At 36.1% G+C, this 62,284-nt stretch overlaps 2 protein-coding genes across 2 annotated transcripts; both read right to left on the bottom strand.

Moving 5' to 3' along the window:
• Window positions 1-20,280: 20,280 nt before the first annotated feature.
• Window positions 20,281-34,644, bottom strand: LOC143614140 (myosin-9-like). Its single transcript, XM_077087661.1, has 36 exons — window positions 34,095-34,644; window positions 33,852-33,995; window positions 33,575-33,720; window positions 32,823-32,979; window positions 32,688-32,746; window positions 32,439-32,598; window positions 32,115-32,264; window positions 31,900-32,036; window positions 31,516-31,662; window positions 31,060-31,161; window positions 30,912-30,969; window positions 30,704-30,805; window positions 30,546-30,583; window positions 30,346-30,472; window positions 30,067-30,246; window positions 29,846-29,977; window positions 29,651-29,760; window positions 29,516-29,576; window positions 29,224-29,401; window positions 28,166-28,371; window positions 27,397-27,516; window positions 27,146-27,244; window positions 25,811-26,611; window positions 25,607-25,746; window positions 25,384-25,486; window positions 24,606-24,860; window positions 24,377-24,517; window positions 24,065-24,271; window positions 22,879-23,022; window positions 22,727-22,797; window positions 22,485-22,584; window positions 22,269-22,325; window positions 22,127-22,183; window positions 21,960-22,040; window positions 20,969-21,054; window positions 20,281-20,876 (listed from the first exon to the last, which is right to left on the bottom strand). Exons 1-36 carry the CDS (start codon window positions 34,215-34,217, stop codon window positions 20,750-20,752), a joined length of 5,106 nt encoding a protein of 1,701 aa, XP_076943776.1. The 5' UTR covers window positions 34,218-34,644; the 3' UTR covers window positions 20,281-20,749.
• Window positions 34,645-37,996: 3,352 nt separating this feature from the next.
• On the bottom strand, window positions 37,997-39,947 carry LOC143614142 (GRF-interacting factor 1-like). The gene is made up of 4 exons (XM_077087662.1): window positions 39,742-39,947; window positions 39,551-39,627; window positions 38,725-38,809; window positions 37,997-38,603 (listed from the first exon to the last, which is right to left on the bottom strand). The coding sequence occupies exons 1-4, from the start codon at window positions 39,859-39,861 to the stop codon at window positions 38,259-38,261; spliced, it is 627 nt and encodes a 208-aa protein (XP_076943777.1). The 5' UTR covers window positions 39,862-39,947; the 3' UTR covers window positions 37,997-38,258.
• Window positions 39,948-62,284: the final 22,337 nt, after the last annotated feature.

The raw sequence follows: 62,284 nt of genomic DNA, 5'->3' as shown, positions 1-62,284 counted from the left end.
CCAAAACTTCATTTATGCATAATCAGTTACTGATTTGCCCTTGCAGAACCTGCTTGAATATTCACTTTGCATCTGCTGCAACAAACCGTAATGATATTGCCTCTAGTACATGTTCATTTTCGGCTTGTACATTCTCCATACCCGTTTGTACCAGTGGCAATGTTTATCTACCAAATCATGTACAGTTCGAGCAGCACAAATAACATAAACAACAACGAGCACACATAAACCCTAATTTTTCAGATCTGGAAACATGTATCATAATCTGAAATTAATCGTTGTAGCAATATCCACGCTATCTCGAAATCATAGAAACCTATCTTCATATCATAATCAACCTTTTCAGATCTGGAAATCGTCAAATGAATAGTGTTGCTCCAAAACAAGCCAAATAACACAGTTACATCAGATCTGGACCATTCTGACCAAATAAACATGAAATTGATGTTGGATCTCCGAACGAGTCATCAACCCAAACATCAATCCATAAAATTTTCTCCGAATCATCAAATAATTTCAAAACCCCCAAAAATAATTTCAACGAACTTCATCGTTTAACGTCCATGGTGGATTCAAGAGAGAAAAGAATCTGTTCAGCGGTTAGTCTGAACGATTCGGTAACCCCGCTCTGATACCAATTGATAGAACCGAACCCCGGTGCGGAAGTGTGAATAGTCGTTATTAATCAACGGTGTGGAGCTCGGGTCTAGGGTTAGGATCGAATCTAACTCAGATTCACTCTTGAAAGATGTTTGGACGGATGAGGTGTATTGGGAGAGAGCCTGATTTGATTAACAATCAACAATAAAGTAGGATGAACAATTATAATCAAAACACAAAAGATAGAAATGGTAGTAAGATATGTTAGCCGAATGATTCTCATTAAGATAAAACACTCATACATACAATCGATTAAGAAATATCAGCCGCCACCAGGAGAGCTCATCCTGGAGGCGGAGACTCTCTAAAAGGGATAAAACCCTAAATCTCACACATACACAATACAGTCACTCATAATAGACAAATGAATAAAAAGTATATATATTTATACTAGTCTAGCATGACTTGGTCTTCAAGCCATCCACCCTTGGTTGAGACCAAATATTATATTTTTCACCCACATGTAAATTCGATGCGTCGGTCTAAAACATAAGTTCCAAAGTATGGGTCGAACCACTGAATCGGATCATAAATTCGGTCTTGGTGACTTCCATACAATATTTTACGACTCTACGAAAGAATCGGATCACTAATTATGCCCTGACGTCACCAATCGGCCCATTGGAAATTTTGCCAGTATTTCCAAAGGGATATGTTTACCAAGCCGGAGGAAAAACTGAGTATGGGTCGAACCACTGAATCGGATTAGAAATTAGGTCTTGGTGACTTCCATACAATGTTTTAAGACCCTACGAAAGAATCGGATCAATAATTATGCCCTGATGCCGCCACTCGGCCCGTTCGAAATTTTGCCAGTATTGCCAAAGGGGTATGTTCACCGAGCAGAAGGAAAAACTGTGTATGGGTCGAACCACTGAATCAGATCAGAAATTCAGTCTTGGTGACTTCTATACAATGTTTTAAGACCCTATGAAAGAATAAGATCAATAATTACGCCTGAGCCGCCACTCGGCCCGTTCGAATTTTTGCCGGTATTGCCAAAGGGGTATGTTCACTGAGTCGGAGGAAAAACTGAGTTTGGGTTGAACCACCGAATCGGATCAGAAATTCGGTCTTGGTGACTTCCATACAATATTTTATGACCCTTAGAAAGAATCGGATCAATAATTATGCCCTGACGCCAACTCGCGGTCCCTTCGAAATTTTGCCAGTATTGCCAATGGGGTATACTTACCGAGCCGCGGGGGGGGGGATTGAATATGGGTCGAAACACCGAATCGGATCAGAAATTCGGTCTTGGAGATTTCTATACATTAGTTTATGACCCTACGAAAGAATCGGATCAATAATTATGCTCTAACACCACCCCGCGGCCCGTTCTAACTTTTGACAGCATTGCCAAATGGGTATGTTCATCGAGCCGGAAGAAAAACTGAGTATGGGTCGAACCACCGAATCGGATCAGAAATTAGGTCTTGGTGACTTTTATTCAATATTTTATAACCCTACTAAAAAAGCGGATCAATTATTATGTCCTGACGCCACCACGCGGCTCGTTCGAAATTTTGCCAGTATTGCTAAAGGGGTATGTTCACCGAGCCAGAGAAAAAACTGAGTATGGGTAGAACCACTGAATCGGATCTGAAATTCGGTCTTGGTTACTTCCATACAATATTTTACCACTCTACGAAAGAATCGGATCAGTAATTATGCCCTGACGCCACCACTCGGCTCATTCGAAATTTTGCTAGTATTTCCACAGGGGTATATTCACCGAGCCGGAGAAAAACTGAGTATGGGTCGAACCACTGAATCGGATAAGAAATTCGGGCTTGTTGACTTCCATACAATGTTTTAAGACCCTACGAAAGAATCGGATCAATAGTTATGCCCTGAGCCACCACTCAGCTCGTTCGAATTTTTGCCGGTATTGCCAAAGGGGTATGTTCACCGAGCCGGTGGAAAAACTGAGTAAGGGTCGAACCACCGAATCGGATCAGAAATTCGGTCTTGGTGATTTCTATACAATAGTTTATGACCCTGCGAAAGAATCGGATCAATAATTTTTCCCTGACGCCGCCACTCGGCCCGTTCGAAATTTTGCCAGTATTGCCAAAGGGGTATGATCACCGAGCCGGAGGAAAAACTGTGTATGCGTCGAACCACTGAATCGAATCAGAAATTCAGTCTTGGTGACTTCCATACAATGTTTTAAGACCCTACGAAAGAATCGAAAAAATAATTATGCCCTGAGCCGCAACTCGGCTCGTTCGAATTTTTACCCGTATTGCCAAAAGGGTATGTTCACCGAGCCGGAGGAAAAACTGAGTATGCGTCGAACCACCGAATCGGATCAGAAATTCGGTCTTAGTAACTTCCATACAATGTTTTAAGACCCTACGAAAGATTTGGATCAATAATTATGCCCTGACGCCACCACTCGGCCCGTTCGAAATTTTGCCAGTATTGCCAATGGGGTATGTTCACCGAGCCGGAGGAAAAACTGTGTATGGGTCGAACCACTGAATCGGATCAGAAATTCAGTCTTGGTGACTTCCAAACAATGTTTTAAGACCTTACGAAAGAATCAGATCAATAATTATGACCTGAGCCGCCACTCGGCCTGTTCGAATTTTTTCCGATATTGCCAAAGGGGTATGTTCACCGAGTTGGAGGAAAAACTTAGTGTGGGTAGAACCACGAATATGATCAGAAATTCGGTCTTTGAGACTTTCATACAAAATTTTATGACCCTACGAAAGAATAGAATCAATAATTATGCCCAGACGCCACCTCGCGACCCGTTCGAAATTTTGCCAGGATTACCAAAGGGGTAAGTTCACCGAGCCGGAGGAAAAAGTGAGTATGGGTCGAAGCACCGAATCGGATCAGAAATTCGGTCTTGGTGACTTCCATTCAATATTTTATGACCCTACGAAAGAATGGGATAAAAATTATGCCCTGACGCCACCCCGCGACCCGTTCGAAATTTTGCCTGTATTGCAAGAGGGGTATGTTCACCGAGCCGGAAGAAAAACTGAGTATGGGTCGAACCACCGAATCGGATCAGAAATTCGGTCTTGGTGACTTCCATTCAATATTTTATGACCCTACGAAAGTAGCGGATCAATTATTATGCCCTGACGCCACCCCGTGGCTCATTTGAAATTTTGCCAGTATTGCCAAAGGGGTATGTTCAACGAGCCAGGGGGAAATGAGTATGGGTCGAACCACCGAATCGGATCGGTAATTCGGTCTTGTAGACTTTCATACTATATTTAACGACCCTACAAAAGAATCGGATCAATAATTATGCCCTGACGCCACCCCGCGGCCCGTTCGGAATTTTGCTAGTATTGCAAGAGGGGTATGTTCACCGAGCCGGAAGAAAAAACTGAGTATGGGTCGAACCACCGAATCGGACCAGAAATTCGGTCTTGGTGACTTCCATTCAATATTTTATGACCCTACGAAAGAAGCGGATAAATTATTATGCCCTGACGCCACCCCGCGGCTTGTTTGAAATTTTGTCAGTATTGCTAAAGGGGTATGTTCACCGAGTCGGAGAAAAAACTGAGTATGGGTCGAACCGCTGAATCGGATCAGAAATTCGGTCTTGGTGAATTCCATAAAATATTTTACGACTCTACGAAAGAATCGGATTAGTAATTTTGCCCTGACGCCACCACTCGGCCCATTCGAAATTTAGCCAGTATTACCAAAAGGGTATGTTCAACGAGCCAGGGGGGAAATGAGTATGGGTCGAAACACCGAATCGGATCAGAAATCCGGTCTTGGAGACTTCTATACAATAGTTTATAACCCTACTAAAGAATCGGATCAATAATTATGCCCTGAAGTCACCCCGCGGCACGTTTGAAATTTTGCCAGTATTGCTAGAGGGGAATGTTCATCGAACCGGAAGAAAAACTGAGTACGGGTCGAACCACCGAATAGGATCAAAAAATAGGTCTTGGTGACTTCCATTCAATATTTTATGACCCTACCAAAGAATCGGATCAATAATTATGCCCTGAGCCGTCCCTCGGCCCGTTCTAATTTTTGCCGGTATTGCCAAAGAGGTATGCTCACCGAGCCGGAGGAAAAACTGAGTATGGGTCGAACCACCGAATCGGATCAGAAATTCGGTCTTTGTGACTTCCATTTAATATTTTATGACCCTACGAAAGAAGCGGATCAATTATTATGCCCTGACGCCACCCCGCGGCCCGTCCGAAATTTTACCAGTATTGCCAATAGGGTATATTCAGCGAGCCGGAGGAAAAACTGTGTATGGGTCGAACCACTGGATCGGATCAGAAATTCGGTCTTGGTGACTTACATACAATATTTTACGACTCCACGAAAGAATCGGATCAATAATTACGCCCTGACTCCACAACTCGGCCCGTTCGAAATTTTGCCAGTATTTACAAAGGGGTATGTTCACCGAGCCGGAGTAAAAACTGAGTAAGGGTCGAACATCCGAATAAGATCAGAAATTCGGTCTCGTGGACTTTCATACAATATTTTATAACCCTATAAAAGAATAGGATCAATTATTATGCTCTTATGCCACCCCGCGGCCCCTTCGAAATTTTGACAGTATTGCCAAAGGGGTATGTTCACGGAGTCGGAGGAAAAACTGAGTATGGGTCGAACCACCGAATCGGATCAGAAATTCGGTCTTGGTGATTTCCATACAATATTTTATTACCCTTCGAAAGAATCAGATCAATAATTATACCCTTACGCCACCCCGTGGCCCGTTCGAAATTTTGACGGTATTGACACAGGGGTATGTTCACCGAGCAGGAGGAAAAACTGAGTGTGGGTAGAACCACGAATCGGAACCAAAAATTCGGTCTTGGTGACTTCCATACAAAATTTTACGACTCCACGAAAGAATCGGATCAATAATTATGCCCTGACTCCACCCCTCGGTCCGTTCGAAATTTTGCTAGTATTTCAAAAGGGGTATGTACACCGAGCCGGAGTAAAAACTGAGTATGGGTCGAACATCCGAATCGGATCTCTCGTGGACTTTCATACAATATTTTATGACCCTACAAAATAATCGGATCAATTATTATGCTCTTATGCCACCCCGCGGCCCCTTCGAAATTTTGACAGTATGGCCCAAGGGGTATGTTCACGGAGCCGGAGGAAAAACTGAGTATGGGTCGAACCACCGAATCGGATCAGAAATTCGGTCTTGGTGATTTCTATACAATATTTTATTACCCTTCGAAAGAATCAGATCAATAATTATACACTTACGCCACCCCGTGACCCGTTCGAAATTTTGCCGGTATTGCCAAAGGGGTATGTTCACCGAGCAGGAGGAAAAACTGAGTATGGGTCGAACCACCGAATCGGATCAGAAATTCGGTCTTGGAGACGTCCATACAAAATTTTATGACCCTACGAAAGAACCGGATCAATAATTATGCCGTGACGCCACCCCCCGACCCGTTCGAAATTTTGCCAAATTGCCAAAGGGGTATGTTCACGGAGCCGAAGGAAAAACTGAGTATGGGTAGCACCACGAATTGAATCAGAAATTCAGTCTTGGATACTTCCATACCATATTTTATGACCCTACGAAAGAAGCGGATAAATTATTATACCCTGACGCCACCCCGCGGATCGATTGAAATTTTGCCAGTATTGCCAAAGGGGTATGTTCAACGATCCAGGGGGGAAACGAGTATGGGTCGAACCACCAAATCTGATCGGAAATTCAGTCTTGTAGACTTGCATACTATATTTTACGACCCTACGAAAGAATCAGATCAATAATTATACCCTGACGCCACCCCGTGAACCGTTCGAAATTTTGCAGGTATTGCCAAAGAGCTATGTTCATCGAGCAGGAGGAAAAACTGAGTTTGGGTAGAACCACGAATCGGATCAGAAATTCGGTCTTGGAGACTTCCATACCACATTTTATGACCCTACGAAAGAAGCGGATAAATTATTATGCCCTGGCGACACCCCGCGGCTCGTTTGAAATTTTGCAGTATTGCCAAAGGGGTATGTTCAACGAGCCAGGGGGAAATGAGTATGGGTCGAACCACCGAATCGGATCGGAAATTCGGTCTTGTAGACTTCCATACTATATTTTACGACCCTACGAAAGAATCGGATCAATAATTATGCCCTGACGCCACCTCGCGGCACGTTCGGAATTTTGCCTGTATTGCAAGAGGGGTATGTTCACCGAGCCGGAAGAAAAACTGAGTATGGGTCGAACCACCGAATCAGACCAGAAATTCGGTCTTGGTGACTTCCATTCAATATTTTATGACCCTAGGAAAGAAGCGGATAAATTATTATGCCTTGACGCCACCCCGCGGCTCGTTTGAAATTTTGCCACAAAGGGTTATGTTCACCGAGACGGAGAAAAAACTGAGTATGGGTCGAACCGCTGAATCGGATCAGAAATTCGGTCTTGGTGACTTCCATACAATATTTTAAGACTCTACGAAAGAATCGGATCAGTAATTATGCCCTGACGCCACCACTCGGCCCATTCGAAATTTTTCCAGTATTACCAAAAGGGTATGTTCAACGAGCCAGGGGGGGGGGAAATGAGTATGGGTTGAAACACCGAATCAGATCAGAAATCCGGTCTTGGAGACTTCTATACAATAGTTTATAACCCTACTAAAGAATCGGATCAATAATTATGCCCTGAAGCCACCCCGCGGCACGTATGAAATTTTGCCAGTATTGCTAGAGGGGAATATTCATCGAGCCGGAAAAAAACTGAGTACGGGTCGAACCACCGAATAGGATCAGAAAATCGGTCTTGGTGACTTCCATTCAATATTTTATGACCCTACCAAAGAATCGGATCAATATTTATGCCCTGAGCCGCCACTCGGCCCGTTCTAATTTTTGCCGGTATTGCCAAAGGGGTATGCTCACCGAGCCGGAGGAAAAACTGAGTATGGGTCGAACCACCGAATAGGATCAGAAATTCGGTCTTGGTGACTTCCATTTAATATTTTATGACCCTACGAAAGAAGCGGATCAATTATTATGCCCTGACGCTACCCCGCGGCCTTTTCGAAATTTTGCCAGTATTGCTAATAGGGTATATTCAGAGAGCTGGAGGAAAAACTGAGTATGAGTCGAACCACTGGATCGGATCAGAAATTCGGTCTTGGTGACTTACATACAATATTTTACGACTCCACGAAAGAATCGGATCAATAACTATGCCCTGACTCCACAACTCGGCCCGTTCGAAATTTGTCAGTATTTACAAAGCGGTATGTTCACCGAGACGGAGTAAAAACTGAGTATGGGTCAAACATCCGAATCGGATCAAAAATTCGGTCTCGTGGACTTTCATACAATATTTTATGACCCTATAAAATAATAGGATCAATTATTATGCTCTTATGCCACCCCGCGGCCCCTTCGAAATTTTGACAGTATTGCCAAAGGGATATGTTCACGGAGCCGGAGGAAAAATTGAGTATGGGTCGAACCACCAAATCGGATCAGAAATTCGGTCTTGGTGATTTCCATACAATATTTTATTACCCTTCGAAAGAATCAGATCAATAATTATACCCTTACGCCACCCCGTGACCCGTTTGAAATTTTGCCGGTATTGCCACATGGGTATGTTCACCGAGCAGGAGGAAAAACTGAGTGTTGGTTGAACCACGAATCGGATAAAAAATTCGGTCTTGGAGACTTCCATACCATATTTTATGACCCTTCGAAATAATCTGATCAATAATTATGCCCAGACGCCACCCCGCGACCCGTTCGAAATTTTGCCACTATTGCCAAAGGGGTTTGTTCACCGAGCCGGAGGAAAAACTGAGTATGGATCGAACCACCGATTCAGATCAGAAATTCGGTCTTAGTGACTTCCATACAATATTTTATGACCCTACGACAGAATCAGATTAATAGATATGCCCTGACGCCACCCCGCGACCCGTTCGAAATTTTACCAGTATTGCCAATGGGGTATGTTGACCGAGCCGGAGGAAAAACTAAGTATGGGTTGAACCACCGAATCGGATCAGAAATTCGGTCTTGGAGACTTCCATACAATATTCTATGACCCTACGAAAGAATCGGATCAATAGTTATGCCTTGACGCCACCACGCGGCCCGTTCGAATTTTTGCCAGTATTGTCAAAGGGATATGTTCACCGAGCTGGAGAAAAAATTAAGTATGGGTCGAACCACCGAATCAGATCAGAAATTCGGTCTTGGAGACTTCCATACGATATTTTACGACCCAACGAAAGAATCGGATCAATTATTATGCCCTAACGCCACCCCGCGGCCAGTTCGAAGTTTTGCTAGATGTTCCCCGAGCCGGAAGGAAAACTGAGTATGGGTTGAACCACCGAATCGGATCAGAAATTCGTCCTTGGAGAATTCCATACAATATTTTATGACCCTAATAAAATATCGGATCAATAATTATGCCCTGACGCACCCCGCGGTCCGTTTGAAATTTTGCCAGTATTACCAAAGAGGTATGTTAACCGAGCCGGAGGAAAAGTTGAGTATGGGTCGAACCACTGAATCCTATCAGAAATTTGGTCTAGGTGACTTCATACAATATTTTATGACACTACGAAAAATCAGATCAATAATTATGCCCTGACGCCACCCAGCGGCCCGTTCGAAATTTTGCGAGTATTGCCAAAGGAGTATGTTCACCGAGCCGGAGGAAAAAACTGAGTATGGGTCGAACCACCGAATCGGATAAGAAATTCGGTGTAGGAAACTTCCATACAAAATTTTATCAACCTAAGAAAGATTCGGATCAATAATTATGCCTTACGCCACCCCGCGGCCCATTCGAAATTTTGCCAGTTTTGCCAAAGAGGTATGTTCACCGAGCCGGAGTAAAAATTGAGTTTGGGTCGAACCACCGAATCGTAACAGAAATCTGGTTTAAGAGACTTCCATAAAATAATTTATGGCCCCACGAAAAAATCGGATCAATAATTATACCCTAACGCCACCCCGTGGCCCGTTCGAAATTTTGCCTGTATTGCGAAAGGGGTATGTTGACCGAGCCGAAGGAAAAACTAAGTATGAGTCGAAACACCGAATCGGATCAGAAATTCGGTCTAGGAGACTTCCACACAATATTTTATGACCCTAAGAAAGAATCGGATAAATAATTATGACCAGACGCCAACCCACGGCCCGTTCGAAATGTTGCCAGCATTGCCTAAGGGTATGTTCACCGAACCGGATGAATAAATGAGTAAGGGTCGAACCACCTAATCGGATCAGAAATTCGGTCTTAGAGACTTCCATACAATATTTAATGACCCTACGAAGGAATCGGATCAGTAATTATGCCCTGATGTCACCCCGCGGCCCGTTCGAAATTTTACCAGATGTTCACCGAGCCGGAAGAAAAACTAAGTATGGGTCGAACCAACGAATTGGATCCGAAATTCGGTTTTGGAGACTTCTATACAATATTTTATTACCCTACGAAATAATCGGATCAATAATTATGCCCTAAAGCCACCCCCCGGCCCGTTTAAAATTTTGCAAGTATTGCCAATTGGGTATGTTCATGGAGCCGGAGGAAAAACTGAGTATAGGTTGAACCACCGAATCGGATCAGAACTTCGGATTTGGAGACTTCCATACAATATTTTATACCTCTACGATAAAATTGAATCAATAATTATGCCCTAACGCCACTCTGCGACACGTTTGAAAGTTTGCCTGTATTGCCAAAGGGATATATTCACCGTGCCGGAGGAAAAAACTGAGTATGGGTCAAACCACCGAATCGGATCAGAAATTCGGTCTTTGAGACGTCCATAAAGTATTTTATGACCCTACGAATGATTCAGATCAATAAATATTCCCTAACGCCACCCCGCGGCCCGTTTGGAATTTTGCCTGTATTGCCAAAGGGGTATGTTCACCGAGCCGGAGGAAAAATTAAGTTTGGGTCGAATCATCGAATTGGATCATAAATTCGGTCTTGGTGACATCCATACAATATTTTATGACCCTAAGAAAGAATCGGATCACCCCGCGGCCCGTTCGAAATTTTGCCAGTATTGACATAGGGGTATGTTCACCAAGCTAGAGAAAAACCGAGTATGGGTCTAACCAATGAATCGGATCAATAATTATGTCCTAACGCCACCCCGCGGCCTGTTTGAAATTTTGCCAGTATTTTCACCGAGCCGGAGGAAAAACTGAGTGTGGGTCGAACCACCGAATCAGATTAGAAATTCGGTCTTGGAGGCTTCTATACAATATTCTATGACCCTACGGAAGAATCGGATCAATAATTAAGCCTTGACGCCACCACACGGCCCGTTCGAAATTTTGCCAGTATTGCCAAAGGGTATGTTCACCGAACAGGAGGAAAAACAAAATATGAGTCGAACCACCGAATCGGATCAGAAATTCGGTCTTGTAAACTTCCATACAATATTTTATGACCCTTCGATAGAATCGGATCGATAATTATGCCTTGACGCCACCACGCGGCTCGTTCGAAATTTTTCCAGTATTTCCTAAGGGGTATGTTCACCAAGTCGAAGGAAAAATTGAGTATGGCTCGAACCCTCGAATCGGATCAGAAATTTGGTCTTGAAGACTTCCATACAATATCTAATGACTCTACTAAAGAATCTGATCAATAATTATGCCCTGACGCCACCCCGCGACCCGTTTGAAATTTTGCAAGTATTGCCAAAGGGGAATGTTCACCGAGCTGGAGGAAAAACTAAGTATAGGTCGAACCACCGAATCGAATCAGAAATTCGGTATTGGATACTTCCATACAATATTTTATGACCCTACGAAAGAATTGGATCAATTATTATGCCCTAACGCCACATCGCGGCCCGTTCCAAATTTTGACAGTATTGCGAAAGGTGTATGTTCACCCAGCCGGAGGAAAAACTGAGTATGGGTCGAACCACCGAATCGGATCATAAATTCGGTCTCGGTGACCTCCATACAATATTTTATGACCCTACGAAAGAATCGTATCAATAATTATGCCCTGACGCCACCACGCGGCCCGTTCGAAATTTTGCCAAGATTGCCAAATGGGTATGTTCACCGAGCCGGAAGAAAAACTAAGTATGGGTCGAACCACTGAATCGGATCAGAAAATCGGTCTTGGAGAATTCCATACAATATTTTACGACCCTACGAAAGAATCGGATCCATAATTATGCCCTGACGCCACCCCGCGACCATTTCGAAATTTTGCCTGTATTGCGAATGGGTATGTTCACCGAACCGGAGGCAAAATCTGTGTATGGGTCGAACCACCAAATCGGATCAAAAATTCAGTCTTGGAGACTTTCATACAATATTTTATGACCCTACGAAAGATTCGGATCAATAATTATTCCCTAACGCCAGTATTGCAAAAGGGGTATGTTCAACAAGTCGGAGGAAAAAGTGAGTATGGCTCGAACCTCCGAATGGGATCAGAAAGTCGGTCTTGGAGACTTCTATACAATATCTGATGACCCTACTAAAAGAATCAGATCAATAATTATGCCCTGAAATTTTGCAAGTATTACCAAAGGGGTATGTTCACCGAGCCGGAGGAAAAGTTGAGTATGGGTCGAATCACCGAATCGGATCATAAATTTGGTCTTGGTCACATTCGTACAATATTTTATAACCCTATTAAAGAATCGGATCAATAATTATGCCTTGACGCCACCACGCGGTCCGTTCGAAATTTTGCCAGTATTGCCATAGGGGTATGTTCACCGAGCCGGAGGAAAAACTGAGTACGGGTCGAACCACCGAATGGGATCAGAAATTCGGTCTTGGAGACTTCCATACAATATTGTACGACCCTACGAAAGAATCGGATCAATTATTATGCCTTGACCCCACCACGCGGGTCGTTCGAAATTTTGGCAGTATTGCCAAAGGGGTGTGTTCACCGAGTCGGAGAAAAACTAAGTATGGGTCGAACCACCGAATTGGATCAGTAATTCAGTCTTGGAGACTTCAATACAATATTTTATGACCCTACGAAAGAATCGAATCAATTATTATTCCCTGACGCCACCACGCGGCCCGTTCGAAATTTTGCCAGTATTGCCGAAAGGGTATGTTCACCAAGTCGGAGGAAAAACTGAGTATGGCACGAACCTCCGAATGGGATCAGAAATTCGGTCTTAGAGACTTTCATACAATATTTTATGACCCTACGAAAGAATCGGATCAATAATTATGCTCTGAAGCCACCCCGCGACCCGTTTGAAATTTTGCAAGTATTGCCAAAGGGGTATGTTCACCGAGCCGGAGGAAAAGTTGAGTACGGGTCGAATCACCGAATCGGATCATAAATTTGGTCTTGGTCACATTCGTACAATATTTTATAACCCTATGAAAGAATCGGATCAATAATTATGCCTTGACGCCACCACGCGGTCCGTTCGAAATTTTGCCAGTATTGCCATTAGGGTATTTTCACCGAGCCGGAGGAAAAACTGAGTATGGGTCGAACCACCGAATGGGATCAGAAATTCGGTCTTGGAGACTTCCATACAATATTGTATGACACTACGAAAGAATCAGATCAATTATTATGCCTTGACCCCACCACGCGGGTCGTTCGAAATTTTGCCAGTATTGCCAAAAGGGTGTGTTCACCGAGTCGGAGAAAAACTGAGTATGGGTCGAACCACCGAATTGGATCAGTAATTCAGTCTTGGAGACTTCCATACAATATTTTATGACCCTACGAAAGAATCGGATCAATTATTATGCCCTGACGCCACCACGCGGCACGTTCGAAATTTTGCCAGTATTGCCAAATGGGTATGTTCACCAAGTCGGAGGAAAAACTGAGTATGGCACGAACCTCCGCATGGGATCAGAAATTCGGTCTTAGAGACTTTCATACAATATTTTATGACTCTATGAAAGAATCGGATCAATAATTATGCTCTGACGCCACCCCGCGGCCCGTTCGAAATTTTGCCAGTATCTTCAAAGGGGTATGTTCACCGAGCCGGAGGAAAAACTGGGCATGGGTCGAACCAACGAATCAGATCATAAATTCGGTCTTGGTGAATTCTATACAATATTTTATCACCCTACGAAATAATCGGATCATTTATTATGGCTTGACGCCACCCCGCAGCCTGTACGAAATTTTGCAAGTATTGCCAAAGGGGAATGTTCACCGAGCCGGAGGAAAAACTAAGTATGGGTCGAACCACCGAATCGGATCAGAAATTCGGTCTTTGATACTTCCATACAATATTTTATGACCCTACGAAAGAATTGGATCAATTATTATTCCCTAACGCCAGATCGCGGCCCGTTCCAAATTTTGCCAGTATTGCGAAAGGGGTATGTTCAACGAGTCGGAGGAAAAACTGAGTATGGGTCGAACCACCGAATCGGATCATAAATTCGGTCTTAGAGACTTCCATACAATATTTGATGACCCTACGAAATAATCGGATCACTAATTACGCCCTGACGCCACCACGCAGCCCGTTCGAAATTTTGCCAGTATTGTCAAAGGGGTGTGTTCACCGAGTCGGAGAAAAACTGAGTATGTGTCGAACCACCGAATTGGATCAGAAATTCAGTCTTGTAGACTTACATACAATATTTTATGACCCTACGAAAGAATCGGATCAATTATTATGCCCAGACGCCACCACGCGGCTCGTTCGAAAATTTTCCAGTATTGCCAAAGGGGTATGTTCACCAAGTCGGAAGAAAAACTGAGTATGGCTCGAACCTCCGAATGGGATCAGAAATTCGGTCTTAGAGACTTTCATACAATATTTTATGACCATAGGAAAGAATCGGATCAATAATTATGACTTGACGCCACTCCGCAGCCCGTTCGAAATTTTGCCAGTATCTTCAAAGGGGAATGTTCACCGAGCCGGACGAAAAACTGGGCATGGGTCGAACCACCGAATCAGATCATAAATTCGGTCTTGATGAATTCTATACAATATTTTATCACCCTACGAAATAATCGGATCAATTATTATGGCCTGACGTCACCCCGCAGCCTGTACGAAATTTTGCAAGTATTGCCAAAGGGGAATGTTCACCGAGCTGGAGGAAAAACTAAGTATGGGTCGAACCACCAAATCGGATCAGAAATTCGGTCTTTGATACTTTCATACAATATTTTATGACCCTACAAAAGAATTGGATCAATTATTATTCCCTAACGCCACATCGCGGCCCGTGTTAAATTTTGCCAGTATTGCGAAATGGGTATGTTAAACGAGCCGGAGGAAAAACTGAGTATGGGTCGAACCACCGAATCGGATCAGAAATTCGGTCTTGGATACGTCCATACAATATTTTATAACCCAACGAAATAATCTGATCAATTATTATACCCTGACGCCACCACGCGGCCCGTTCAAAATTTTGTTAGTATTGCCAAAGGGGTATGTTCACCGAGTCGGAGAATAACTGAGTATGGGTCGAACCACCGAATCGGATCAGAAATTCAATCTTGGAGACTCCCATACAATATTTTATAACCCTACGAAAGAATCAGATCAATTATTATGCCTTAACGCCACCACGAGGCTCGTTCAAAGGGGTATGTTCACCGAGCCGGAGGAAAAACTGGGCATGGGTCGAACCACCGAATCAGATCATAAATTCGGTCATGGTGAATTTCATACAATATATTATGACCCTACGAAATAATCGGATCAATTAGTATGCCCTGGCGCCACCACGCGGCCCGTTCGAAATTTTGCCAGTATTGCCAAATGGGTATATTCTTCGAGCCGGAGGAAAAACTGACTGTAGGTCAATCCACCGAATCGGATCAAAAATTTGGTCTTGTAGACTTCTATACAATATTTTATGACCCTACGAAAGAATCGGATTAATAATTATTCCCTGACTCCACCCTGCGGCCCGTTCGAAATTTTGCCAGTATTGTCAAAGAGGTATGTTCACCGAGCCGGAGGAAAAACTGAATATGGGTTGAACCACCGAATCGGATCAAAAATTCGGTGTTGGAGAATTTCATACAATATTTTATGGCCCTACGAAATAATTAGATTAATAAAAATGCCCTCGAAGCCACCCAGCGACCCGTTCAAAATTTTACCAGTATTGTCAAACGGGTATGTTCACTGAGCCGGAGGAAAAACTGAGTATAGGTCGAACCACCGAATCGGATCAGAAATTCAGTCTTGTAGACTTTCATACAATATTTTATGACCCTACGAAAAAATCGGAACAATAATTATTCCCTGACGCCACCCTGCGGCCCATTTGAATTTTTGCTAGTTTTGTCAAAGGGGTATGTTCACCGAGCCGGAGGAAAAACTAAGTATGGTTCGAACCACCGAATCGGATCAAAAATTCGGTCTTCGAGACTTCCATACAATATTTTGTGGCCCTACGAAATAATCAGATCAATAAAAATGCCCCTGACACCACCCAGCGACCCGTTCGAAATTTTTCCAATATTGTCAAAGGGGTATGTTCACCGAGCCGGAGGAAAAACTGAGTATGGGTTGAACCACCGAATCGGATCAGAAATCGGTCTAGGAGACTTCCACACAATATTTTATGACCCTACGAAAGAATCGGATCAATAATTATGCCCTGACGCTACCCCGCGGCCCATTCGAAATTTTGCCAGTATCTTCAAAGGGGTATGTTCACCGAGCCGGAGGAAAAACTAAGTATGGGTCAAACAACCGAATCGCATCAGAAACTCGGTCTTGGAGACTTCCATACAATATTTTATGACCCTACTAAAGATTCGGATCAATAATTATTCCCTAACGCCACCCCGCGGCCCGTTTGAATTTTTGCCAGTATTGTCAAAGGGGTATGTTCACCGAGCTGGAGGAAAAACTGAGTATGGGTCGAACCACCGAATCGCATCAGAAATTAGGACTTGGAGACTTCCATACAATATTTTATGACCCTACGAAAGAATCAGATCAATTATTATACCCTGACGCCACCACGCGGGCCGTTCGAAATTTTGTCAGTATTGCCAAAGGGGTATGTTCAACGAGTCGGAGAATAACCGAGTATGGGTCGAACCACCGAATCGGATCAGAAATTCAATCTTGGAGACTCTCATACAATATTTTATGACCCTACGAAAGAATCGGATAAATTATTATGCCCTAACGCCACCACGCGGCCCGTTCGAAATTTTGCCTATATTGCCAAAGGGGTATGTTCACCAAGTCGGAGGAAAAACTGAGTATGGCTCGAACCTCCGAATCGGATCAGAAATTCGGTCCTAGAGAATTCCATACATTATTTTATGTCCCTACGAAAAAATCGGATCAATAATTATGCCCTAATGCCACCCCGCGGCCCGTTTGAAATTTTGCGAATATTGCCAAAGGGGTATGTTCACCGAGCCGGAGGAAAAATTGAGTATGGGTCGAATCACCGAATCGGATCATTAATTCGGTCTTGGTGACATCCATACAATATTTTATAACCCTACGAAAGAATCGGATTAATAATTATGCCTTAACGCCACCACGTGGCCCGTTCGAAATTTTTCCAGTATTGCCAAAGGGGTATTTTCACCGAGCCAGAGGAAAACTGAGGGGAGAGAGAACCAATTGATCAATTATTTCCTTTTTCTTTTTCAGTTATTTATATTAGTTAAATAATATATTGACGGAGAATGAGGTGAATGAACCATGACTCGGGTTGAGGGATGATGTTGAATGATGGATGAGAAGTTGTTGTGATGCATACGTGATTAATGATGGGAATGACTCAAATGAACCATACATTTTAGCCGTGCCAACTTATCACCCCACTTTTCTGTACTCCAAGAATGGAGATGAGCAGGTGGATTAATACTTGATACCCCAAATAGCAGTTCAAGATGGGAAAAAGACAAGCTCTTAATCCTCTCATACTGATGTAGTTATAAAGTCCGTATTGGATATTTTACGGTAAATTATTAATGATGCACAATGCAATAATAATAATAATAATAATAATAATAATAATAATAATAATAACTGGCTTCAGCTTTTGATCAAAGTAAATTAGGAAAAGAACATTGGATATATATGTACAAAATAAGGAACCTACTTGTTTTTATCATTTGTATACATAGGTTTTTCTTGACTTTTTTGTTGCAACAAGTTTATAAAAATAGTTCAAAGAGAAGGAAGACAAAGCCCATAGATTTCATTTGTATAAACTAATTAACGCTGTAGATTTTTTTTTATTTTCTTTTTAACGGTGGCTTTGGTTTAGAAATGTAATAAACCTAAATATGTTGGTTTTTAAACTTTCATATAACAATCGGTTTCAGTTATAAACGGTTCAGTTAATTCAGTTATTGGAAAAGATCGATTAACCATTGAGTTGGACATCGTTGGACTTAAAACTAATTTCAATTAATAAATCCAATTAAAACATATGTCAAGAAAAGTATAAGAAATCCTTGTGATTTATTAAATAAATAAAATAAGTGACAACTAATATTTATTATATAAAATAATTTAACAAAACTTTTTGACATATAACACATGTTTTTTTTATAAAATAAAACATTTACTAGTTGGTTTTAATGTCTGTATAGTTTAGTTATTAATTCAACTATCTATCTACCCATACACATAACAAAACCATAAAAATTAGTTAAAAAAAACAACAATAACAACAATTTCACAATTACTTTGGTTTATCAGTTATTTTTTTAATCTTTTTATGGATCTATTCTTCGGTTTTTCTACTCAAGTGTACCAGATAGGGTTAACTTGGTTACAAATTTGGATCAATTTAAACAATGGTTACATTACGATAACAAGAGTGTCAACAAAGCGTCACTCAACATCTAATGCTTGAAAGTAACCTTTCACATATCTTAAAGAAATTTATAAAGTGGTTTTGTTATGTGTATAATTATACAATACAACGTAGTATATAGCATTATATTATATAACTCGAATGAGAAAAATACTAAATTAAGGCGGTTAATCGTGCTAAATTTGGAGTTGACAGATTGAATTATTCAACCGGAACATGACCCGTGTATTTTTCGTGCCAAAACATCAATCGTGACCTGAAACACACTTAATGTTGTGCAACATGCACACATGTTTCTTTAACCCATTTTTTAAACGTGACTAAACGTGTTGTCATCAATCATCAAACTGTAAATGTGTTATAGGATTGGTGGGTTGCAAAAAATGGGTTAACCGGGTTGACAGATCGACCTCTTTAGTTAAACATGCTCACGAGTCAACCTGATCAACTATATTGGTTAAACAAATCAAACTAAAGACGATTAATTTAATTAAACAAATCAATTCATACACGATGTTTTAAATATTACAAGATCATTTTCTTAGCATATTTACCCCTTTAACAAAACATATAAAAGGACACGTTATCTTGAGGTTAGCAACTCCTAGATTTGGTGAAAATTTGGCACAAAAGTTTTATGCAAACGTGGCATTTAATTGTTTGGATGATAACAAATATATATGGTGTTTAATATATGGTAAATAATATGTCCTCTTATGCTTTATATATATATTTTTTAAATAATAATTTTCCTTTTTGACTATGTCAAAAGAGGTGTATATGAGATATCGTCCATGTTAGAAATTTGTCTTTTTCTATATTAGATACTTGGTACCATACAATACAAATATAAGATATGTATAATATAATACAAATTTATAATCATGTAAGACAAGTATATGAGATTATGAGATACAATGTAGGAAAACATATCTCAACTCGCACATAGTGTTTTAAATGTGCCAATTAGTAAAATCATTACACAACTCAAGCTCAGCTTGTTTCGAGGTATATTTTTTATGACTCAAGTAACAAAATTGTTGTATGTAGTCCTTTTATATGCAAAACCGTTATTTACATACAACAATGTTGAAAATGGTTTTCAAGGGCAAACTTAAATAAAAACCTAGAATCAATTTCTATATATCTAAGAATACATAACCAGAAACGTATGGGTTTGTTGTTTAAATCTCAACGACGACTCTGCCTGAATAAAATGCAAACCACAAAAACAATAACACCAAATCCAACCAAATTTCGAAGTGGATATGATTTTTTTTATTATTTTTTGTAATAGTATAAGTAGTAGTAGTAGTAGTAATAATAATAATAAATGTTGTTGAGTTTGTGAATTATATAAGTTTGTAAGAGACAAAAATAACAATATTATTATTATTATTATTATTATTATTATTATTATTTTATACTATTAGAATTTTAAAATTTTCTAATCATGAAAAGAATCCACAAGAAAAACATGCTATAATGTTATTTTCTAAATTCTAAATATTGTCTATATAAGTATATATAAATCTTTATTTTCAAGGAAGAACAAACACTATTAATATTTTTTAATTATGGTATTATTTTTGGACAATTTAATTAACTATATGCCTTATGAGATGACTTGCCCTATTAATGTATATCACATGAGTGATGAGGCAATTTCTGTTGCAATAAATTTAATTTTAATTTGTGTGGTACCAAATGCATGTATGCATGTTAAATTTTAATTCGTGCGATATACTATATCATGTGAAATATATGAGATATCTAAATATGCCTATGAGTAGTAAAACATGCATAAGTTACTTGGTAATTTGCAACTTAGCTAGCTCGTTTGAAATATAAAAGATAACGCGCGAAGCATGAAATATGACGCGATAGTCAGGTTGTTATCTGTAAACTCATACACAATGGTTCATTCTATTCCGTCTGTCATTCCTGCATATTAAATGTTACCTAAGTAAAAATAAATCAAATATCTCGAAGCAAGCATAGCTTAAACAAGCTCAAGCTCTGGCTTGTATTGGAGTTTAATAAACGAGCATGACAAATCGACCTCGACTAGACTCGCAAACCTATTAATTCAAAAAAAAAAACGAAAAGCATGTCATTAGGAAGTATGTCTAAGGGTGAATTTGGTAGTTAGACTACATTAGGTTAAACAAAACTAAAAAACGCGCGAATAAACAGCTACACGAATACATTTTAACACTACAAAATTGGCAAATACTAAATAAAAAATATGTGAATAAAAGTGCAAAACCTAAGGCATACACAGGTGGACTACATAAACTAAATATTAACTTCAATAGTTAGAATGCGACGCTAAAAAACCAAAACCGGAGCTTTCACGAAGAAGGGGTGGTGGTTCGATATCTGATACAATGATCATATCCATTGATCGAGTGACGTCCTCCGTGCAAAATGGTATGCTGCACCACATCACATGATTTAGTTCATAACATAAAGCAAAACAAAAATGTCTTTAAATACTATAAATAATATTATGATAAAAAAAATCAACCTTGAATCGTCATCGAGCAAGAACGAGTTGCTGCTGATAGCATTATTTGAATCTTGTGTCATTAAGATCCTCATACTGGAAATAACCTGCCAATATTTTTTTTAAAAAAAAATTAGCTTGTTACAATTTGGTAATCTAGGCAGTTGGTCTTCTTGGGCCTTGTTGAGCCCAACGGTCCAAGTTTGGTTCTTATATTTTAGCTAAAAGCCCGTTACAGCAGATTACAAGACTGGGCCTGGCAAGGCCCGATTAGACCGAATGGATCCTAGGTCGATGTTGATAGAAATATAACTTTTTCTATCTTTTGTAGGTTTGTAAACGAACCGAACAAACATGGACAGAGCATGTCCGTGTCCGTTCGTTTAACAAGCGATTGGACACGAACAATTAAACGAATGCGGTTTCTTTGTTTGTGTTCATTCGTTAAGAAAATGAATATGTTCATTAAAAGTATAAACGAACAGTTCACAAACGAGCATATATGAGCAAATATAACTGAGCTAAAACTAGTTAAAAGTAATGTGTTTGGCCTAAAAAGTTATAAAACTAGACTAAACTGAAGCGGACTACAAAATTTTAAATGATTACATTCACGAACGTAACTTGATGAACTTAAACACACATAAACCTACAAGCATAAATGAACGTAAATGAACGAACGAGACATGTGTTCATGTTCTTTCTTTACTTCTTTTAACGACATGAACAAAACTTTTTGTTTACGTTTGTTCGTTTATATAATACTTACATATATATGCACATAAAGTCATAAACATCCATATATGTGTGTATATATATACAAGTAGAGTAATTATATATATGTGTTTATATATATGTGTCATAAACCTGATGTAATTACATAATTACATAATTACTCTACTTGTATATATAATTACTCTACTTGATTCTCATGTTTAGCACATTAATTTCATTTGTACGTTAACTTTCCCCTATATATATATAATTATGCACGATAAAAGAAAAGGCTTACTTCTGGAGAAAGGCTTTGTGCGCCATGTTTGTCTTCCCAGTACATTGTACTAACTCTGTATAGTTGTTGTATACTAAGCATCTGCATGCTATCAATTGTTATACCAACAGTAGAATGTGTATAATTAAATATTTAATAAACTACAAAATTTAAGAATTTAAACTTACAGGACACAAATCACGGCTTAATTCAATCAACTTAAGCTTCGGCTTTTGATGAGTAACCTAGCACCAAGATATAAATATGATATCCTCAAATAATTACAAGAATGCTATAAATAAATAAATAACATAGATTGAAACACAATACCAGGAAAGTAATAGCTTGCCTTATGTGCTTGAGCTCATCCCAAGCTGATCCTGCATACTGAGGTTTGACTTCTTGGAAGTCAATAAAAATAATAAAATGATGGAATAGATTAGAGGTGGTGAGTCGGGTCAAACGAAAAGTCAACTTATTTTTAACATTTTGGTCAAAATTACCACCTCTAAAGTAAATAGATAGACATGGATAACAACAAGTTACCTCTTCGGTTGCCTTGTAACACCAATGCTCCAATACAGCCAACCCGGACCTAACATATTCTCCATTACTGTAAGAGCAGCATTCCCGTCTCAGTAAAAGGCTGCAAAGATAAACTAACATTAAAAAAGGTAAACTGAAGTTAAAAAACAGAGATCATCGTCATCATCATCATCGTACTCAGTAATTGGACATGAAACCTGTTAAACAGAGATGAAATATTGAAATATTTATGAACATGAAACCTGTTGAGTAATTGGACATTGATGAAGGCGAAAATCTGTGTGAAGACTTGGCGAATTAAAAACGATGGGACCTATAAAGATGACATATAGTATGAACATTAGGAATGTTTTTAGCAATTGGACTATTGTATTCAGGATTGAATTTATATTACATAATTAGCTTTTAACGTGCTTAACAAGCATCCGATTTTGGTAACAATCCCTTGCCACTGCGCAAGCAAAATCTCTTGGGATGCTGCGTTTGCAAATGTACGAGCTGTCCCTTTTGGCGCACTTGCTCTGGTAATTCTTGGTGCCTGATTTGAACATAAAAAAATAAATAAATGATATTTTCGCCCCCATTTACTTATAAACAGGTCAATTCAGGTTATGTTTGATCTCTGACAGGTTAAATATTAAAAGGCTTACATAAACCTGGTCAGGCGAGTCAACAGAAACCCAAAGTTTGTATAAAGCCTCATAAATTATTTTATTCTAATACTAAATTATATCTGAATAGAATAACTTCTGTACTCACAAAAAGTGTTCATGTCCAACCCCTACCAAAGTTACCTATATCTAGGCTTGTAAATGAACCAACAATTCAGTGAACCATTTGTGAACTATTCAGCGGGAAGTACGCTTATTTAATAAACGAACGGACACGAGCACTTGTCCCATTCGTTTATGTCCGTTGATTTATGTTTGATTGTTTGCTTATATTCGTTACATTCACTTATATCTGGTCAGGATGTTCCTTCGTTTGCATTTGTTTAAATATTCATTCAAATATATTTACTAATTACTAATACTAGTTTTAATCCATTTTGAATTTCATATTTAAAAGCCTTTACTATATATATATATATATATATTTTTACCTTTCGATGTTGAATTTAATGAAAGACTATTTTAGACTTTTTTTTATTTAATAATGATATACTTTACTATAAAACGATTACAATAAAGTGGCAGGCAAACGGGCAACAAGCTGCGCCGCAACCCCCTTTTGAATAGCAAAACCAATCCTGCTAAAAACGAAGCTATTTTAGACTTTAATCTGGGAATACGATTACTTTTAGTAGGTAGTCATTTATTCTTGTTCATTTACGTTCATTTGTGTTCTTTTATGTTCGTGAACCATTTGTTTATAATTTAGCAAACAAGCATAAACGGACGCATTCACTTAAGTACACGAACGAACACAAACAAGCCTCGTTTAAGTGTTCATGCCTGCTCGAGTTTAGTTAAGGTTAAACGAACGAACACAAGCACGCCTCGTTTGTGTTCATTCGGTTCGTGTACAAGCCTACCCATTTTCTCAAGCCAGCATGTTTCACCACATATAACAGTAAGTACCTGAATACACAACCCAAGCAATGGAGATATTTCTCTTTTTAAGTTATCACGTATCAGCCCATATATTTTTTCAATATGCGCGATCAACTGCTGCTTAAAAAGCGAAGCCGGGTATTTAGGTTCAACCGAGCGAAAGGAATCGGATCCCCCCATTGAATCACCATCCATTGAAGAAACCGTTAGACCATGAGGACTTCCTCGAAAGCTCTGTAAAACAAAAAAGAAGCATCATGCCTAGAAGTTATTAGAAAGGCCAAAGACTGATCATTTGAGTTAGATGTAACAACCAACCCGAACTCCGTTTCTATTTACCTGGGTCCTCTTCCCGGATCTTGATCGATAGTGGCATGAGTCTCCAGACGGGCCACTAGCTTTCAGTGTACGTTCTAACAGCATCAGCAATGTTGAAGCATTGGATAACCAATAAGCTAAAATGTCACTGTTGTCTTGTGTCTTTATTTAAAAAAAGTAGCTTACTTTAGAATATTAGAATATATATACAGATGCAACGATTGATTTAGAATATTATATACCAGTGTACCTCAATAGCTTGGCCTATAGCTTGAGTTATACGATCAAAAATGCTGGTTTTTTCAACTTCAAATGATCGCCATTTCCTTAAACATTTGTATATAATGCAAGCAGCAACGGGCCTGCCTCTAGAAAACCCTAGGCGTTGTGAAATGCATCGAGTGAGCAAATCGTGATATTCAGGTTTGTCATCAAGTGGTTTCTTTAATCTGTCGTCTGAATCCGAGGCTTCTATTGAACGCGGTGAAGAAGAACTATGAATATCCTGGTGCATTTATACAATGAATTAATGAAATACAAAAATGAGCAATAGTTTATAACTTACTAAGAAACCTTTTTCCTCTTCCACACTAAAAATGAAAAAGAAAAAAAGGGTACATGAATAGGCTTGTAAATAAACCGGAGGAACACAAACGGGACATGATCATGGTCTTTCGTTTAACTTTAACTGAACAGACGATCGAACACGAACAAGGTTTTCTTGTTCGTGTTCGTTAATAAAATGAGCGTGTTCATGTTCGTTTGTTAACAGTATAAAAAAACAGTTCATGAACACAAACGAACAAACATAAATGAATGTACGTAAAAGAGCAACCATAAATGAGCATACACGAACAGAGACGAACAAACAAGGCACGTGTTCATGTTCGTTCGTTTAACTAAATGAACAAAAAATTTGTTCAGGTTCATTCATTTGTTATATATAGGAACATAAACGAACTTCCTGCCAAACAGTTCTCAAACAGCTATTGAACAGGCCTATACATGAATTTACTTATTATGATTACCTTAATGGACCTCGATTGTACTTCCTCGAACTTGATTTTTTGCAGCATCGATAATCCAGGTTGGCGATCTTTTGACTCTATATGGGCGAGCTTGTCCTCTAGCCTAATTTTGTAACAAGAATCAGTCAACTGTTGACTTGTTACTACTGAGATAAACTATCCATTATATATCAAAACCAATAAGGTGTACTCTAAATATGAAAGCAGTACACAACAACGATACCTTTCCACAGATTCCTCAAGTTGAAGCACCCGTCTTGAAGTTTCATCTAACTCCAACTGTTTATTTTCACATGATTCCAAAGCTTCACTAAACTTCTTTTCAGAATCATCTGCCCGTTGTCTTTCCCATTCGGATAATATCTACACGTGAATAAATACAGAAAGTAAACAGGTTGAAATTGCCACTTTTAATAACCAATAATACCTTTAAGTTTTTCACTTCAGTAGTTAAACTAGCAATTTTTTCTGTATCTTCCACACGAACTGGAATTTCTTTGACTACTGAGACTTCTTCAATTAGTTTCTGTGAAGACTCACGTTCCTTGATAAGCAAGGCATTTGTTTCATCTAATTTAGTTTGTGTTTCTTGCAGGGAGTCTTGCAATTTTTGAATTTCCTGATCTTTTACTTCTTTTGCCTCTTCAATTGCTTTCTGTAGAGACTCGCATTCATCGATAAGCAAGGCGATTTTTTCATCTAATTTACTCTGTGTCTCTTGCAGGGAGTTCTGCAATTTTTGAATTTCTAAATCTTTTGTTTTGTTCGCTTCTTCAATTGCTTTATGAGCAGAATCACGTTCCTTACGAAGCAAGTCATTTGCTTCATGGACTTCATTCTGCAATATGAGAATCTCCTGATCTTTTGCTTCTTCAATTGCTTTTTCTGCAGAATCACGTTCCTTGGCAAGCAAGGCATCAATTTCATCAACTTTACTAAACAATTTCTGAATTTCTTTGTCTTTTGATTCTTTTATATCTTCAATTGCTTTCTCTGCATATTCACGTTCCTTGAGAAGCAAGTTATTTGCCTCATCAATCTTACTCTGCATGGATTTCAAGGAATTCTGTAATTCTTGAATCTCTTGATCTTTTGCTTCTATTATTTTCCGTGCAGACTCCTGTTCCTTAACAAGCAAGGCATTTGATTCCTCAACTTCCCTCTGCATGGCTTGCACGGATTTCTTAACCTTCTCAAGTTCCCGATCTTTCGTCTTTTCAACCTCAGTCTGCACATACGTGTTACCATAATTTGTCAGATTGAATACTAGCATTCAATGAGCCATTTAAAGTTCGTTTAGTTAACTGAAAGAACATGAACACATGTCTCGGGATTTTACGTTCGTTTGTGTTTGTTCGCTTAAGTTCATTTGCTTACATATTCATTAATACTCTTTAGGCTCATTACAACTTATTATAGTTTATGTAATTAAAAAATCATTGCAATTTAGTCTAGTTTTATTAATTTTTAGGTCCATCATATTGATGCTCGCTCATCATGTTAAGTTATGCTCATTTGTTTGTGTTCGTTTACATTCATGGACCATCATTCTATACTATTAACGAACGAACATAAGCAAACACATGAACATTCATTTTCTTAAAAAATTAACACGTACAAAAACTCTGTTCGCTTAATTGTTTGTGTCCGGGTAAAGTTAAATGAACCCAACACAAACATGTGTCGTTCGTGTATGTTCAGTTCGTTTACAAGCCAACTATATAAGTTATAACTCTTAATTCTTGCAATAGACTAATACTACCTTCGAGCGTTTTTCTAACTCTAAATGCAACAAAAGATCTTCCACTTGTTTTTCAAGATTATCCTTTGCTTCTTGGAGTGCAATTGTGTCCCTTGCAGCCTGTAAATGAAAATTTAGAGAAAGAAAACATCAATAAATAAAAGTTGATTTACATGAGAAACATTCTTATGATAAAACAGTCTCCCACTAATAACTGCAAACAGACAAAACTGAACTATTATTTGATAATGCATACAAAAGCCGAAACAAACCATTTTTAATCTTCGAAGCTCTTTTCTAGCAAGTCTTCTTTTCCATCTGCATTGAGCAATAACTGCTGCTCGTATCAGTTTCTTATAGTATGAATAATCTCTGTAACCTCGCCAACGGGCCTACAATTAAAAACTTGTATTAATATCAACCGTAAAGGTATATAATCATTCGCATGTAGAGGTGGAAACTGAATTCCATTGAGCTATCAAACGGGTCAGATACGTCTACTCGTTTATGTTTTATCTTTTAACAGGTCAATCATCTAAAACAGGTTGAAAGTCGAAAAGTGTCTTTTTAATGCATAAAACCTACTTAATATAAAAGACTAGATTATTATTTTTCTTAATCATATTTGAGACGCTAAGCATTTATCAAAAAATAAATTTCTGGAAAGAAAAACGTGTCTTGGGTCAACACAACCTTGACCCAACCCGTCAACCAACCTGTCAAGAAGTATTATTGCAGAACAGAACATTCTATATCATTTTAATCAGAAAACTAGATTATTATAAAGAACAATTATAATTATTAACATATTTGACAAAGCAAATAACTGTCAAAAGATTATATTTTTCGGGAAAAAGGTGTTTTGCTCAACGAGACCCGACCCTATCTGTTACCCAAGCTGCCCAAAAAGTAATTTAGTACATAAAACCTTATGAATCATTTTATTCAAAAAAATAGCTTATATCGAAATAAATAATTTTGTTAATACTTAACTCGTTGATTGCTTATCAAATTTTCAAAATTTGGACAAAAGGTTCTTACTTGTAAAAGAATTGCTGCCTTGTTTTGTTGTCGGGTTCTGAATTTTCTACCAGCAACCATTGAACGAAGACGGGCCTGGAAGACTACTACTGACAGCTTAAGTTTGTTATAGATCTTCCTTGATAAGTATCGCCGATAATTTGTTTGTATTTTTAATGAAGCAACATTCATTTGCTTGTGTAGATACAATTTACAAGCAAGCTTTCCTGGTGGACATCACACCACAAAGGCAGTTATTGAATGAAGTGAAATTATATACAATATAATTGAAAAGGATGTACAAATGCAACTTAAAGCAAAACCTCCTAATTCACTCTATTAAGATTTAGTTAATTATTGAAATAACATTGCGTTTAGATCAAAAGTACTGCATTAGTTATTCATATTATAAAGACACTTAAAAAATGGACAATGAGTGTTTGTGGGTCAACCCAATCTGACCCAACATATACTAAAAACAACATCTTTTTAGCTGAATCCATTTGACCTGTTACCCTGCCCACCTTGCAAATTGCCACCTCTAAGGTGTATTGTGTAACAGAGGTGGGGAATTTTGACACGTTTACTTATAAATGGGTGGATTTTTTGGTTGTGCTTTTATCTCAAACGGGCCGAATTAAAAAACATAGCTAAATGGAGAGCGGGTCAAATGGGTTACAAGTATTCCCAAATTGATTATTTTAGGACATAATTTTTCGGCCCAAAATTTTCACCCATTGGGAAAACCAATACTGAACCGTTTTCAGAAACCCAAAAATCAATTTTTTGGTTTTTGGCTCGGTTTGAGCCTAAAACCAACCCATGCAGACCCCTATATTTAACGCATAAAACCCCCTACTTTACTCAAAGATTTAGATTATTATTGTAATAATATTGCTTCTTAATCATAATTAAACCATTATTATTTATCAATAAATACAGATGTACAAAAAGGATTTTGTGGTTCGGCCCAACCCGTACTAAATACGAACTCTTTCAACCCAAACTTGTTTTGACAAGTTACCCAACCCACCCGACCCATTAACATTTAATGTAAAAAAGTCTTCTAGAAAGTCAACCTCTGCAGAAAGATTGCCAAACTATAGCAGATTTCCTCAAAGCAAGAAAACGTTTTCTAGCAATGTGAGCTCTTATCTTTCTTTGAATATGTTTGGCTTCACTGCCAAGATTTTGTGCTTTCCGTGCATCCAATTCAGCCATCTGACCAGCTCTAAGAAAAACTTTGGTTTTTCCAATCTGTCAAATTATTTAAATACTTTATTTAAAGCATTGAAATGCAAACAGCAGATAGAATAAACAGATTATAATATCTATGTTACACAAATACATATGAACAAAGACTTTTAATACCTGAGACCCCTGAAGCCCTGCCTTGTCCAGGATCTTTTTACATGCATCCTTTGCATCGAGACTATAAAATCCAACTTTAAAATTAGAGCATGACGTCATTAATAAACTTGTTAAAAGTCAATGTATGTTACTTACTTTTTTTTATTAACCTCTGGAGCAAGAATGCTAAATCGGTTAACAAAATCAGCAAAACTCTTGCGAGTAGGATAGCCAGCACAGCTGATGCGAATTGCTTCAAGAACCCCCTTAGTAAAGAGCAGATAAAACTTATTAAGTTCTTTGAAATATCAGAGAAAATATGTCTCCTCTATATTTTTGCACAGTACTCACCCCACATCGTAACTGTTGCATGATGTTAACGTTTTCAAAAATAGCAGGTTTAAGAACATTATTTGGCTTCACACATCTAATATAGCGAGGTTGTGTGCAATTTAAGGTTTCCATCAACTGCTGAAGTTGTAGCTGCATGCATTGAAAATAAAATCAAATCAAATTACAGATATAGATATATGATAATTACAAGTGCCTTTTTATTTTATAAAAGAACTTACCTTGAAGCTAGATCCAATTGATGAGAATTTAGAAGATTTATTTGAAGATTTACTGTCATCGGGCAATGGAGGGAAAAGACCAGACACAAAAAAACATTTGGAAGCTGTCAACATATCTTGATGTTCAGGAACAACATAATCTTTGTTTTTGTCTAGAAATTGCTCAGATTGGTATTGAACCTGGAAGATAAATAAACACACAAACTTGTAATATGTGCAAACATAAGAGGCTTTCTAATGTAAAATAAACTGAATGTTAACAGTAATTATTAAAATTACCTCTCCTGCATAATGAGCGATTGTGAAACCAGTGCGCGACAACTTTGGTTTAAAGAATCTTGGATGAGATCTAAATGTCTGATAAAGCTTCTGTGAGAATGTTTCGTGAGTCGACCTTGGAAACATACTGGAAACAGAATGCGTGTCACAAATGAAAAGATGCATAACGCAGACAAAAAACAGCGCAGACAAAAAAATACCATGCTTCATCAAGTAGAGCAATTATCCCACCAGGTTTCTGCAATCATAGTTCAAAAAATAATTCAATATTTAAGTCATCATTGCAATGCAACATTTACCATTATAAAGTTTGACAGGCTTTATAAAATCACACGTATTAACAATACGATTAAAGTACCTTTTCAATAAGATCTAGAACATCCTTATTGTCTATAAACTCTATGTAGCTCCAGTCAATTTCTTCTTTGGTATATTCCTCTTGCTCCGTCTTGAACACGTGCTGTATAATAATAATACAAATAAATATAGCGGGAATAATGATAATAATATTAAAAATGCGTTCAGCAAAATTATCAATGACAATGTCAAAACACCAAAAGTCAGACCTGGTTGAAATGTTGTTGCAGCTTCTCATTGGTGTAATTAATACAAAATTGTTCAAAACTGCACAATACATACATGGTTACAATTGGTTTGGATCAAGTCATAAAGAAAGCAGTTACATTGATGATTATTTCAGCACATAGGACTAACCTATTGGATTTAAAGCTTTCAAAACCATAGATGTCAAGAACCCCAATCAGATATGTTGAATTGTGATCTTGCCCAATAGACACATTAATCTTTTCCACTAGCCTGCATATATGAATAACAATCATGTACGTTTAAAACTACTGAAGTACCTATTTCTACTTGTTGGTTTAGTGGCTCAAATGAGTAAAATAATTATTAAAATACTAACAAGAAAAAAAGGTGAAATGGATCAAAAGTTTCCCTGAGCATACATGTATTGTATACAACCTCTTAAGAACTTTATTCAAACAATTAGATTGCTAATGTAGTAATACAGTTTTAAGTGCTCCTATTAACTATTCATAAAAAATTATATAATTTGAAAAAAAAGGTTCATACGTAAATGTGACCCTGACCATTTTGACCCAATACTCAAACCGCCCATTTGTCGCATCTAGTAAGATAATCCTCAATTACCAGTCAAATAGGCGTGAGTATAATGTCTTAGCCAGACCATCTCTACTAACAATTGCACCCTCAGGATCAAGACTTCTTTTGATAACTTCTTCAGGAGTAACCATCACACGCTTTAGTAGAGCATCTTCCAATTCTTGAATATCACACCTAAGAATTATGAAAACAAATTCAGAGTCGCGCGCACATATATGAATAAAGAGGTGGCAAATCGGACTTATTTGGTTGCCAAACAGGTTAAAAGATGCCGAAAGTGTATTTTTTATGCATAAAACCCTAGAAAACTTCTTACTTTTGGATTAAAAAATCATTAGTTAATCAGACCGGAACCGTTTTGCCAGCTACAGAAAATGAGAAAGAACAAAGATATCAAAACTATAAACGCACAATAGCAACTCTGCAGTCGTCTGAAGATGGAATCTGGATTTGTCATCTTTTAGAACTGATGAATCAACTTCTTTCCCTTTGGAAAATTCAATATTACCAAGATGGAGAACTGAAGCCAGAACTCTGAAAATTGCATCCTGGAATAAGTGAGCATGTTATTGCAGTTATGTTACATATTAATCATCATTAAGCAAACCAAGATGAAGTACTATAACCTGTTCCTTTTCATTCACTCCAACAACATCCATGGCTCTCCTAGTAGCAAGATACTCATGGGAATTGTTTACACCATCAAGCTCGAAGCATTTGGATTGGTTAAGATATCGAAAGGATCTTGGATCTCCCAGTTTATATTTCTTAATTTCCTGAATATGTTGAAAAATAGTCAAGATTTCGTTAATAGCCAAAGCCTTAATCATTGAATGTGTGATTCATGTCAAATAGAGCTGGTAATTTCGACCCGTTTCCTTATAAAACGGGTCAAACTATTATTTATTTGCTAAATGGGAAAAGGGTGGCAAGATTGTAATGAAAACAACCTCGGGAGGTGCTGCACAGAGAAGATAAAAACAATGATAGTTGCGTTCAGGATCTGAAATTTGGCAAACACGAGATTTCTCAAGAAGGTATGTTCTAATGGCTGCTCCAGATATCCGTGCTTGTTTATCGAACTGAATCTCAACAAATTTACCAAAACGGCTGCAATCAAAAACATTATAAATGTAAGGAATTGCAGCAAAGGCGTTTAAGTTTCTATTAACTCATTCGATAATGTAACAGTGTTGCACCTGGAGTTGTTATTTCTAACAGTTTTGGCATTGCCAAAGGCTTCCAGAACTGGATTTGACTGCATTACATTATGCTATAAGTTAACAACCTATAAGATTCGTTTCTCAAATGAATCAAGTTATTTGAAATTTTACTTCCAGCATTTGTTGTTCAACACTTCGTCCTTCGGTGCCTTTACGACCACCCAAATAGGCAAGATACCGCATAAGCATTTTAGTGGTCTCGGTTTTACCAGCCCCACTTTCTCCACTGACCAATATCGAGTTGCTTTTTCTTTCATTAACCATTGCCCTGATATATCAAAAATAAGAAAGTTTTTAATCACCTATATAAATAATTAAATATGTACTAGAAGTGCCAAAACACAGGTTGTGGGTAACATGGCAAAGTGAGTCCGGGTCAAAATGTTGAGTTTACGTGTGCGATTGGGTCAGCCGTGCCAACTTTCTTGTCCATCTTTTTAAAGTTTTGTAAATAAATAATGTATTTTGGTTTGTAATGCCAACTTTGCCCTTATTTAAATTATCCATTATTTCTTAAAAAAAAATATTTCCCAATTATAGCAAGGATGGTATTAGTAGAGAGAAAATTTTAAGAGATTATTAATATCAACTAACATTTATAAACAGAAATATGAGTCTAATATATACTTCTTTAACATGCGCCCTTTACGACACATGTTAGAAAAAACCATAGCTGTAATTTCTTTTAAATAATATAATTTAGGAAATTGTAAGCATTTGAATACAGCACATGACCCATATAACAACTAATATCATGTTATACCCATTTGACCCGTTACCAATATTTCACAACCCATATTGACCCGTTTCAGTTTGATATTCCACCTCTAATACGTACAATAGAGAATAAACAAGAGAATAACCTAAAAGCAGAATCTGCAATTGCAAAAACATGAGGATCTAACTCCCCCAATGCCGCTCCTTTGTACCGATCCATCATTTTCGCATCATACAGGTGAGGCAAACTTTTAAATGGGTTAACAGCAATTAGGATATTGCCAGTATATGTCTGTCATATGTCAGAATACGATATAATATTATGACACAGCCTCCCATAGCTGCAGTAGTTAATGGTTTTCTCTCACCAAAATGAAAATAACAATACAGAAAACAGTTAACAGAAGTTAGATATCTTCTTACATATATTTCATTGAGTTGATATCTAGTAGACAGATTTTGCAACACTCCAGGTTCATGCAGATAAGAAAGCTTGGTCATGTCATCAACTCCACCAGGAGGAGCTTCCACATCTTTAGAATAAATTTTTGATAAACTTGCAATAACCTTCGATTATGAAAAAAAGAAAATGCAAATTGAAAGTTAACTCAGAGCACAAAACTTAAAGCAGTGTTTTATTTTTGACATAATAGAATATCAACTTACTTTTTTCCCATCAGTAGTTCGGATCTCTGCAGTGTCTCCTTTAATCTTTGAAACTTCTCCATCTATCCAAGCAACTGATGGGTCTTCAACCCACACCTGGGAACCTTCAATAATATTTGTCATAGCACCCTGCAAATAAATTCAAAATTCCATAAGTTACCAAAGTGTAAATCAACGACTAAATCATGATTAAAGAGTGTATTATCATAATCACATATCAGCAAAGCTGCAAAAGAATAAAAGCAATTCAATATGATAGTGACCCAAGCCCTAATTTGGTCTACTTGGATATGGCTACACTTTTGACCACAAAATAGAGTGATCATTATGATTCTTCTAGTGTCCTACTATTCAAGTTCTTGTTTGTGAATATCAGAATGACTGATAATAATATATCAAAATCTGTAGCACTCTTAAGGTTCACAGTTTGGACCATTTCTTCTTTTTCTTTGGAGTTTTCCACCAAACAGTGTTACCTTTTATAAACCATAAGAATGATGAACCATATGATTATGCAGCAGAACATTCAAACGGATAGCAAGGCGGAATCATGCATCTGATTACAGAATAACAACTTGAGACTAATGTTTACAATTTGTGGTTATTCAATGGTTCAATCCAATACAATATATAACTACTAACAAAAAAATGTTAGACCTAAACTAATACCACAATTCTTCACTTGAATGTCCAATACAAACAGGAAGTCTTAAGTACAATCACATATAAGCAAAAGAATGAAACATGATACGGAGTAAGTTTTGTAATGATAGTGACCTGGGTAGGCTACACTTTTGACCACAAAACAAAGTCTGTAATCATCATGATTCTTCTAGTGTCCTACTTTTCATGTTCTCTTTTGTGAATATTAGAGTGATTGAAACTAATATACCAAAATCTATGAAACTATTAAGGCTTTGGTGTAGACCATTTCTTCTTTTTCCTTGGCATATTCCACCAAACTATGTTACCTTTTATCAAACATAAGAATGATGGACCATACGATATATGATCATTTCATGAAATGTGATGAATAATGTAGCTGAATTTCAGCAGCAAGTACATCCAACCCATGTCAAGTTTTAAACCGAATAACTAGAATCCCTAAAACCTCTAACCTATCCCCAATCATCCACAGGTAGAATCATGTATGTAATAATTGGAAAAACCTCCATTATTGAAGATTAATAAACTCTTCTAGCAATACTGAAGTGTTAAGCTTCATATAAAAGTAAAGTAAATATAAACAAAAACCTAACCTACAATATTGCAGTACTTAAATAATTGAATCCAATGCAATCTATCACTACTACTAACACCAGAATTATAACACTCGAATGACGGACCATATGATAAATCATATATGACTATGTAATGAAATATGATGAATGATGCAGCTAAGTAGCCTAAGTTTCAGCAGCAGGACATCCAAAATGATATCAAGCTTAAGCACAGGTTACAATTAACTTCCATACAGGTTTCTAAACTGAATAACCGGAGTCCCCTAAAACCTCCAATCTATCCCCAATCATCCACAGGTAGAATCATGCCTATTATAATTAAAAAAAAAACAACTAGAGATTAATGTTCTATATTAAAACCTTACGGCAATACTGAATTGTTAAACCTAATTTACAATATTGCAGTTCTTAAACAGTTAAACCTAATGCAATCCTATTAAATCAACTACAATATATGCACTTAAAACAACATGATGATAATAATAATAATATAATCTTCAACAACAGTTAATGAGAAGCAAACATTAACATACCACAGATTAATATGAAACTCCTCCATCAAGCTTCCATCAATTGATTCCTTCACTGTAACTCACTCATGAGCTTCCAAAACCCTAAGTTCCTCAATTCCACGTATAAAACCCTAATTTCTTCAATTCGTCGTCAATTCGACGAATAATTACAATTATAAGCGTTGATCCGATTATCCGAACGCCTAAAATCATCAACGATCATCCAATTTGTTCACATTACAATCAATTAATCCGCGTTTTCTCGAATTGTTAGGAAACCTAACGAAACGATGATGATGATAATAATAATAATAATAAACGGTGATATGACACGTAGACGACGGTGGCGAGTGGATGAGTGAGCCGTTGATCGGAGATTGATCAAACCGGTTTGATGTTTGATGCATTGGTGTAAGAAAACGCGGGAGATTCGCAGCTGATTTCAGTTTGTTGTGGCTATGGATATTCAATGTATTGTTGGTTAACAAAAGAGATCCCTTGACTTTTATCTTTTGACATATTATGTTTCAACATAAGCTGGGGCTATTCACGAGCCGAGCCGAGCTGAGCGATAACGGTGCAAACGAGCCGATCTGCTTGCGAGTTACTTAAGATCGACTCGTTAAAAATCTCGAAGCTTAATCGAGCATGAGCCCGAGCTCAAGCCTAAAAGTAAGCTCGTTTAATAAATAAGCATGAGCTTCACTTATCGAGCTAGAGCCGGCTCGCGAGCCAGTCATTTATATAATTTTTTAAAATATATATTTAACAATTATTAATTAATATATATAATGTTATGAAAAATTAATAAAAATAACTAAAAAATATATTATTTTATATATACAATTATAAAAGAAAAATATATAAAAATAAGTATATTTATATACAAAATAATTGTTAAATAGTAAATGATTCGAACTCGAGCTTGAAAATCTACTCACTAGCCGAGCTCGAGCTTTGAAAATATAGCTCGAAACGAGCCAAGCTCGAGCTCTATGTAAGTAAAACGAGCAACCTCGAGCCTAGTCGAGCTTGGCCTTGGCTCGCTCATTTGCACTCCTATCGCGAGTGAAGGCTTGCTTGGCTCGTTTACAACCAGATCGAACCGAACGGCTGAAATTTGAACTCGATCCAAAATCAAAACGAGCCAAAATCGAATCAAGCGATTTTTGAGCATTATTTATTTCTTTTTCACTTTGCAATTTTCAACAAGAAACAAGTTTGAAGATTGTAAATAATAAATTATGTAAAGAAATTAATATGATTTAGACACACGTGTAATATGCTGTAAATTTTTAAGAGAAGAAAGTTTGAGGTGAGATATGATAAACATGTAAACAAACTTATATTATCTTGAAAAACTTGAAGTAAACAAATGAAACTATAAAATTGACGGAATATGAAAATTTAAAAAGGTTAAAAAGTTGTATACTTGTATTTATGTGTGTTGTCTATATGTGTGTTCATATATAATTATATATAAAATAAATTAAAAATATTCAAGTCTAGCAAAGCGACTCGTTTACAATCGAGCGAAAAAAGAGCGAATATTTTCACAACAATTTATGAGTGAACGCTGGGCGATATGGACAACCCTAACATAAGCGAATTCATATAATGATCAGTTTATTTGAATCGAGTTATTGTTCGAACTGAATTTTGAATTAGGCTTTGGATCGAATTTGAATGATGTGTAAATTTTTTATAACGAAATGTGGTTTTTAATCAACGTGAATTCGAATAAGTTTATTTGAATTGGGTTTTCAAATCGAGTTAGAGTTCGGTTTTCAGATTTGAATAACGTGAATAAATAGAAAAATGATGTGATGTGATGATAACTTAGATGCTTTGTAAGTTACAAAGGTTCAAACTTGTGATATTTTTGCTTAACTCAGGATTTATATGTTTGTTTAACTTAGGTTATTTTGTTTAAATTTCAATCATGTTTGTTTAAACTTGGATGCTTGTTTATGATGATTAATGTTTAAACTTGGTTGTTTTGTTGATAGTTTAAACACTTTGAAGGGGTCTTGGTCCCTTGCACATTTACAATTTAGGCATACACAGGCAAATGTGCAAATGGTTTGTGTTGTATATTGCTACCTTTTTGGTGTGTACACAGTACATATTATGTATACATACGCGTGCTTATGGTGACATTGTATTGTCTATATAACATTGTATAGCATGCCATGATCGTCGTCAACAGTCTAACGTATGCCTGCTTGACGATATATATCCCGTGTACATAACTATAAATATCAAACAAAACGCGACTCATAAAACACTACTGATCTGTATTCACACTCCTGTAGACCTTATTACAACATGAACAAGCCAGAGCTTGGAAGACACCTTAAAAAGTCAAATGATGTCAAAACAAAACGTTGGCCAATGTCAACACTCACTAATCAAGTCCCTGCTATGGTAAGCTTTCCTTTCTTTTGTGGGTGGTTTCCAATACCTTCAGTAGAACTAGTGCTTATGTGCTCTTTAGGCATTGACCATCTTGTTGGACCGCTAATGGAACCGTCCCCAAAGACGGGTGGCGCTAATCCAGACCCTTCACCGTCGAGACTGGTCCCACTGGTTCCACTTGGCACGATGCCAGTCTGGCTCAGTAAGGCATGTTGGTTTACCGAAGAAAATGGTGACTGCGGACCGAACCCTGTAGGTGATTGTGTCATCATATGGGACTGTGGGACCATGTGTTGAGATTGCATTTGCATTTGTTGTTGCATGGTGTTTGTGTATGGCTGCATTATCATATTTAGAGTGTTACAACTTACAACTATTATATATGAATATATATGTATAAATATAGTAACTACAATATTGTTTATTTGTTTTGTAACATATATAGTTTTAGATTATTACCTGAAGACGTATAGGCGATTGCTTCGGTTGACAATCAGCTATTGCAGCCAAGTACATGAGGTTGTGTTGTAGCCTAGTTTGGTTTCTGAACAAAAGTAGGAAAGTGTTATACAATATTTAAACGTGTGGGCCGGTTGGGTTGACACGCAAACACTTTCTCTATCTTTATGTTTTTTTGGTAATCAATGTAATGAATATGATTATAAAAACTATAATATTATGTACAATAATTTGTATGTATATTAACAAAAGAAAATGGTCTATTTTAACTTGTTTACTAATGAACAACATGGTCATAGTGTATTTTAAATGTATAAAACTTAAAATCTTCTAAATCATTTTATAAAAGCAACTTTAACTTATTTACTCATAAACATGGTCATATATAGTGTAGCTTTAATGCATAAAACCATCAAAATCATTTTTAAAAAATTGAAATTGCGTAAACATAACACGCTAAAAATTTTATTAAAAAATGGACAGAAAGTGTTTTTAGTCAACTAGCATACGCCAAAGAGACTCACTTTGACATGTTATGAACCTAATCCGCTCGTTTTGTCACATCTAAGGCCAGTCATAAACATTAAGAGAGTATCTCTGAATCAGTAAGAGGTATATCGAGTACGTTTGGTTCAGTTAAAATAAAATACACATCCTAATAGTTCATGAAGCCGCTAATTATTAATGTGCAAGTTTGAGAAACATACTGATCCATTATTCAGATGCTATCTTTTAATCGGTCAGGTGCTAAAATTGACGTACAAGGTTGCCAAACAGACCCTAAAGCAGTTAGAATATATACATAAAAGGAAAAAAGTACACTCACTCTGCACATTCACTGAATTTCCCAGTACTTTGATTCTCCAGAATGTTCAAGATCAATGCTTTGTTTTCATCCAAATACTACACATACAAATATTGGTTGTATATATACTTAAAGTCTGTTGATTTGCATATATTAAAACAAAATAACATAAAATAAATAAAATAAGCCACAAGAAACAAGAGATTAAAGACCTGTTGGATGTGATCAGTAGTCACACAAGTACTGGTGTTGTTGAAGGCACCTGTATGTTGCTGCTGCTGCTGCTGCTGCTGCTGCTGCTGCATCATCTGATGCATGAGTTGTTGCTGCATGTTTGTATCTGTGTAAGATCTGAACTATCTTCTGCTCTTCTGCAACAAACTTATTTAAAACTTTTATCAAAGTGAAAAAGCTTATTATTATTCACCTGAGAGATCGTAGTCCTTAAAATTTGTTGATGTTTTTATTTCTGGTTACAAAGGTAGGTTTTGAGTGTTATAAAAGTGGTAGCATCTTGTGATATTATTTAAAGAATGTTATTTATTTTAGTACTTATTATTAATATTAATTGTATTGTACCTTATCTTGGGATTCTCCCTCACTCTATTCTATGTCACAACTCTATCTATAAATTTTAACATGATCTGCATGCATGCACCCACTCACCACATTTCATGATTCAATCATATTATCATATGTGGCATTTTCTTAAAAAAAGATGTTACATCATATAGAATATTATAGAATATATAACTTAGTTACATTAAAAGAAAAAATCACCATAATAGTCATATTAACTAAAATGCTAGACAAAAATTTAAGAGAAATGGTGGCATCAAAGAGGATGGCGCGGTAGGAGATGTCTGTTTTTGGTGTTTTTTGTGACGCAAAAGAGCTGGCACTGGAGAATTAAACAGCGAAACAATAGAAGATGGTGCAAGAGGTGATGCAGTGCATAATGTAGCGCAGAAGAAAGAAACTTTTTTTTTTACCAAATGGCGCAGGAAGTGAATGGTTGGTGTAGGAGTTGATTTGTTGACACCGTAAAAAAAAGTCGACAAATATTTTCATAATTTATAAGAGTCAATGACCTATTTTTATAATTTCTTTGGTTTATATGACAATCTTGATGATTTTCCTGTATTAAAAGTGATTATATAATCATTAAAATATACATCAAAATCGCTCTAGTACTTATTTATTACCGCAACCTATATTGTTCTTATGTAAGACTTTGGAGCTGATGGTCTCTTTGAAACAACGTTTATATCTTTTGAATGAAGGTATAATTTAATTATATCTCACTCTCCCCAGACTCTGTTAATACTATTGCTATTGACGAGATTTTACCGAATATGATTGATTGATTAATCTGATGTGTGATTATTATCATATGATCATGTTCAAGGATATAAAGGATCGATATAAACACATTTAGTCATGTAATTAGATTCAAAACTTTTGTAATATCCTTTGATAATATATTTGGATGATTGATTATATATTATATAATATTATATTATAAGAGCTAGAATATTATTGAAGGTGGGACCAAGAATATAAAGAAAGATGGGGAGTCACGTGAATGCATTGTACGTGTCATGGGGGGAAAAACGAGGGTTCTTCACCTCGTAACACATACTTGCTACGTATGCATTTAAAGTGACAATTTTTTTAATGTTTTCATTATTTTGTCGCCGAGGAATCATCATCGTGTATTAGCGATATATACGAGTATGTTTGTTTGAGATTAAAATTAAAAAGTATACATTTTAATGATGTAATGATGTTTAAATTAATAAAAGGAAACCATAGCTAACGATTAATAGAACAAAATGTCAAAATCAAATAAAACATAAGCAAAAGTTTTCTTAAGAGTTGTCATACAATGTTTTTCTGACTGCTGATAATATCTGGTCAGGCTAAAAAGAAGTGCACAGAAAGATATATCACTGTAAAGATTTGCATAGCATGATAGTTTCAGGTTATCTGTGACCAGGTGTGTCATCAGCTTATATATGTATATATACCTTTCTTTTATAATAATAGTTGGCAATATTAATGTTCCATCAATAATGTTGGTTAAGATAAATTAATTAATTATAGTGATATATAAGCGGAAATTAATTAACAAATTTTAAACGTTCTTAGTATTAGGCATAAGCGAGAATGATGTTTCTGATAGAACGTTGGTTATGCTCAGTGACGGACCCGGAAATTATTTTCTTAGGGGCGACGTCGGGACTTAACACTAATTTTAAGGGGGGCGGTCAGGATTTTCACTTACAAATAACACTAAAAAAAATTTAAGGTGGGCGACAGCCCCCTTAGTTTCTTAATAGGTCCGCCCCTGGTTATGCTGGTTGGCTAGGCATGTGTTTTGGTTTAATTAAAAGTTGTATAGCATCATGTCACGGGTTGTCATGTAGAAATTGTACTTTTACTTACGTATACCATTTAACAAGTGTGTTAGGCCATGTGTAGTGGAGGGGCTACAATTGGGGGCGAATTGTGACACGTGACGCCCAATCAGCAAAGGGTGTGGTATAGGGGCTACAAGTTGGGCCCACAGTGTCTTTTTTATTATTTTTTTAATAATTAAACTAATTAAATAAAAACCAATTTATTTACATAATTAAATAAATAAATGCTCTTCCACCACTTGTCGATGAATCTGATGAATTCTTCGACTCTCGTTGATTAATTGATTCTAAATCTAGGCAGAGTTCGTGAAAACCGGAGAACTCATTGAGTTTGAAGAAGTACGAAAATAATAAAAATGATTGGTATTTTTATGTTTGGGTTTGTGTATGATAGGGTGAAAATGATTTAATTAATTTGATATTTATATTAAATTTTTAATTTAATTTTTTTATATAGTCGTTACCCCTAACGGTAACATTATTATTATTATTCAACTCTCGCCGGCGATAAGTTAACCCTGCCCCCGCCCCAAATCGCCTGGGGGCGGTGTTTGCGCCCTTCCTCACCCCCAATCGCCCCTAACCTTCGCCCACTACGTTTGGCCTTATGGTTTAAGTAAAATAAATACGCCCATGTACGTCATGAATTGTTTAACGATGGACTTTAGTTACTAATTTGATTCACTTTGTATCGTTTTATATTTTTGTATGAATAATATATTGATTAACTTTGTATCATATATATTAACTTAGGCAAATATTTTCACTTTTATTAATAACCAAACCAAAACAATGAGACATATAGCTAGTTAGCTACTACATACGTCTACGGAAAAAAAAATTTAAGTAATTTCTTATAATAGAAAAGGTATTTGTGTCAAGGATCATTTGAATAATTATAAAAGGGATGTGATCTTCATACACCATCTATATGGTGATATACATCCTATACAGTTTATAGGGTTATACGGGGGTATAGTTGTTATGCATGACTGACAAGTGTACAAAGAAGACACAAAAGACTTTTTGTGTCATATACGGACCGTATAGGTCTTCAATAGCTTAGGGACTACATGACTCGTATAGGCCTATATAAGCTGTATAAGTAAAAAAAATGGTATATGAAGATCCAAGATGGCGTATAAAGATCTCATGCCTAATAAAATTCATTAGTACTGTTAAATTCTGACATCACCACAGCCCACTTTGTTTTCTCGCTCCTTGCTCGCGGAGCGGCATACCGAAAAAAAGATAGGATTTGAATCGATGACTTAAGCCCTTGCGCTATTACCCCCTGATCGCATCGTAGATAGCAGTCAGAGTCAGTACGCTTTCTATTCTCTTTATATTATATATGAAAATAGATAAGAAAGGAGGGCTGCCGAGGCCCGGAACTTCTCCGAGAGGTTCCTTTCAATACTCTGCGCACAGAAGCGATATCGAACATCACTTATTGTCATTTCTCAATTGATGATACTTCATTTAGCTACTTAATAAGATAAGAAGATCCAAAAAAAAGATCAAATAACGGAAGAATTGTATTACATTGGTCAAAATGTTTATAACTTCAAGATGCAAATCAAGGAACAAGACCTATGGTGTGATTTTAGATATCTAGCCAGCTGAACTAATTAGAATGGGTTATAAAACCGGTTTTTTGTTTTTTTAAATAACAATTTTCTTGTGTTTAGGTCAGTGTACTCCGGCCAAATTATGTTATTTTAACGAGGCTCACACTAGCTTCAGAGTTTGATTTATGCATTCACTCAAAAAACTAACTATATGCCGCCGGCTACCAGCCCACATACGAGCCAATTAGTGTTTGATCTATCAATCATTCATCGCAATTCACTGATCATGATAAAAGTCACACACGTCAAACTATTTTTATATATTTTATTTATGATATATGTAACCTATATGTAAAAGTTGCACCTTTAAAATAATTAACATGATATTCTTTACAATATAGTTGATTAAATAAATGTTATAAATGCATTTATTTTCAAACGTGAGTGATGCAAACTTGAACCAAGAGACACGACACAAGACGACTTCAGCTACTTAAGGAATAGTCGTTAGTTATCCACTAAGGAAGTAACCCATGAAACCATGTCGTGTTGATCCTTGACTAACAAGCAAACTCCGTATGGGCAATTGGGCGACAATAGTTTCTTGTATCCTGTTTTTTAATTGTTGAAAAGTTTTTATTTTATTTTATTAATTAGTTTCTTCAAAAGTTAAACTAGTTTGACATGTTATCAAAAAAGCATAATTTGTCATGCCTCTCACAAAGGTAAACATCATCACATATTCACATACCGATGTTTTAATAGCAATAATCGTTTCTCGCTCTCCAAATTACCCAACTACATGTGGTAGCAATAATCGCATTGGCCATCTTTTTTGTTCTCCTTCGTTAACTTTATTGTTGAAAATACTCGAATCAACTATCAAACCAACCATCTAATATATCTACTGATCAGACCAACTAGCTTTAAAATATCGAATGAAGTGATAACATTTTTTATAATTTTATTAGTTGTTTTTATTATAAACAAATGAGTAAAAACACATGTATAACCAAGCAATGGTGAAGCTTGACTCGATATAGGCCCTTTAGAAGCTTTACCCTTGTAAACTATAAGCCGAATATTCAATTGTGTTTTTTACTGGTATAACAAACGAAACTGAAAATGTGTAATTCACAAACCAAATTTTGTATTGATTATGGTGGCACAACACCAGATCGGTACTGGTGGTGCTGGAATATCAAAGAAATACCGACAACGACTCACATAAAAATGAACATTGATAACAAAAAGGTGTTCAGTCGAGATGAATATTGGTAAATATACATATCATTTTTTATAAAAATACATATATATATTTTTAAATTTCGGGTCTGGTGGGGTGTCAGGCCAGGGGCCATCAACCACCCAGCCCAACCCTAAGGCCGGCTATGAGGCAGAGCCTGATGGTCGACCAACCTAGCCCGACACCCTGATATACCTGAATTTTTATTATTTATTAAATTATAAATATTTTTTTGAAAAAAAATATATGTATTAATTATGTTTAAACCTAATCACTCAATTAATTTAAGTCCCAATTTTTTTTGTATTTGGCCCAAAATATATTTCATGATTTTCGAAGACTCGAAGACGGTCCTGCCACAATAAAACCGAGTAACCGACAATGTACACGTAAACAAAATATAAGAATCAGATGGCACACTATGTATTGAAAGAACTAAATAAAGTTCAAAAGTATTCAATTGGACTGATGCGTGTTATAAAGGATAGTTTTCTAATACCTCATTCGTACTACGTCAATAAGAACACATTTCTTCTAGCTATTACTTTTGATACCGTGTATGTCATAAAAAATAAATCTTTGAATTGCAAGTTGAATAGATTTTCTACATTTGAGACCCATTTAATTTGAAAAACCAAAACAACATTTTTATTTGAATTTTCTTTTAATAATGACTAAAAACATAACAATTTATTGATTTAGATCCACCAACTTTTAATTATATTTTACCAAATAATATACATTTAATTATTTTTTCTGTAGTTAATTACAAAAGTTGTTACACTATAATAAAAGACCAAATTTAAGGTTGCATATTCAAGAGAAATAAACTAATAAAGTGATAGTTACACATAATATATTATGTTTATTCATAAAATGCAAATGTGAAATGTCACATATGAAATATTCCAAGTCAAAAAAAAGAAAATTTCAAGTCAAAGTCAAAAGCATATGCCCATTATTTCAATATAAATAACTCAACAAGTGTCTTTCTCTTCTTGAATATTATTCACCAAACCCTAAACAATTAAGTTCACCCTTTGTCTCTTTAAATCAAACACCTTAAACCCCAAAACATCATAAAACCCTCATCTTGAAATATAAACAAAGATGAAACATCAATTCCTTTATGTAGCAATAATAATAGCAACACTTGCTATTTTATCGAGTTTCAAACCAACCGAAGCATGCAGACTTTTAGATGGAGATTTTGAAGAAATATGGATGAAAAGAGGAAATCTTTTGTTGTCGTCGTTACAACAACGAAGGCCAGTCCAGCCACCACCAGGAAATGGTTGTAACTGGACCGGCGGCAACGGTGGCAACCGTTGTATCCGCTCTAAGAAGATAGCCGGTCGCCACCATCCAGCCACTACCGCGCCACCACCTCCACATCAATTCTCTCAATCATTTGTGCAAGTGGGAGAGAACACTATCTAGAGCCTAGACACCATGCATGTTTATATAAGCAACGTCATAATTTCATTAGTTTGCAATAATAAAGTGGTAGATCAAACTTCTAGCCACTGCATGTTCAGTTGTTCAAACATTTTGACTTCATATATTATTTGTTTTTTCGTTTAAATAATTTCTAGCACATAGACTTACGTTTCTTATTTTTGGATACTTATCATTACATGTTAATTAGCTTAATAATGATGAACATATGAATTTTAATTATTAACACCTTGTTATTTGTTAAGATTTTATTTATTTCTAAATTAATGACATGATATTCAATTTTTGTATTGCGTAGGGTGGGTTCAACGGGAAATAAATAAAAAATGGAAGTCGGAAAACAATATATTTTACATGTAAAAGAGTCATATTTACATTATTTATTCTATAAGTTGTATAAACAAATATGTAAGCCGTTTAATAATATATGTACTTCAAAAGCGATTACTACATTGACTAAAACTTGGATATTTGTATGCACATACACTACTATAAGGGTTAGACGTACACATAAGTAAAAACGCCTTCCGCGCCCCAAGGCAGTCCCCAAAGGCGCCCATAGCGGCCGGTCTAAAAGTCAATTATAAGTTTATAACATGCACTACACTAACCTTGCAAAGGTTTAATTGTGTCATAATGTACAAGGCCATGCCGTTTAATGCCACCGTGGGCACCACTCTTGACTTTTTTAGGTGCATTGGTGTAATAGTATTTGAAGCAACATCTAACCAACATGCATCACACTATGCCAAAAAAACGTATGACTTATGCAAAATTTAAAGTTTAGATTAATGTGATTTACAGGTGTCATTTATTTCTAAAATTTTGAACTATATTAGAAAGATTTGAGATTAAAAAATGCTAGAAAAAAATTTTGGGTTCAGATAATAATAATAATAATAATAATAATAATAATAATAATAATAATAATAATAATAATAATAAGCATTGTGTCACTTCAACAATTCCACCCTATGTTTGATCAAAACGGCACGCCAAATGCTCCATGGTGTAAAACATTGAACATATATACATAGGCCATGTTAAATACAAATACCAATTCAAAGTAGAAAAGTGCAAGAAGTGCACAAACACTTACATACAAAGCTTTAAATGCATTGTGTAAGATGGCGTTTTAATCATCTCTTTCCAATATATGTGATGATCTTTTATATTTGGATGCGGCTTTGACATGTCGCTACGTAAAATTAATTCCATGTATAATGCACCTCTATACATAGCCAATTAAAAATTTCTATAAAAGATACAGAGCTTTTTAATGATTCCATTTACATGTCATAAATGGTTCATGAAACCTTTTAATATGTAAGTTTTAGAAACATCCTAACTAATTTAGATGTTATCATTGAATCGGTCATGTCTTTTAACGACTCAGCACAAGATTTACAAAAAGCCTCTTAACTGGAAAACTTACTATGCATTGTAAAATTAATTATTGATAATATACCATGTTACTTTTAAAGTTACCTTAACTATCGCCACTCCACTTATTACTTACAAAATTAGTCAAATAGATTTACAAAGTTCACCTTTTCAGGTCGTCTAGCTAGCTAGTAATAATTTAATAGTTACAATGTTTTAGGAAGTGTTATTACATATTAGTAAAACAAAAGTCAACTTTAGTTATCTAAAAATGGGTGACCGAATGATTTGAATAATACATACACGCTATTATCGTTACCTTAAGTAGACGCCAGTCAACATTCGGACCAAGTAATTGAAGAAGAAGTAATAAGAACCCTTCAAGGTCAACAATATGTGTGATCACCCTTATAACGTTGATCAACACAGTAACAACTATCGAGTGCAACTTAATTATAATACTTTTCATATAGAAGATTCAAATCAATTAACTAACCCTATTGCAATGTTGAAACGAGAGTATGTGCGGTCTTTGCGAATCAAACTACTGTGATACGCGTTTGAAACTTAAAAATACTACTAGCATAATCGTCAATTACGTTACATTGTCAAGGTAAATCCTACTAGTATAATCGTTATTGACTTACATTTGATTCTGACTCAATTTGCTCACATTGATGATATTAAACTAAATGGGGAAACATACAACCGAAAATCAAGTAGAAATGAAACATCAATCGATTATAAATTTATTATTATACAACTGGAAACCTTTGGTACGGAAAACGAAAGTTACTCTTATCAGTTGAATTATATCGACCAATTAAATAGCATTTAGATTTTAGATTATTAAAATATAATCTAAACTTTTGTTTAGAAAAACTAAAAATTATTAGAATTAATTTGAACAAAACTTGTAAGACCATCCTCTATGGTGGGGGCTTAGAAGCCCCTCCCCAATGCCACGTCAGCGTCACGTGAGCACAGAGGGCTTCAAAGCCCCACTCAAAAGATGTCCCTCTATGGTAAGGGGGATTTGATGCCCCTTAATTTTTTTTATATAAAACTAAAAAACTAACAACTTTATTAAACTTAAAATATTATAAAAATCAAACTTAATTAAACTAAAAAACATAAAAAACATACAAATAGAAAAAAAATAAACTACTATTCGGCGTCCGAGTCCTCGTTTGCGTATTTTGCCATTATCCTTTCTTTTTTTTTTCTCCAAAAACGCCGGCGTGGCCGGATCCCACGGGTTTGGGTTGGTGTTCGCGTTTTGGTTAGGGTTTGAGCTCGAGCTCGAGCTCGTGTTCGGGTTTGGATTCGGGTTTGAGCTCGAGCTTGTGAAATGTGAGAATGAATCCATGGTATAGAGTTGAGAGACTTTTTTAGTGAAATTTGATTGAAATTTGATATTTGTTTTAGTAAAAAATGATAAATTGGGTTAGTATTTATAAATAAAATAATTAGTTTTTCTTTAAACCAGCCGTTTATGAACGTTGGAGGGGTGTTTAAAAAAACGCGCCGACTATTGGAACCAATACCCAACCCTCTGCGCTCTTGGTTGGACCGCAACCCACGGCGGTGTTCCGTGCCCACGGCACCCAAAAAATCCCCCGAAAGACGCCCCATGGCGTTAACAAAAGCTACGTTTGAAATTTGTAAATCTTGGGCAACGTGGTGCAAGCTCATTGGACCAGTGACTATTTTATTAACTTTTCATAAATAAAGCGTAAACAGTTAATTTGTAATTTTGTTGATCAACGGGGTTAAATATAAATAGATTATTTACCCTTTTTAAGTATCGTTGTTAACATGCAAATGCAAGTGAGAATCTATCTTAAAATAAATCAACAATAGTGTTTCGAAAACACCTAAATCAATAATAACGTTAGCCAGATATATTACACTAAAAAGTATCAAAGAGTATGATCACGAATCACGATCAAATATGTCGGAAAACGTTGTTAATGACAACAAATGGTTGTTCAAAAGTGAGTATCTTGTTTGCAACATATTACAAACGGATACAAACTATTTTACAGGTGGAACACTAACAGTTTTTGTAAAGTTGTCCCGAATGTTTATTTTTGACATATATATACATAATTGTTCATCATATATATGATATATGGCTCAAGATATATTAAAATTTATATAATTCATTGTTAATTCGATCCATAGTAACCATACAAGAAATAACCAACATTGTTGTCTTACTTTTCAACTATAATTATATATATTAGTATCAAACTTAAGTAACTATACATAAATTAATTAATAAATAAACTAATAGATTAGCATGCACTTCATGACTAGTTTTGCATGAGTTATTATTCCTTAAATCAATTTGTAACCTCAAGCTTCAAGAGACCCATCATCAACTTCCGGTTCACACCGCTTCCAACCGAACCTTGCAACGCCGACGAGGGTGTAGTACTGGCAGCCCAAAAGCGATTAGCGAAGGCCTTTTCGCTAACCACGGGTGGGTTGCATGGGTTCCCACCATTAGGTGTATCACCACAACCACTTCCAGGAGTCGGTGTAGGGTCGTGGCCGAGAGACGGTAAGAGGAGCTGATTCATGTTCATGGTTTCATGGCTTGCATTGCATGGATCAACCATGGATAACAATGCAACCATTGATACCAATATTGTTGTTGCTTCAAGAACATTAAGGCTTTGCTTTTGCATGGTTGATATTATTTGTTGTGTTTTATTTTGTATATTATTGTTTTAATGAAGTGAATGAGTACGTAGTTATATTTATAGGGAGCATGGTCTTATGTTAAAGGTTACGTGTTATTCAGGTCATGATGGCTTTGAAGTTTGAATGTAGACCGGTTGAATGTGGTTTTGGTCGTAATTTTTTTTTAATTGTGAATATATCATCACACGATAGAAACATCCAAACGATTGGCAAGTAAGCGGGCAACAAGCTGCGCCGCAACCCCTTTTTGGATAACAAACCTAATCCTACTAAAATAAGGCTTCGGTTCTTGTAGGCCATGTCGTAATTAACATGTAAAATTTTCAATTAATTTATTTTTCAGAGAACTTAGTTTAGTTTCCATGTGATGTATGTTATTTTTTATTAATTATTATAAAAATATAAACTTTAATGTATTATAAGATGGTGATAACCTAATGATAGTTTAACTTTTACTTTCGTTGTGAACCCGATTTGAGACTTGGGAAGCTCGGGGCTACGTGGGAACCACCCCCCCCCCCCCTGCCGAAATTTCTTAGTTATGTATATCTAATATAAATAAATAATAAAATGTTGTTTTTTGTTGTAGTTTAAATTTTAAAGTAATGAAGTGTTAGTTTTTATTTTAGTCTGACAGAATTACAAATTTTGTCCTTTAAAATAAGACGAATTACGGTTCGTGTCATTTTCTTAGTTTCCTTACAGGCGGTATACTTTAAACTTTTTTTCCTACAAGTTTTGTCCTTTACGCTAACTGGGTTAGAAAAAGTCAGTTAAATCCCATCACGTGAGGCGCATGTGAGGGTAGTTTTGTCCTTTCATATATCTCTGCAACTAAACCCTTTATCAGTCTTCTTCTTACTCCATCTTACTCCGCCGGCAATGCTACCGGAATCCACAAACAAACCACCACCACAATAAACCACCAACCAAACACCCACTTGAATTAACCGGTGAATCTCAACTGGGATCATGGAAGCTATCAGCAAAATCAACACTATAATCAAACTATTAGTTGGAATATTGAGCCACTTGTTAACAACCATAGGCCACAACAACTCTACACAGCTGCAATCCCAACATTTTTCAACTTAATTTCTGATATGCAATTGGAGATCATACACACACAAACATATGTTTTGGATTATTATCCCCAAATCAATTGTGCAGTAAATGTGTGATTAGTTGTCCACTGTCTTGCGATGCCGCCTAGGGTTCATAAATGGAACCCAGCAACAACACACAAAAATCGCCCACCGACAAACAATCGCCATCTAACCCACGACCCAGAGACCGTCGTCCGTACTGCCTGCCTCTCCGCCACCGGTTCCATCGCCACCCACGTCACCACTCACCTCTCACAAACCCTAAACTCTAACTGCAATCTCTCCACCACCACTTCGCAGATCTGAAAAATCGAAATCGCAGACTGGACGGGTTTCCGGCCACCATTACGGCAGCAGCTACGGCCACCATTACGGCAGTCGGTTTTCCGGCCACCATCGCCATCGCCGGAATCACCATCGATCCCTAGACTCACCATCGCCGTCACAGTCGCCGATATGAGGGTTTCCGGCCACCATTACGGCAGCTTCTACTTCCCTAGAATCACCATCGCCGTCACAGTCGGTTTTTCGACCACCATTACGGCAGCAGCTACGGCGGCTCCGGCGAGGCTGTGGGCGGTAGATTGGTTGGTGAGATTGATGATGGCGAGGTTGTGATTATGGTGGTGGTGGTGGTGAGTCCGGCGGGGGTGTTTAGGGTGGATTCTGTGATGGGTAATTGGTTGGTGAGATTGATGATGGTGATTGAAGAAGATGTGGTTAGTTGCAGAGATATATGAAAGGAAAAAACTACCCTCACATGCGCCTCACGTGATGGGATTTAACTGACTTTTTCTAACCTAGTTAGCGTAAAGGACAAAACTTGTAGGAAAAAAAGTTTAAAGTACACCGCTTGCAAGGAAACTAAGAAAATGACACGAACTGTAATTCGTCTTATTTTAAAGGACAAAATTTGTAATTCTGTCTTTTAGTTTTCCATATTTTATAATTAATTTAATATTTAAAATAAAAAATTTGTTAGAATATTATTTGTATAGCAAATTCTATGTGGCATTTGGGAGTCTTTTGGTCAATACCCTTCAATTTGTTAGAATATTATTTGTATACCGACAAACAATCGCCATCTAACCCACGACTCAGAGACCGTCGTCCGTACTGCCTGCCTCTCCGCCACCGGTTCCATCGCCACCCACGTCACCACTCACCTCTCACAAACCCTAAACTCTAACTGCAATCTCTCCACCACCACTTCGCAGATCTGAAAAATCGAAATCGCAGACTGGACGGGTTTCCGGCCACCATTACGGCAGCAGCTACGGCCACCATTACGGCAGTCGGTTTTCCGGCCACCATCGCCATCGCCGGAATCACCATCGATCCCTAGACTCACCATCGCCGTCACAGTCGCCGATATGAGGGTTTCCGGCCACCATTACGGCAGCTTCTACTTCCCTAGAATCACCATCGCCGTCACAGTCGGTTTTTCGACCACCATTACGGCAGCAGCTACGGCGGCTCCGGCGAGGCTGTGGGCGGTAGATTGGTTGGTGAGATTGATGATGGCGAGGTTGTGATTATGGTGGTGGTGGTGGTGAGTCCGGCGGGGGTGTTTAGGGTGGATTCTGTGATGGGTAATTGGTTGGTGAGATTGATGATGGTGATTGAAGAAGATGTGGTTAGTTGCAGAGATATATGAAAGGAAAAAACTACCCTCACATGCGCCTCACGTGATGGGATTTAACTGACTTTTTCTAACCCAGTTAGCGTAAAGGACAAAACTTGTAGGAAAAAAAGTTTAAAGTACACCGCTTGCAAGGAAACTAAGAAAATGACACGAACTGTAATTCGTCTTATTTTAAATGACAAAATTTGTAATTCTGCCTTTTAGTTTTCCATATTTTATAATTAATTTAATATTTAAAATAAAAAATTTGTTAGAATATTATTTGTATAGCAAATTCTATGTGGCATTTGGGAGTCTTTTGGTCAATACCCTTCAATTTAGGGAGTTTGAGAAGTTTAATTTATGAAAAATAAACAAACGTGACGAATAAGAAGTTTAATTTATGGAAAATAAACAAACGTGACGAATAAGTGGTATTTGGGGAATTCGGTTTCCATACCCTCCACTATATAGGAAGAAGCAACTTCGTATGCCCGAATTTGTTAATTTATGTCGTATTTAAAACAATTATAACATTTTTTGAGATAAAAAACAGTCAGTTGTTTATAGAGTAGCGGAAGTCTTGTTAGTAAGATTATGATTCTCATTTGTAACGAGATTACAATTAACATTTGGTACCACTAGTTAAATTGGTAGTATGAGCTATCGTTCATAGACAATAATTTAGATTACTTAAATTCAGTTTGTTTAAATATAGTTATAAACGTAATTGTATGCAAAATAGATGACTTGAAATTATTTATAATTATAAAAGTAGGCGTTTACGGTTTCTTTGTCAAAACATATTTTATCAAATACATGTGATGTCAAAAGAAACTTTTTTTTTCTTTCAATTAAAGTTTATTTTTTTAAAATACCAAATCATGCATGGAAAATAAGTTTCAAGAATTGATCAAATGTAAAAGTTGACTGCTTCACCTTCAAAGATCGGCAAATATATTTATCTTTCATATAATATTTATTTTCATGAACTATAGAGTTTGGTTATTATTTCAAGCAAATTATGTTTTAAAGAAGTCAAATTTGTCATATAAGAAAAAAATGGTACTATACATACATGGATCTAATCTCATTCCATTTGAAAATTCATAATGATCATCCCGGTTAATAAAGGTCGACGGACGTCTAGGTAGGCCGATAGCTATGACGTAAGCCCTGCATTTCAGACGGCCGTCCTTATAAGCCCTAATTCATGACCAGATGGTCGTCAAAATAATTTATACGTGTGTGTCTATTATACGCAAGTAAGAGTTACATCTTTTTTAACAACGTTTAAGTAAGAGTTGTGTATATGACATTTGACATTTTACGGGTTTCTGATACGTGTTGTAATTGTAAATTGGATAGGATAGGATTCGTGTAGTGTGTTTATTGTATTATCGTCCAGGTATAAACTACACGTATAATAAGACGTCCGGGTAAAAATGTGCAACTCTTGACGTGGACGAAAGCTTGGGTAAATGGTGAAAGTAACTTCAATAATCCAATTTATAATTTTTATTTAATCATGGTGATTTGGTTACCCTTTTAAGTATATCTTAACAATAGGTAGGTTAGAATTTTCCTTGTTTTGATATTATTTTCTTAAAATAATAACGTTTTAATTGAAAAGAAACGTTTGCAAACACCTAAAAGATTTTATCATTATCCATCATTCGTAGCCGATGGCTTTGAATGGAATTCTTATATAGGGAGAAAAAATACATCCATTAAATTTTTTAAAATATCAGTACCCAAATTCCATTATTCAAATTAAATAATATATATTTAAAAACATATGTATGCACAGTTATATTGATATAATGATGTCTTACAATCTCCCATGCCCGTAGATGTGTCTATATATTTTTAAAAACAAAAACCAACACTTTAAATAAAAATTCTAATAAATAATAACTTAAAATGATGTAGAATATATCCTACGACTGTCAATTTATGACACTGACTTGTTAACACGACATGACATGGATTTTAGCATGTTTGGGTTTAAGTTTAGCATGTTTCGTGTCTTAAACAGGTCGATCAGTTTAAGACATGTCTAAATTCGTGTCCTAATAGGTTAAAGATCTGTTAACCTGTTAGTAACCTGTTTAGATTTTTATTTAAAATATATATATATATATATATATATATATATATACACTTCTAAAGTCTTAAACCTAAAGTCATAATTACAAACAATATTTCACTAATGTCCGTCAGAACCCGATATTATCTTTTTTATTGATGTTATGATTTGCATCTATGATTTTTTGTTTAAAATATGTTATGTATTTGTCATCTTTTGTTTCTAGTATGTTGTGAATTTGTGGTTTTTTGTTTCAAATATGATATGGAGATTATCTATTAATTAAGACTTTTATGCTCGTTTTGAAAATTTTGGTCTCGTTACACATGTATTATTCATTGTGTCTTTAAACAAATCCCTTAACAGGTCTTAACACGTTAACCTGTTACTATGCAGGTTCATGTTCGTGTTTGGAAAAACTTACACGATTAGTTATTGTGTCGTGTTCGTGTTTAGCATAACAGGTCATCGCGTCGTGTCTTATCGTTTCATGATTGACATGATATAACAGCCCTATAAAATCCGTTGAAGTTACTCATCTTCAAATTTAAATCCTTTCATTTTGAATATACTTTGTAAACGTTTCGGTTGCTTACACCAACTAGTAGTGTTTTGAAATGTTCAAGAACTCACCAACTAGTGTTTACAAAGCCTTACTTAGATTAGATCTATATTGCTAAAATATTTATTTATTTATTTACTGTTTATTCTTGAAGGACACGTTCAACGGTTTTGAGACCACTTCCTAACGGCTATTTTACCCCTTCATAATAAGGTGAGCCCGAAATATCTTCCCCGAGTCGATTGTCAATTTGCGATGGTGGAATTGTTATATCGTAAGTACTTAAGCCAGTTTATTATGCGCTTTTCATCCTAAGACATGGTCCTAATGAGGCCAATTGCCATTTGATAAAGCGAGTGTAATATTTTTAATAGAGTGACCAGACACGTCTAAAAATACATAAAACATGAATTTTATATAAGTTACTGATTATTAATTGTTCATTCTATGGTAACCATACAAGAAAGAAAAAAACAAAACATATGTTCTCTTACTTTTCAACTAATTAAGATCAAAAGAACGAGGCCACAAAGTCCCCCATTTTATACTTAAAGAGTACATATATAATTAGCATCACATTTGACCTATACATAAACATATATTAAAAAAAAAGATTATGACAATAGCAAACTGAAAAGTAGTGATTATATCGAAACAGGAGGCAAACGAGTAATTTCATGCATCTCTCATTATATAAATAAATTAATAATTAAAATGAATAAAGATGATATAAGTTATAACTAATAACATGCATATATACACTTGAGAACTAGTGCATGATAAGTCATTAATAGTTTAACACTATTTACTTTGCAACCTCAAGCCCTCATCATGAATTTCCGGTTCATAGTCGTTTCAACCAAAACTATTGAATACGATGGCGAAGGTGGTGGTGGTGTAGCGGGTGCCCAATAGCGTCCTGTGAACGCCTTTCCATTAACTGGTGTTATACAAGTGTTCCCACCATTAGGAGTTTCGCTACAACCATTTCCAGGAGTGTTGCCAGGGGAGTGGCCTAGAGACGGTAAAATCAACGCGAGCCTAAGGCTCGGAGCATGGTTCATGTTCATGGTTCCATGGCTTGCATTGCATGGGTCAACCATGGCTAATAATACAACCATTGATACCAATATTGTTGTTGCTTCAAGAACACTAAAGCTTTGCTTTTGCATGATTAAATAATTTGTTTCTTGTTCACCAAACTTTGCATGCAACACTTTTAACTCTTCTCTTTTTATTTTATATATATTTTTGGAATGAAGATGAGGGTGAATGAGTAGTTATATTTATAACGTGTGTAATCTGATGTTACAAACTTGTTACTTGGTATTCAAGTCATGGCTTTGAAGTTTGAATGTTGACTTGTAAAATGTGGGTTTGGTCGTAGGAGATGTAAATATTCCAAATTAATTTATTTTTTAGTTTCCATGTACGCATGTTTTGAATAATCGTAAATTTATAATTATAAAAGAACATGTGCATACCAAGAAGATAACATAAAATGGTCCGTTAACTTTAATTAATCGCTTACATTTGTCGTATTATTATTTATTTTTATAAGTATTATTAAGAAAAGTATGAATTGGGCTCTTATTTCTCATCTAGTATAGTGGTATTGACTGTTGAATATAACTTATTTATGGCACCAGCCCAAAAAGCTATGATTCCACTATGTAAATTCTTATACATAAAAACACAAACAAAAAAATAAGGTATATATTTGGTGTCTCTTTTTTCTTTGATCAAAATATATAAATGTTATTTAAAAACAATTTAAGTTTGCTATTTAAAAAATACTAGTAGTGTAGCTTGTTGTCTGTTTGTATTCAATTTTGATACAAACAGTACTTTTTAATAATAAGTGATTAATTCGTTTTTAAAAGTTATACTTTTATGAACTTGTTATCCAAATATAATCATTGTAGATATCTAAAAGGAGGTTTTCTACTTTTAGTTTAAGATGGTTAGAAGTGTATGAAAATTTCAATTCAATAGCAAATAATATTGAAATATATTAATGATGTTATTAGTTCTATTTTTGGTTTAGTTGATAATATTATAGTTATGATATAATTGCGTTTGTTTTGTATGTTAGATTGAACCGTGATTAATCTGGGCTAAACATAAGTTGTTGATGGGCTGAAAGCTTGTGTTATAGATCAAAGTTTTGTTATCTAATGCTTCAGATTGCATCTTCTTGTTCTTGCTCATTTTTTGAGTTAAACGTTTGCGATTTTGGATTAATAATAAGAGATTTAGCACGTATTTGTGATGTATTTCCTAAAAATAAAAAAGCTAGCAAAAACATTATTTATTAGTTAAAAAGTTTATGTTTGAGATGTGCATAAACACATCATATAGTTTATGCATATCTATCTATAACTTCTAAAAGTGAAACACCAAATGATGCATGGAAAATGAGGCACAAGAAATTGCATGTGAAAGTTTACCGAAACATTTTTTTCACATGATAACATATTATTTTCTCACAGCTTATGAGTTTTTTTTATATTACTTCTGACTATATTACTGTATAAAGAAGTCAAATATATGTAAACATGTGTTAGATAGAATATATTGTGATCCTCACAAGTCAAATTTAGATATAACAGATTACCCACAACAATAAACCTTTATAAACGTTACATCAGCGCCCCATCAGATTCAAAACTTTTTTTCAAAAACTCCTATTGTTGCCACTTCAGTCACCATCCGTAGAAGCAGACTTCAATCCCGAACTTTATTTCCACACAAAGAGGTTTGTTTCCTCCTAGTCTATTGTTGTGCCAGACTGCCAGCTCACCTGAACCTCAGACATTGCATCTCGTTGTAGGTGCTCTTATAAATAGTTTTGGCCTGGAGGCCTTTTCATCCTAGTCGTTTGACCCGACTAACCTCTATACTCAACCAACAACCTATATATTTATAGGATATATATAATAATTAAGTTTATATATGTTTGAGATGGTTATGCAATCATGCATGGAAAATGAGGTACAAGAATGGACATGTAAAACTTAATTGCTTCACTTTTGAAGATATACTATGGTAATTGGTAACCATACGTACAATTGTACAGTTAAGAAACAAACAAATATCTGTTCTCTTATAACTAAAGAGTACATGATTAGCATCACATATGTCCTATACATTAATAAATTAATTAAAATGAATAAAGATGATATAACTAATAGCATGCATGCACTTGAGAATTAATGCATGAGTTATATACCATTTACTTCGCCACCACCTCAAGCTCCCATCATTAGTTTCCGGTTTGTGGTAGTTAGCAACGACGGTGGTGGTGGTGGTGTGGCGGCCCTATATCGAGTTGCGATCGCCTTCTCGTTAACCGGCGGTACACATGTATTCCCACCGCTAGGAGTTTCGGTGCAACCACTTCCAGGAGTGTGGCCACGGGAGTGGTCTAGAGACGGTAAGAGCGCGAGCCTAAGGCTAGGTTGGCTCATGCTTATGGTTGCATGGCTTGCATTGCATGGTTCAACCATGGTCAACAATACAACTAGTGACACCAATATTGTTGCCACTTCAAGAACACTAATCCTTTGCTTTCGCATGATTAATTCTTCTCTTTTTATTTTATATTATTTTTTGAATGAGTAGTTATATTTATAGGGTGTGTAGTCCAATGTTAGAGGTTACTTGGTATTCAACTATTCATGTCATGGGTTGTTAAAGTTTGAATGTGGACTAGTAGAATGTGGTTTTGGTCGTAAGAGATCTTAACTTAGTTTTCATGTACACATGTTTTGAATAATAATAATAATTATAAAATTAATAGCATGTGCATACAAAGGGGATAAATGGGTCTTTATCGTATTTTCTTATAAAAAAAGTTTTTTTTTTTTAAGAAAAGTATGAATTGGGCTCCTATTTCTCATCTAGTATAGCAGTATTGAATATAACTTTAAAATGACACTTTTGTTTGATCAAAATCTATGAATATATATGTCACACCCTACCGTGGAGGCTAGTCGTTTTATGGAAAAATTGGTACCAATGTGAACAGCGGAATTTTATTAATAAAGATAAGCTACAACGTTTGCACTATGTATTTAAAACAAGGTGTAACTACACAACTATCTTTTCTCTTCTCTGACACTGCTGCAATCCGTGTTGGGTTCTACTAATCTCATTGGCATCTAATCTTCTTTGTTCTTGCTCGACTTATGCCTCTATCTTTAGTCATGCTCATTACAATGCTAATCCAAATCACTATCCACAAGATACCTGAATACATGCTAAAAAGTGTCAACTAAAAAGTTGGTGAGTTCGTGAGTTTAGCTCACATACACATATAAAATAGTTCATTTATAAAAGCGCGCAAGTTTGCGTGTATGTAAATATAAAGCATGGTGCACATCAATCAAGTCCACAATCAAACCTGCAACTAGCATAAGTATCCCCAACTCATGCTAGAAGTTAAACCGTCCCGGATTATCACCCTGCTAAAAGCAATAATCAAACACGTAGGTTATATGCCGCAACGATCCGCAGATCTCAGTGTGGTTTACCCAACATAGGGTCGCTGTGCGTGGGGGTCTCCCAAATAGTACTACCCATACAAGCCTCAGGCCCATTCCCTCGGGCTAATGATTGTGTAAAAGTTGAGACAAAAATTTAGCAGTAAAACACATCTTGATAAACATCACACCATATGTAAAACTAGCATGTATCCAGCCCAAAAAAGTTTAAGTAAAAAGGGCAGCACGAAACTCACCTCAGTCTGTATGCAATATGTATATGAAAGATAATCAATGAGCTTGCACTATGCTAGAAATCACCAAGTACGCCTAGTATATATATTAATCAACAATAAGTTATCGAAAAACAATGTAAAATTCACTATTGGTATTGTGTGATAGTCAATTCTGTGTTTTCCAACGTATTTGGTTCTTGATGGGTAAAGTTTCCTTTTATGGGAAGTTTGTACCTAAATAACTTAATAAGATTAATGTTTTGTGTTTACGTATATAATTCAGCTTCCGAGATTTTTAGTTACCTTGGTTCATGTGTCGGTTTCGATAAAGTTTCTATTTTTGGAAAGTTCGGTTTTCAGTTAGGCTTCGGGTTACCATATGACCATAGAATTTGTATACATTTCATTGATATCAAAAGTCTAATGATACATATTTAAACAACCATGTCCTGTGGTTACAAACGTTGACAATACTGGTTATCAATGGTGTTGTCGGTTTTTAACGAAATGTCTTGAAAGAATAGTTTAAATAAACGAATACTTTTGTAACTGAAACTTGTCATTTCCAGAATTATATATATCATAAAAATGAGTTATTTTCAGGTCTGATATCTCAGAAAATTTGGGTTGTACGGTTTTAGTCCTCGTACCTTCGTTTAACGTTTATTTTGGCAAAAACCGAGTTAAAGGCTTAGACAGTTTTTGTAAACTAAGTAAACACTAAAATTATGATTTTATTGGCTCATACTTGCTGTTAAAAATTAGAAACTTCATAGCTTTATATTTTTCAATTGCTTGTTCGGGTTATGTCGGTTTTAGCGTCACTTGCGTTTAAACGCTATTTCTTAATAGAAAGGGTGTTGTAAATATCGATAATTGTTTATAACATAATAATAAATTATTTTAATTATAAATATTGGAAAAATATCCATTTTATATTTTTGAAGTTTTTTAGTCTTTAAAAGTCTCCCCGTCGTCGGTTTTAAACGAAACAGTGAGTTTAAGCTTGCTAACGGGCCATTTTTCAAAACCAATTATTCTTAACTATTTACAACTTATATTTAGACATTTTAACTCATAAGCTGTTGTTTCATATTCATACTTTTATATTTTCAGTTTTCGGAAAATAACTCGTTTCCAAAAACGCCCTTTCGTTATTTTTCTAATAAAAACTCACTTTTGGTCATTTAAAATGTTAGAACCTGTTATAATAAATAAAAATATGTTGTTTTTACATCTCATGGGTTCTAAAAGATACTCATAGCTGCATTTTCGCTAACGGGCCCGGTTTTGGCTCTTTCGAGTCTTAGTTCGGTTTTAAGAACGACGATTCATGTAAAACAGTTCCGGGGCAGGTTATAACTCATCATAATTTTGTGTTTAGGGCTGTAAAAATATGCTAAAGTATCAATTAGGTTGTTGGGCTTATTCCTTAGTTAAGCGAGTTACAAAAGTGTCGGTTTAAACGGTTTTTATAACCCGATTTCAATATTATCCCTTGGGGCTGATTTATACAACTTCAAGGACTTAAATATTTGTGTTTAACCTCTGGAAATTTTGTTAGATGTACAGAGTTAACAAGGTCACATGTCGGGTTTGTTCTCGAGCTAGTTTTCACTTATACGAGTCACCGAATTACTATAAATTGGCTACGATTTTTAGGGTTGAACTTTGTGTAACTTATAGGGGTTCATGGTTAAAGCTTCTGTTATAAGTTTATACTTTTCTGTTTTCAACTTATAAGTTTATACCCAACTCACTTTATTACCGAAAATGCCCTTTCGCTCTTATATTTGTTTAGAACTTGTTTTTAGTTAGCGAAACGTGTCGAGACCTGTTATAATACCTATTAATGACTTAC

Source organism: Bidens hawaiensis, unplaced genomic scaffold, assembly GCF_021521415.1.
Source record: "Bidens hawaiensis isolate Kalapana, Puna unplaced genomic scaffold, B.hawaiensis_p1.1 tig00039052_1, whole genome shotgun sequence".
In the NCBI taxonomy this organism is placed as follows: Eukaryota; Viridiplantae; Streptophyta; class Magnoliopsida; order Asterales; family Asteraceae; genus Bidens; species Bidens hawaiensis.
The sequence above is the reverse complement of the archived record's forward strand: the minus strand, read 5'-3'. Positions and strand labels throughout refer to the sequence as shown.

Excerpts from the sequence above, each read along its gene's own strand:
- LOC143614142 (XM_077087662.1), bottom strand. The coding sequence starts at position 39,861 with ATGCAGCAACAACTCATGCATCAGATGATGCAGCAGCAGCAGCAGCAG. Across the intron at positions 39,628-39,741 it reads CTACTGATCACATCCAACAG|TATTTGGATGAAAACAAAGC; the intron begins GTCTTTAATCTC and ends TTGTATGTGTAG. Across the intron at positions 38,604-38,724 it reads AATCGCCTATACGTCTTCAG|CCATACACAAACACCATGCA; the intron begins GTAATAATCTAA and ends ATGATAATGCAG.
- LOC143614140 (XM_077087661.1), bottom strand. The coding sequence starts at position 34,217 with ATGACAAATATTATTGAAGGTTCCCAGGTGTGGGTTGAAGACCCATCA. Across the intron at positions 32,980-33,574 it reads ATTGCAGATTCTGCTTTTAG|GGCAATGGTTAATGAAAGAA; the intron begins GTTATTCTCTTG and ends TTGATATATCAG. Across the intron at positions 22,184-22,268 it reads GGCAAGCTATTACTTTCCTG|GTTACTCATCAAAAGCCGAA; the intron begins GTATTGTGTTTC and ends TCTTGGTGCTAG.